The 71044-nt window shown below is 48.7% G+C and overlaps 1 protein-coding gene across 1 annotated transcript; it reads right to left on the bottom strand.

The window, feature by feature from the left end:
- Nucleotides 1–12559: 12559 nt before the first annotated feature.
- TRIM62 (tripartite motif containing 62) lies at nucleotides 12560–48591 on the bottom strand. Its single transcript, XM_068969322.1, has 5 exons — nucleotides 48184–48591; nucleotides 32366–32461; nucleotides 27056–27312; nucleotides 25814–25929; nucleotides 12560–13110 (listed from the first exon to the last, which is right to left on the bottom strand). The coding sequence occupies exons 1-5, from the start codon at nucleotides 48589–48591 to the stop codon at nucleotides 12560–12562; spliced, it is 1428 nt and encodes a 475-aa protein (XP_068825423.1).
- Nucleotides 48592–71044: the final 22453 nt, after the last annotated feature.

The raw sequence follows: 71044 nt of genomic DNA, 5'->3' as shown, positions 1-71044 counted from the left end.
TATTGGGTGAAATGAAACATTGTTAATGTTAATTTCACTAACTTCAATTTTTAAAATGTGGCTACTAGAAAATGCAAAATTACATATGCGGGTCCTATTATACATACACTGGACCATGCTGACTGTATACCCCACCAACTTCATCTCTCTGCACTGTTCATTTTAGTTAAAGTTTTTTCTTGAAAAGTAACAAACTGATTCTGAAAGAAATGAAAATTAAAAGTTTGGGGAATTGATTGCAAGGACTTTCAGAATCAAAAGGAGTATTGATAAATGGGTCTTTGAAAGGAGCAGGGTAGCTCCAGAGGCCTCAGCAGCAGAGGTTGACAGGCATTAATATAACTCAGCTCCATTTCTGGGTGTCACATTCCACGATTCAAATTCCTGGGAAGAGAGAATTTGATTAGGTCAGTTTAAATCAGGTGTGTCTACTTCTGGATCAATCCACAATGACTAAGAGAAGAGGCACTCGCTGTGAGATGCTTATTGTAGAGTTCTCACCCTCAACCCTACAGCCATTATGTTCCTAAGGGGCAGTAGAAGCTCTCTAACTTCTAGGAGTCAGCAATATTTTTCTTTCAAGGACAAGATAGTAAATGTTTTAAGCTTTGTGAGCCAAAGAGTCTCTGTGACAACTATGCCACTCTGCTGTGTAAAGCAAGAGCAGTCAAAGACAGTACATAAATGAATGGGCATGACTATGTCTCAGTAAACCTGTATTTATAACACTAAAAAGTGGGCCATAGTTTGCCATCACCTTACCCTGTACTTTCTTTTCTCTCTGCCTCTACTATCCTTTCCCACCTTCCTTCCAGCAACTTCCCATCATCCTCAGGTCCCAGTTTAGATGCCACTCCTTGGAAACTTTCCCTAACCCTCCTCCTCTAGCTTGTTGTTGGTCTCTGCTTTACGCTCTGCTAGACTCCTGTACTCTATCCAAGCACTTCTCACACTCTGTTATCATTGTCCTGTAACAGCTGCTAGATTCTAGTCTGGGTCTCATTTGTTGTTATAATCCAGCACCTGGCATGCCTGGCACATGTTACACAGCTGGGTACCACTGGATGAATGTAAGACGCCATGGACCTGTGGCTGGCAGACAGAACAGACATCCCTACCTCTTAGGGGAGTGCTGCGAATTCTGGGCTTTTGTATTAAGCTGCGTGAGACCCAATTTCCTCACTCTGTTGCTCCTCTGAATCCCAGGTCTCAGGTGGTAGACGAGGAGTCTCCTGGCAATTTCCCTGCCATCCAAGCCTTGCCTGCCAGGGGCCATAGGGCTATACTCCCCTCTAAGAACCATAGAAAAAGCTGAAACAGCATGACCTCAGGAAAGCACTGGCGATGCGAGTGTTTAGAGATATGAGAAGTGGAAAGATTGAAGGACTGCAAGCCTTGGATACTGTGATAAGCCATGCCACAACTGGGGTGAAACCAGGAGTGTTCTCGTTCAGTCCCGGGAGGAGGACTTTCTGCTTCTTGGTCAGGTTCCCTGTGGAGGCCCCACCAGGCAGGAAGCATCCCTGGAAGGTAAGGGGGCAGTGTGGTAAGGGCAGCCTAGGTCTCATAGTCACCCAGAGCCACAGTTACGGGGGCTGCAGAATGAGCTTCCTTGACCTGCAGGGTTGATGACTACGTCCAGCAGAACCTGGACTGTGAGGCTGCACATGTGGCTGTGGCCTCTGCGAGGCTTTATCCAACCCAGTACATCATCCCTTGTTGCCTCAAGACAACGAGAATTTCTTCTCTTATGGGAGACAAAGAATAAAGCTGATTTAGAACCGCCCCCGTGCTGAAGGTGCTTAAGTGGCTCACCTGGGCCCTCATGTGGGAGGCAGGCGGGGGTGGGTGACCCGAGACAGCCGGCGGCAAGTTTTCCATAAGATGAAGCTGATGATCAGGAGAGTGGACGAGGAGAGCAGGGTTGGGATGATGATCGCTGCCGCCGGCAGGCCACCCACGTCTGGGGACGAAGGGACAGAGGCATCAGGGCAGGGGCAGCGGAGTGCTCCCCAAGGGCGGGCTGTTCCCTGGCCCTCAGTAGCTGGGGCCCCACATAATATTGGGGCCCCATGTCTGAAGGAGGACTGGTACAGAGCAGTCACAGGCTTGGAGGCAAAGACTGAGTGGCCTTGGACAAGCAGGCCATAGTTCATTTCCCCCAGTGTTGGCACTTGGTGCTAGGCACGTGTTTGTGGACTGAAAGGGAGAGGAGTGATGCTACAACACAGGTGCTTTCCGTACCGCGTCTTAGCCCGTAGCAAGCTGCCACCTCCACTTAGCAGATGAAGAAGCTGAGATGCAGAGGCTGCCTCTTTGGCTCACATTCAATGCTTTAACCACATGATCTCATTTCTGGCCTCCTATCCCTAGCACATGCTGTTCCCGTTGCCCGGAACACTGTCCCCAGCTCTCACTCATGCTGCTGGTCTCGACTTCCATGGTACCTCCTCCAGTGGCCCCTCTGATTTTCTCTCCTCTTGTCCAAGCCCAGCCCTCTGCGCGTGTGCTGTGACTGTCTGGTCACTATCGCCTCTTTGATGGAGACCTGAGACAAACCTGTCCCTGCTCATCTCAGTGCTAACCACATAGTAGCCGCTTAATAAGGGTTTGTCAGGTAAGAGATTGAATGGCAGAGTGCAGGAGTGGAGAGCACAGTGGGGCTAAGAGGAGAGTGGGGAAGGGGCTCCCGGGGCTCCCCCACCCACAGGTAATGTCACCTTTGCTCCTTTGGGATCTGCCCAAAGTCAACACTTTCCGGAACTGAGCCAGGGGAGGGTAGAACCAAGCTGGGCTGAACAAACATAACCTTTTCTACCTGACTGCCCCAATCAGTTCTGGGCATGTGACTCCAGTCCAAGGACTGTTTCTAGCTCAGCAGCTTCCCTCTTTGAAAGCTAGCCAGGGCAGCACAGGAGGTGAGAGTGGGCTGGGAGGCAGAAAGCCTGGCTTCACCCAGCTCTGCCATGAACACGCTGTATGACCTTGAGGAATCCACCTCCCCTCTCCGGTCGCAGTTTCCTCAACTGTAGCAAGGGAAGAATGATCTCTGCATACACAGCACAGTGGTATGTGGATGGGATGATAATAAGGAACGTGGGCTTGGGGGTCCCACAGCTCTGGGTTCATATCTGAGCTTTACCATTTAATGTGGAAAATCATTTTAACTCTATGGGCTGTGTTCTCATCTGTGAAATGGGAATAAAAGTGGGTACCTCCTCTTAGGCTTGTTGTGAGGATTAAACAAATTGACAGCTAATAATACACAGTATGTTAATGATCCCTCAAACAAGCCCTGGTGCACAATTAGATTTAACCAACCATACGGTCTTCAGGGGCTTGGAGAGAAAAGAGAGCATTTGGGAAAACATGAGTTTGAATTGGGTTACAGAATTCCAGAGCAGGGAATTTGCCTTTAGAACCACGTGGTACATTGGAGGGGAAACTGAGACCCCCCAACCACCGCCCGCCTCCCAAAGAGTGGATAAGAGTCTGGTCCAGGATCACACTTAATTCCTTACTATTTGGCTGGTAAATTCCTGGGGCAGAGCATGGGCTGGGAAGTTGGCTATTTGCTTTGGGAACCAGAAAACTTTCAAGTGGTTCAGCTCCTTCCCCTATCCTCCCCCTGTCCTCATCTGCCCCTGTTACTCCCCCAGTCCCAGCAGCATGAGGAAAAGCTGGCTGAAGAGCTGGCTGAAGTACAAGGGCAAGTGGCACTCCACTCCTCCCCTTCCACTTGATTCCAGCCTCCCTGCTCCACTTCAAGGTCGGGATTGCCCAAGTCCCCCACCCTGCAGGACTCAAGGAGCCCAGGGTCTAAGTGAGCAGCAGGGTTGGAAAGCAGCAGGTATCTACTTACTGCACCGGTGGGTGGCGGTGGAGAAGTTGCAGGGGGGCCCTGGGCCCATCCGTGGGGTGTTGGGACCTTATCCCAGGAGGGGTGAGGCGGCAGGTATTCAAGGCCTTCCTGGGCCTTCCCTTCCTGAAAGTAGGGGGCAGGCCAAGGTTAAACCCTGGTGCAACAGGCTCTGGCTCACTGTTGCAGCAGGCTCCCTACTCAGAAGGGGAGTAAGGAAAAACAGGCTACTAGGGGGACCTCAAGGTCAAACAACCTTATTGTATTAAATTGATGCTGTAGAAGACTATTCAACAATATGGGAAAATGCACACAATCTATTATTAAGTGGAGAAAAAAAATAAACTAGCGAACAACAGGAGAGTGTGTTCCAATTTTTGTAAACAAACACATGTACTCACATGGAGAAAAACCTGCAAACGTAATCACCTAGACATGAACAGTGGCTATCTCTGAACAGTGGCTGATGGGAATATGTACTCTGTGTGTCTTGACTGTATTTCACAATTTTTCTACAATGAACATGTTATAAGAAAAAAAGTTTACTTAGGAAAGCAAGACATTTAAAATGAGCAAGGAACTTCCCTCATGGTCCAGCGGTGAACAGTCTGCCTGCCAATGCAGGGGCCATGGGTTTGATCCCTGGGCTGGGAAGATCCCACATGGCTGCAGGGCAACAAAGTCTGTGCGCCACAACAAGAAAATTCACCACACTGAGAAGCTGGTGCGTGGCAGCTAGGGAGTAGTCCTGGTCACCACGACTAGAGAAAGCCCGAGCACAGCAACGAAGACCCAGCACAGCCAGAGATAAATAAATAAATAAAATTTAAAAATAGAATGTGGAAGCCTTTTGACCAAGAAATTGTAGGAATTTACAGAACTCAGGGTCGCAAAGAGTCAGACATGATGCACGCACGCACAGAACTCATAGGAAATTAAAAATGAACATATTTTTATAAAAGAAAAGGCTATCTTTGTTTATGTATAAACAAGAATGCTTGGAAGGACCTGCAGCAAACTGTAAACAGGTGTTGACTCCTGGAAGCAGAATGAGGGGACTTTCTGTTTTATAGGCTTATATCTATTGTAATCTTTTTGCAAAAGGAGAAGTTATTTTATAATGGAAAAAAAAAAAAGACAATCAAGGAATGTTCCTCATCTTTGCCGGCTCTTCCTGGTTCTCTCTGGGCAGAGCCTGGCCAGGTGTGTGTCAGTGTGCTCATCCTGGGCATTTTTAGGGAGGAGCCATTCCTGGTCTCTATGCCCCCTCCCAGCTTGGACACTAACCAGCTCCAGCCAGCAAAGATTTTCTTTCTTTTTTTCATAAGTTCTTTTTTTGGATGTGAATCACTTTTAAAGTCTTTTTACTGAATTTGTCACAATATTGCTTCTGTTTTATGTTGTTTCATTTTTTTTGGCCTCAAGGCATATGGGATCTTAGCTCCCAGACCAGGGATTGAACCTACACCCGCTGCATTGGAAGGCAAAGTTGTAACCCCTGGACCACCAGGGAATTCCCTAGCAAACATTTTCTGTGACCCTCTCTGTACCCATGACCCCAGGGAACATGATCCCTGCTTCACGATGCTCATGGTCTAGTGGTAGTGGGAGACCCAAAGTGCTTCAAGGGTGCAGAACGCTGCGTTCCACTGGACCTGAATGACGAGGACAGCTTCACCTTGAATGGGACGTGAAGGATGAGTAAGATTTCAACAGGAAGAAAAAGGAGGGCAAGGATATTCTAGGAGGTAGACGGGTATTACAAAAGCGGAAGTGTTAAGGACCAAAATCTGCTCCACGCTCTCCACCTGAGATCCCAATATTCTTTTTTTTTAAATATTTATTTATTTATTTGGGTGCCCTGGGTTTTAGTTGTGGCCCATGGAATCTTCGATCTTCATTGCAGCATTCGGGATCTTTAATTGCAACATGTGGGATCTAGTTCTCTGATCAGGGATTGAACCCAGGCCTCCTACATTTGAACACAGAATCTTAGCCACTGAATCACAAGGGAAGTCCTGATTTTATTATTCTGAGTGCTCTGATGCTAATATTATATACGTCATCATTTTTTTCCTCCACCAGGAGATCCTCAAAACAGAAAGGCAGTATTGAGTCACCATTAGCCTGTTGGTTGCTGGCGAGGGGGAGTGAGGGCTGAAGGCTGGGTCAAGAGTAGGACTTGGATCGGTTCAGTACATGAGAGCCACGGTCATTTCGGGCCAGGTCTGTGCCCACACAGTAACTGCTGCTGTATTGCTGCCTATGTGGAGCCTTCCTATTCCCACTATTATCTTTCTCCCACCTGCTTGGTGTGGTGTCTGAAATCCGACCACCAGCTGTTCTCTAAAAGAGGTTTCTTTATACACGTGCATGGGTTGGGGAAGGAGACATCGAAAACCACAAGTCAGTTACTCTAAGGAACACAGGAGGGCAAGTGTTGATGGAGGAATGAAAGGGGTGGAGGAGGGCATTCCAGAAGTGTGACGGAGGGAGACCCCCAAAGAAGAGGGAAGGTGAAGTGGGTGGAGACTGTTGGACAAATTCCATGAGGCTGCCTCAAGCTAGAACTTTAGAACTAGAGTTTCTAAACTTGTCCCATAGCCCACGGCCACCCATCTTTTCCACTGAACCACCCAGAAGCGGACATCAGTAAGGTGGCTATTCCAGGAGTTGTCCAGGGTCACTGGTGAGTCAGTGAGACTGAGTGGGGGTCCACTCTAGATTTAGCAGGTGTGTCTAGATCTCGGCCCACAGCCCACACCTGTGAGAAGTGCACACCTCCAGCTGGTCTCTGTTTTTTCCTGGGACTTCCTGGGGCCCTTATCTGCTTCTCCTTCCTCCCGGTGACAGGAGAAGAGCTGCTGAGCCTGGGACCCCATTCCTGATTTGTAGGTCTGGCAGCTTAGTCATCGAGGGGCTTCACCTGGGGTTTGCAGTGAGCACAGGAAGCAGGCCCAGGGGCTCAGCCTACAGGGAGAGAGGGGGCAAAAGCCCCTTCTTTAGGAAAAAAAAAAACCAAATCCCTGTGGAATCAGGGGACCTCCTTGGGCCGTCACCCCCAGTGCCCTCTCTTACCTGTGACTCCCAGTAGCTCCAGCAGCTGCCCAGGTGGCTGTTACTAGCTCTGGACTCTGTTGCCAGTAAGGGAGGTACCAGGTGTGGGTAGGCACCGATTGACTCTGCCCTGGAGGAGGGGCCATTGGGGTCCAGGCCAATTCTCCGTTCTCTTCTGGGAAGAGGATGGAGAAAGGTAACCAGCTCTTAGTGCCTGGAGCTGCAGGGACCCAGGCCACTCCCCTTCTCCTTTGGCTCTGACTCCAAGTTCCCAGGGGGTAGGAGGAGGCATCAGAATCCACAGGGGGGAAATTAAAGGTTGCATGAGAAACTGATGGCTGTGAGTCTAGAGACCTGGGTCTGGGCCTGCTCTCCCTCATGGACTGGTGACTTCCCATCTGGGTCTCAGTATTCTTACCTGCAAAATGATGGCGTTGAGGCCAGTGGTCTCTTAGAAGCCGTCCTGAAGTCTATGATGCTGACTAGCATGCTCAACTGGGCTGTCTCCACTCAGAGAGGACTTCCTGACTCTGCTTGTTCTTCTTCCTCACCTGGGTTCCCCTGTTTGGCTCTGCCATGTGCTATATGACCTTGAACCAGAAACCAACCCTCTCTGGGCCTCCAGATTGGGCTGGAGGAGCCCTTGGGTGCCTTGAGCATTCAGACTTGATCATACTGCAGCCAACAGTTTTGGGGAGCTCACCAGGGCTTGGGCTTTGTGCCTCTGGCTCTAGCTTCCTGAAAAGCCCTCCCTTGACATGACATCAGAGTAGGAAGCCCCCTGGTCCTCGGGTCCAAAGTGGCCACTCTTCCCCTACTTCACTGAATTCCTAGGGTGAATGGGGAGCATTTTGTAACAGTCAGAAATATGATATAACTGTCAACATTTTGAAAGAAGATGGAAGACAGTTCTATATTCTATTCTATATTCTATCTAGGGTAAACAAAAATCTACATAATTTAAACCAGATAGAAAAGAAAAACAAGGGAAAATGAGCATATTTCAAAGTAAAAGTCCCCATCTCTTGCTATTTTTTAGAGACTACGCCTCCTAAATGCGTCTCTCTTTTTCTCTCTCTTTCATTCCTTCTCCCTCCCTCTCTCATTCCCTTTCCTTCTCATTTCTCCTTTGCTTCCCAGCACTCCTTCTTCCCCAGAGACGCTGGCTAGAATTGCAGATGTCCCAGAGTAAGGAGAAATTACCTTTCCCTGGTGGGAATGAAGATTCAGCACCTCGGTCAGCACACTGCCCCTCCCCCAACCTCATCCCACTCCTTTCCATCTGCATTTAAGCCTGTGACAGGGTCCTTTGCAACTTACATTTGGGTGGAGCATCTGGGGAGAGTGAATAGAGCTAAGACTCAGACAGGAGGGGATGAAGCCGGGGATGCTGCCCAGGTGTGAGCAGTCAGCCTCCTGGGATGGCCTCTCTGGCAGGAGAGGAGGCCCATCCCCTGAGCCCCTGAGCTGAGCCTGTGCTGCTAGGAGGCCTTATCTCTGTTGTTTTCTATTCCTGCTGCCACCCCAGAGAGAAAGACCCAGAGCTAATGGCCTTGTTAGGTGCTGAGCGGGCCAAGCCCTGGGACCAACATAAGATTTACAGGATCCTGGGACATCAGAACCACTGCCTTGGCAATCAGTTAGCTAGAATCTGAACCTCCTTGATAGAAATGGGGAAACAGAGGTCCAGAAAGGGAGAGAGACCCGCTCCGGGTCACATAGTGCCTTCACGAGTCCACCTTTGATCTATGAGGTACATGAGGTGGAGTCTATAGGTGAAACTTAACTCACAGTTGCATAATTCAATGGTGTGGAGTCTGGGTTAAGTTCCCGCCTTGAATCCCAGGGGCATCACACTTCTGGTGGCTGCTGCCTGTCACTGAAGCTGTTCTCAAAGTTGAGAAGCATTTCCAGGGAGGCCAGTGAAGAGTTGGGCTTTAGCCTTGGACAGGCCTGAGTCTGATTTTCAGCATTACTGAGTACTGGCTGTGGGTCCCCTGGGAAGTAGTGTTTCCCTGCTCAGATACTGAGATAATGATACTGACTTCATGGGCTTATTTCGATGTTAGATAAGGTGCAAAAAGTCCCACTGCTTTGCTTGCTGACCATGAACATGGTTGTGAATGGGGTTTTTGTCATTCTATCAATTCTTTCCTGCCCTGGGGAAGATCCTTGCTGACCCATGCTTCCAAACCGAGGCTGGACTGCCTTTGTCTCCCCTCTTCACTTACCTGTATTAAGTGTGGGGTTCCTGGTGTTATACTGGCAACCACAGATTCTTTCATTCAGGAAGTCTCTGGACACTTCATACCTGGAGGTCCCCTGATTTCCCAGAGTCCCCAGTTGGGTGTTAAGATTAGATCCCTACACTCCAAGACACTTGGAAACCAGGGGTGAAGATAGGGCAGCAAGCAGCCTTTCTGGGACCAGGTGCTGAACCTGAGTCAGGGGAGGGGAAGGAAGGCCTGTGGACAGGTTACTCCTCTTCCAGGGGACAGATGCCCTGAGCAAAATAGAGGAGTGGGCTTGGGAGGAGTCACAGGGATCTGAGAGCATGGGACGAGGGGGTGATGGGGTTCTCTGGTCCCAGGCTCACTCCCTACAGCTTCTCTGTAAACTGGGGTGCTATCAGCCATTCAGACACCTTTCCCTCTGCCCTTGCCAACAGCCCCTCCTCCTCCTCATACATGTCCAAGAACCGCAAACAAGTAGTGACTTGGGTAGTTCCCTCTCTCTTTCCTCCCCGCCTCCAGGTATAGGTGAAGATCCACCTGGCGCCTTAGAGAGCACCGGGTCTAACCTCCCTCATTCTGTAGGTGAGGCAATGGAGGAAGGGACCCTCAGGGTACAAAACAAGTCAGCACAGAAACAAGACTAGGCCCAGGAATCCTGCTTCCGAGGCTGCTGCTCTGCACTGCACAACTCCAGGGGGGCCCAGTGGCCTTTCTCCTTAGCGTACACACCTGCGTGCCCACATGCAATCCTGGCTGTGACTCCTGGCGGGATGGACCTCCTCTGACATGGAGAACCTGGGGAACTGCCTGGCCTGGGTGGTCCCACACCCCCTCACAAGGCACAAGAAAGAAGACAGACTCCTTAGGAGCAGAGCCAGCCCAGAGGTTGAGAAAACCCGCCCAGTTCTAGGCACTGACTCTGGGAGCCAGCTGGGTGACAGGCAGGTCCTCCCTAAATGCACTGCACTTGGCAGCTTATAGCACATCATGTGAGATTGGTGTGATTATCCCCATTTTCCATGTGAGAAAACTGAGGTCCAGAGAAGTTAATTCATTTTTCTAGAGGCATACAGTGACAGAGCCTGAATTTAAGCCTAGGTCTGTGGGGTTCTAGGGCCCAGTCTCTTGCCACTGTCTCATGAGCTCCTCTCTGCTTCCAAGGCTACCACCATGCCCTCCTCCAGGCCAAGACTGACAGTCTTCCCTGACTGGTAAATTGTGATGAGAGTGCCTTGGGCTCAATTCTAAACTCGCTTAGTGTGGGACATGGGACTGTAGGCAAGTCATGTCCTCTCTGTGAACCTCATTTTCTCCCTCTGTAAAATGGGTATGGTGCTACTCAGCTGGGTTGCTTTGTGGATTAGCCATGTTGATTTATGTATGCTGCCTGGGCCAGGATGGGTGGGCCTCTGTGCATGTCAAAATGAATGGCACTGACCACTCACAGCCTGTAACTTTAATTTAATACAAATTCATCATAACTCACAAAATGGGTAACATTTAAGATAAAAATACTGCTGGGGGTGGCCCAGATTCTGGTAGCTGAATGGGTGGGGTGAGACTGAGGATTCCTCCTGCCCAAGGGAGGTCCCCATGGGCAGCAGTTGTGAGGTGGGAGCCCCCCCAGGTTCAGCTAGTCTGGCTCCTTTGAGATGGGTATGACCAAAGACCCCAAGTTCAGAATCTAGGCCCCAGAACTGGAAAGGAAAGCCTAGGGTGGGAGGCTTTCAGCTTGGTTCTGCAGGCTCACTCTAGGGGCGCCTGTCCTGGACAGGGACACAGCCTTGGAGCAGGACACCTAGAGGCTCTGCTGCCTCAAACCCAAGGCCTAGAGGTGGATTTCAATGGCAAAAACTTAAAGTGAGCTTGTTCAACACCCATTCTCACTTTCTTCTATTGTGCCTTTTTGTATGGATGAAGCTGGAAAGAAGAAAAGTACATTTCCCAGACTCCCTTGCAGCCAAGGTTTTGGATCAGATTTATGTTTCCCCAAACAGAATCCCTTGTAGAGATTTGGATCTGGAAACCGAATTGTCTGGAGGGAGGCAGGCCTCAGGACATCATTTACTGGCATGGACAGTAGCAGAGACTCCACAGTTCTGCAGCCAGCGGCTTCTGATGCAGTGGCTGCCTGCCGATGGGAGCAGCGTTCCTGGTCAGAGCAGACGTGATGAATTTGGCGGCTGGGAGCTGTTCCTGGAAATTCAGCAGAGTCGGCTCCTCTAGCCCTTGCAGTGATTTTGCAAAGCCACTAGGGATGTGGTAATAAATCCTTGTCTAATTAAAAAAAGCTAAAGCAGCTCATGTTTTCTGCAATAGTATCCCAACTGAGACAGATGCCAAGATTGATGGGGGGGCCTAACCAACAGCCCACCCCAGTGCTCAGGGCCTAAACAACTGTTCTCCCCAGCCTTGCTACACCCTTACCAAGTCAAGAGGCCTGGTTGGACCTTTGTTCAGAGCTGCTGGGGACCTCCACCATCCAGTGATGCTTGTCCTACATGAGCCTTGGGGTGTGCCATCCTGTTGCCTTAAGACCTGTGGGCTTACTGGCTGTAACACGTGGGCTCAACTCCTGGGTGCCTTCCACAGGCCACAGTGTCATTTTTATTGTTGCTGTTGCTGTTTAGTCACTAAGTTGTGTCCAACTCTTTTGTGACTGTAGCCCACCAGGCTCCTCTGTCCATAGGATTCTCCAGGCAAGAATACTGGAGTGGGTTGCCATTTCCTTCTCCAGGGGAATCTTCTCGACCCAGGGATCAAACCCACATCTCCTGCACTGCAGGTGGATTCCTTACCACTGAGCCACCAGGGAAGCCCAATATCACTTTTACCCACAGATAAATGGGAAAATCAGGAACTATAAAACTCTTGGTACAGGGGTGGAAGGAGAGGGTGGTTCTCAGGCGACTTTGGGGCTAGCTACCACCTGTGACCATCGTAGGCTATGATCAAGGACAAAACAGCCCATCACTCGCTTGGTCAGGGGCAAGTCTCAGGCCTGGGAGCATAAAAGGGTTCTCTCTGCAGCTGCCAACTGCTGGCAACACTCTGACACATCCTGAGGTCAGGGCATGTGGGCGGGAAGGAGACAGGGATGCAGTCACCTGCCAGAGAGGAGGATGAGGGGTTAGGCAGGGGCTGCCATGAGGAGAAACCAGGTCTAGTTCTTGGACCACAACTGCATCCCCATCAAGGTCAGAGCTACAGAACATCAGTGCTGGAAGAGATTCCCGGGTCACAGAGCACACCCTCCATTTCACAGATGGGGAAATGAGGCTGAAGGGTAAACAACAGGCCTGAGATCCCAGGGGTGGCCCCGCTGGCGTGGAGTCCAGGCCTCCCGTCTATGGGGGCAAGGCTCTTGCTGGTGGCCAAGCCCAGGAGCCCACGGTCGCCCTCCACTGCACTAGATGCGGACGGTGTTGATCCGCAGAGGCTGCACGTTCTTGCCATTGGCGTGGCTCTGACCGGGGCTGAAGTAGGAGCAGAGCTTGCCCGGAAACTTCTCGCGGAAGGTGTAGAGCCAAGACATGTCGTCGGCGTTATAGAAGATGAGCAGGCCTTGGTCGTAGTCCAGGAAGACGCCCACCTTGTCGAGCTTGTCGCGGACGTTGAGCCGCGTCCAGGGCTCCGTGCAGGCGCTGTACTGGTTGCCGTCATGCATGACGATGCAGTAGAAGCCGCGGCTGGGCTGGATCTGGATGCTGCCCTTGCGGCTCGCGGCCTCGTGCGCCAGCCCGATCACCCACTGGGTCTTCTCCGCCACCACCACCTCCCAGTAGTGGACGCCGCTACTGAAGGCCTCCGAACCCAGCACTGACACCTCCACGTCGAAGCGCTTGGGCGAGTCCTGCAGCGGCTGTGGGTGCAGGTTGCCATAGGCCACGATGGTGCAGTCGTCAGACAGAATCAGGCGCTGGTGGGCGGTGCCCGGGTCCAGGGTCAGGGCGGCTGGCACTGCGGGGATGGGGGAGGAAGAGAAGATGAGTGGAGAGAAGGCTGTGGACCCACTCTATGGTGCCTCCCTGAGGCCAGGTTCTGGCTGGCCCCCAGGAGGCTGTGTGATGCTGAATACAAGCCTGCCTCAGCTTCTTCCTTTGTAAAACGGGACGGTGACAGGTTGAAACTCGGTTGTAGAGGACAAGAGCTATGGCGGCTTGTTCACTGATGATTTCCCCAGGGGCAAAGCTCACAGTGGGTACTCTGCAAAAATTTGCTGAGTAAACCTGAATGAGGTCCAGAACTGGATGATTTCAGAGCTGAGAGGAAGCTTTAAGATTCTTCAGGTGCTGGATAATCACTCTTTGGGGTAATCTGGAAACTTGTGGGGGTGTTTGAGTTGTCTCCATAGATAGGATCCAGGATGCTAAATTCCCTGAATGAAATGTGCAGGGTGGTCCCATACCCCCCACCAATAAGTTTCAGATGCTCCCCCAGATATTCATGTGGATGAAAAAAATCTTTACAATGACCCAGAACTACAGTTTAACTCAATTTTACACATAAATATGAAATAATATTTGTACAGTTTTAATATATACTGAGTATTTTGAAATGCAACTACCCCATAAACTGGGGGAACACTGAATTTGTTTTGTCTGGAACTTCACTAAGAATTGTTTGCTTTTTTTTGGAAAGTACATCTCTAAGAACACCATTGACCAAGATAACCTACCTATTTCAGACTGCATCTGAGGCAGAATGGTGTTTTACCTATGGTGTGAGCACCCGACTCATTCATTATGTTTTCTGCGGTGGTTGTGAGTGAGCATATACATATTGACATATACAGTATTTTATTATAAATACTTTCCTTCTATTTTTTCCTTTATATGTATCATAGAATATATACATATATATGGGTGCATATATACTTGACATTGTGAGAAGGTCATACTAATTTTGAGTCATTACAAATTACTTGTTATGAAAAGTATATGATGGGTCTGAAAAAGTTGAAAACCACTGATTCTAGGCCAATTCTCCCATTTGACAGATGGGGAGACTGAGACCAAGAGAGGAGACTTGACTAGTCTCAGGTCACAGACAAACACTGGCAGAGCCAGGACTAATCAAGGCCAGGTGCAATCCAGCCCCAGCCTTCTCTTCCTGCCTGCCTCTCACTCACCACCTCCCATTCCAGTCAGGCCCAAGCCTTCACCCAGACTTTTCCCTCCTCCACCTCACCTCTGCTTGTTGTAATCATCCCCATGAGGCTCAATCCCAGTGCTCATCCTCAGGGAAGCCTTCCTGGTTGCTTCCTCTGAAATTTCTCAGCGTTGTTTGTGCGTCTCTCCTGACACCTGGGATAGTCTTCTGTGCCCACAACTTATCACGTACACCAGGAGGGCAAGGACCACGTACTCTCCCAGCTAGGTTCTCCCTGGCGTGCCCCATGCCCAGCATCTACATACTGACATATACAATCTTCCCCATGGCCTGGCATGGGGAAGGTTTCCAGAAAGGCTCACCATATTAAACGGACCCTGCTTGTGTGGGTCTTTGGGCAGGCTGGGACACTCAGCTCTGAGGTGGCCATATTGATTTTGCAGGCTTGGCTCGCAAAGTCTCATGAGCTCTTGTCAAAGATTCTGTTTACTCTTGCCTCCCTGAAGGAGCTGATGCCTAGCCAGAAGAAGGAGTTGAGAATTGGCTCCTGTTAGCCTGGAGCATTTCCATGGCAGAGCAAGACAGAGGGGAGAAAAGAAGAAGGAATTCTGTCACTAGTTCCTTGGAGCAAAGGAGGGACTCCTCCATCTGACTCTCTGGTGCTTTCGTTATCTGGCGGAGAAGGGCCATGATGATGCTCGGCTTGAGCATCACTTCCAAATTCAGCCACCTCTCCTGGCCGTGTGTATGTAGAGAAATCAAATGCCTCAGTGATGGCCATCATCTCTAACAGGGAGTGACAGCCAGTCCCCGAACGGTGCTCCTGTTCTCAGTCGACTAACAGAGCTGAGCATTGACTTAGAGCAAGCTCCTTTCCTGAGCTCTGTCAGGAATAAATTTAGTCTTGAGTTTCACACCCTCCTTTCCTATTCTTAGAAGCCAGAGGGCTGTATGGAAACAATTAGCCCTGTGAATAGAGAGGTCAAAGGAAACGTAATTCTCTATCCAGAGACACAGACGAGAGGAGCCATGAGAAGGAGGACACCGAGTCAGCAGAGGAACGTTTCACCCTGTCCTCTGGTCACAGCGCAGCCTGTCAGACCAGAAGGCTCCCGCCACGTGGAATGTGGGCATTCCCACTGAGGGGTCAAGAGGTAGGAGGTGGAGGGGGTGTTGGAGGTATGTGTATGGGGGAGCTCGGGAGAGAGGAAAAATCTAATCAGATACACATGGGGCCACTCCTGGCTGTGGAATGTGGGTCATACTCAGGTGTTCGTGGCAGAGGGGCAAGAGAGACAGGAGATGGGCACAATGGCAAGGTGTGGGCAGCTATCTTGAGTGCCTCGGAGGTGCCAGGATGATCTGAGGAGACCAGCGAAAGGCAGAACCCAGGCTCGGAGAAGGATGGGGCTGGGGAGGGGGCGAGAGACTAGCACGCTGGAGGGCTCAGCTCCATACTCTTACGTCGAAGTAAAGCAACGTGGGCGCTTCCAGTGCCACTGATGAGTACGGAGGGCACTCTAGGAGGCAGCCAAGTGGGTTTTCAGTGGTTCTGAGATTGGACCCACAGGGATGAGCTGTAGGATGGAGGAAATCCGTACTGAACTGAGTGCTAACTCCTGGGGGCGGACTCGCAAGAGACAGGACTCGCCACTCATTGGGTGGGCCTAGGGGAGGGGTCTGCTATTCATTGGTCATTTCCGGCAGTAGAAGCGGGTTGGGGGCGGGACCTGATCCATAGTGGGCAGGGTCCAACAGCCCAAAGGGCGAGGCTAGGGGCAGGGCCTGGCATCCTTATTAGGCAGAGGGTGTGACCTGATTCTTCAGAGGCTCTTGCACCCTAAAACCTGGGCTGAGGTCCACCTCCTCATAAAAAGAGGTCCTGTCTTCAGTCCTCCCTTTTGTACTGTGCTTTTGAACTGTGGTGTTGGAGAAGGCTCTTGAGAGTCCCTTCGACTGCAAAGACATCCAACCAGTCCATCCTAAAGGAGATCAGTCCTGAGTGTTCATTGGAAGGACTGATGTTGATGCTGAAACTCCAAAACTTTGGCCACCTGATGCAAAGATCTGACTCATTTGAAAAGACCCTGATGCTGGGAAAGATTGAGGGCAGGAGGAGAAGGGGATGACAGAGGATGAGATGGTTGGATGGCATCACAGACTCAATGGATATGAGTTTGTGTGAACTCTGGGAGTTGGTGATGGACAGGGAGGCCTGGCGTGCTGCAGTCCATGGGGTCGCAAAGAGTCGGGCACAACTGAGGGACTGAACCAAACTGAACTCTGAGAAGTCAGTCCCCATATGGGTACTGGCAAACCTCCCACCCATCCTTTATTTTCAGGAGAGGTGCCAGAATCTCCTGAGAATGAACAAATCCTGTTCCCTGGGGTTCAACATTTTAAAGGTCAGAGCTCTTTTCTAGGTCCTGGGACACTGTTTTACACAAACAGAAAGAAGGAGCCGAGGCAGCCCATCTGGTCTCCAGGTGTGTTCTCCATCCATTTAAGCATCTCTGAAAAGTAACCTAACCGATCACATGGACCACAGCCTTGTCTAACTCAATGAAACTATGAGCAATGATGTGTAGGGCCACCCAAGAGGGATGGGTTGTGGTGGAGAGTTATGACAAAACGTGGTCCACTGGGGAAGGGAATGGCAAACCACTTCAGTATTCTTGCCTTGAGAACCCCATGAACAGTATGAAAAGGCAAAAAGATAGGACTCTGAAAGATGAACTCCCCAGGTCAGTAGGTGCCCAATAGGCTACTGGATAAGAGAGGAGAAATAGCTCCAGAGAGAATGAAGAGGTGGAGTCAAAGTGAAAACAATGCCAAGTTGTGGATGTGACTGGAGATGGAAGTAAAGTCCAATGCTGTAAAGAACAACATTGCATAGGAACCTGGAATGTTAGGTCCATGAATCAAGGTAAATTGGAAGTGGTCAAACAGGAGACAGCAAGAGTGAACATTGACTTCCTAGAAATCAGTGAACTAAAATGGACTGGAACGGGCAAATTTGATTCAGATGACCATTATACCTACTACTGTGGGCAAGAATCCTTTAGAAGAAAGGAGTAGCCCTCATAGTCAACAAAAAGAGTCAGAAATGCAGTACTTGGGTACAATCTCAAAAATGAGAGAATGATCTCTGTTCGTTTCCAAGGCAAACCATTCAATATCACAGTAATCCCAGTCTATGCCCCAACCACTAATGCTGAAGAAGCTGAAACTGAATGGTTCTATGAGGACCTACAAGACCTTCTAGAATTAACACCCCCAAAAATGTCCTTTTCATTATAGGGGACTGGAATGCAAAAGTAGGAAGTCAAGAGATACCTGGAGTAATAGGCAAGTTTGGCCATGGAGTACAGAATGAACCAGGGCAAAGGCTAACAGAGTTTTGCCAAGAGAATGCAATAGTCATAGCAAACACACTCTTCCAACAACACAAGAGAAGATTTTACACATGGATATCAGAGATGATCAATACCAAAATCAGACTGATTATATTTGCAGCCGAAGATGGAGGAGCTCTATACAGGCAGCAAAAATAAGACCGGGAACTGACTGTGGCTCAGATCATGAACTTCTCACTGCAAAATTCAGACTTAAATTGAAGAAAATAGGGAAAACCACTACATCATTCAGGTATGACCTAAATCAGATCCCTTATGATTATACAGTGGAAGTGACAAATAGATTCAAGGGATTAGATCTGATAGATAGAGTGCCTGAAGAACTATGGACGAGGTTTATGACACTGTACAGGAGGCAGTGATCAAGACCATCTCCAAGACAAAGAAATGCAAAAAGGCAAAGTGGTTGTCTGACAAGGCCTTACAAATAGCTGAGAAAAGAAGAGACATGAAAAGCAAAGGAGAAAAGGAAGGATATACCCATCTCAATGCAGAGTTCTAAAGAACAGCAAGGAGAGATAAGAAAGCCTTCCTAAGTGATCAATGCAAAGAAATAGAGTAAAACAATAGGATGGGAAAGACTAGAGATCTCTTCAAGGAAATTAGAGATAACAAGGGAATATTTCATGCAAAGATGGGCATACTAAAGGGCAGAAACTGTATGGACCTAGCAGAAGCAGAAGGTATTAAGAAGAGGTGGCAAGAATACACAGAAACTGTATGGACCTAGCAGAAGCAGAAGGTATTAAGCAGAGGTGGCAAGAATACACAGAACTGTGCAAAAAAGATCTTCCTTGATCTAGGTAACCACGGTAATCACTGCCCTAGAGCCAGACATCCTGGAGTGCAAAGTCAAGTGGGCCTTAGGAAGTATCACTATGAACAAAGTTAATGGAGGTGATGGAATTCCAGTTGAGCTGTTTCAAATTCTAAAAGATGATGGTATTAAAGTGCTACACTCAATGTGCCAGCAAATTTGGAAAACTCAACAGCGGCCACAGGACTGGAAAAGGTCAGGTTTCATTCTAATCCCAAAGAAAGGCAATGCTAAAGAATGTTCAAACTATCACACAATTGCACTCATCTCACACACTAGCAAAGTAATACTCAAAATTATGTGAGCCAGACTTCAACAGTACATGAACCAAGAACTTCCAGATGTTCAAGCTTCATTTAGAAAAGGCAGAGGAACCAGAGATCAAATTGCCAACATCCGCTGGATCATCGAAAAAACAAGAGTGCCAGAAGAACATCTACTTCTGCTTTATTGACTATACCAAAGCCTTTGACTGTGTGGATCTCAACAAACTGTGGAAAATTCTTCAAGAGACGGGAATACCAGACCACTTTATCTGCCTCCTGAGAAATCTATATGCAGGTCAAGAAGCAACAGTTAGAACTGGACAAGAAACCAGAGATGGGTTCCTAATTGGGTAAGGAGTTCATCAAGACTGTATATTGTCACCCTGCTTATTTAACTTATATGCAGAGGACATCATGAGAAATGCTGGGTTGGATGAAGCACAAGCTGGAATCAAGATTGCCAGCAGAAATATCAATAACCTCAGATATGCAGATGACACCACCCTTATGGCAGAAAGCGAAGAAGAACTAAAGAGCCTTCTGATAAAAGTGAAAGAAGAGAGTGAAAAAGTTGGCTTAAAACTCAACATTCAGAAAATGAAGATCATGGCATCTGGTCCCATCACTTCATGGGAAATAGATGGGGAAACAGTGGAAACAGTGTCAGACTTTATTTTTTGGGCTCCAAGATCACTGCAGATGGTGACTGCAGCCATGAAATTAAAAGATGCTTGCTCCTTGGAAGAAAAGCTATGACTAGCCTAGACAGCATATTAAAAAGCAGAGACATTACTTTGCCAACAAAGATCCATCTAGTCAAAGCTATGGTTTTTCCAGTAGTCATGTATGGATGTGAGAGTTGGACTATAAAGAAAGCTGAGTGCAGAAGAATTGATGCTTTTGAACTGTGGTGTTGGAGAAGACTCTTGAGAGTCCCTTGGACTGCAAGGAGATCAAACCAGTCCATCCTAAAGGAAATCAGTCCTGAATATTCATTGGAAGGCCTGATGCTGAAGCTGAAACTCCAATACTTTGGCTACATGATCCGAAGAACTGACTCATTTGAAAAGACCCTGATGCTGGGAAAGATTGAAGGTAGGAGGAGAAGGGGATGACAGAGGACGAGATGGTTGGTTGGCATCACTGACTCGATGGACAGAGTTTGAGCAAGTTCTGGGAGTTGGTGATGGATAGGGAAGCCTGGCATGCTGCAGTCCATGGGGTTGCAAAGACTGAGGGACTGAACTGAACTGAGACCTCAAGGTCAAAAGGCATTCAGGAAGGAGCATGGACTGCAGGGGGCCCAGGATCTGTCTCCTGGCCACCATCAATCACATACTGCAGCAACCCAAGCAACAGAGAAACTCCAAAGTCCAGCAGCTCCAAAGACTGGGCAGCAAGTCCTTTGTGCCTCCTTGTTCTCAAGGACAGCTTTGAGGCCTGACAGAGCAAGAAACACCATCAGTTGTTTTCTCTGGTCCGGCTTTAAAAAGTCTGATTCCTCCTGCCTACTCAGGCCCTCAGCTGCACCCAGTGGGGCATTAAAAAAAAACCACTTTCACATCCTCTAGCTCATAAGACCAGCACAGCAGCCCCAGCAGCACAAATTACTGTACCCATTTTTCAGAAGAGGAAACTGAGGTTCCAAGGAGATTTCTCTGAATTAAGTGGCTTGCTTAATTTGCCACTTGGGGTGGATGTGGGACCGGAACTCAAGCTAAGGTCTTTTCACTCATGTTCCTTCATTTAGGCCCCAGAAAGCCTGTTCAGCAAGACTGAGGAAACATCTGATGATTCATGATAATCATAAGAAATAGGTATCATGCATTTACTAAGTTCCAGGATTATTATCACAAATAAATAATCTTATTTAACTCTCCTACCTACCCTGGCCATAAATCATACCTTCCACCATCTGTTTCACAGATGAGGAAACAAGCTTAGACAGGGTGGAGATCTGCCCTGGGTCACACAGCTTGACAGTGAATATGTTGGAACCCAAAATGATTGGATTCAGATAAGCAGGGGGAGGAGAGAGCAGCCCAGAGAGGGAGGTGGCAGGAGCAAAGGAAGCAGTGTCTGGTGTCCTCTGGACAATGGCCACTTGTCCTGGGTGGGGAGGAAGTTGGTGCCCAGGAGATGGGGCAGTCAGGACAGGCAATTGCAGGAGGGTTTCCAGTGTCAGCTGACGGGTGGGGCCGGGTTGTGGGTGGGAGGTGGAGAGTCAAGGTTCCAGAGCAGGGGAGTAACAGGTGATAGATAAAATTCTCTGGTGACCCAGTAGGAAGCCTGAACTGGAAGGCGGGTAGGCAGGAAGCTGCTAGAATCCAGGGCTAGGTCCCTGGGGGTGCCTGCCCCTCCCATCTAGACATAAAGGGCCTTGGTTTTGGCAGAAGAGCCAGAGTGACTTCACAGGCCCTACAGACAAAGGAAGAGGCCTGGCTAAACAGGCCACTGTTCTCTGAAGCCCCAGGGCTGCTATCCTTGGCAGGATGTTCAGAGCGCACACTGGGGCTCTCTCAGCCCCTCTCCTACAGGCTGCTTTCTCGGGGGAAGTCATTCTTAACTGGGGTGGATCCGCCTCATAGGGGACATTGGACAATGAATGAGATATATTTGGTTGTCACATCTGGGTGTGTATGTGTGTGTAGCATCTAGCTGGGTAGAGACCAGGGATGCTGTTAAACGTCCTACCATGGACAGGACAGCTCCCAAGACAAGGAATTATCCAGCCCCAAATGTCAATAGTTCTGAGGCTGAGAAAGCCTGCCCTGGGGCAACCAGCAAATTCCCACATCTGTTTGCTCTCTTGTGCGGGAGTCAAGAAGGGAACACCAGTATCCCTATAATAGAGAAGGAAACGGAGGCTTGGAGGGAGGAAGGGGCTTGTCCAAGGATGTGCAGCAAGTTCCTTCATTTAACAAATAATCACTGAGCACCTACTTAATACCAGGCTATTACAGTAACAAAACTGAGACCAGGACTCATTCATTTTTTTATTCAATCATCCACAAACATTTACTGCGCTAACTGCTGGGGGGTGTAGAGTGATGAATCAGACTCAGCCCCTGACCTCTCAGAGCTCACAGTTTAGTGAGAAAGACAGCCATGCAGACATTAATAAGACAGCAAGACCAGGAAAGCCCAGGGCTACTTGGAGAAATCCAGGAAGGCATTTCAGAGGAGGTTTTTATAAACTACGATGTGAAAGAGAGTAGGAGTTAGTTCTCAAAGTCTGAGGTTTGTGTTAAGGGTTTTAGGTTAAGGGAACTGCTTGTGCAAAAGTGAGAAAAGTGTGCAGGAGAGGGAATATGGCTCATGTAAGACCTGAAGATGGCTCAGTGTGTCTGGGTGTCATGTAGAGGGAGAAAGAGAGGCTGCTGCTGCTGCTGCTGCTAAGTCACATCAGTCGTGTCCGACTCTGTGCGACCCCATAGACGGCAGCCCACCAGGCTTCTCCATCCCTGGGATTCTCCAGGCAATAACACTGGAGTGGGTTGCCATTTGCAGGGCCCAAATTTCACAGTGCCTTGATATATAAGGTTTAACTGTCTGGATTGCCTTGCTGAGCTGTGATGGGGGTGGGGCAGGTGGTAGCTGAGATAAATCAGCTCCTGAGACCATCTGCCTGAGGGGCTTCCCTGGGTCAGGGGAGGGGTCAGGACTCTTGGCTGGGCTTCTTGCTTCTTTGAATTATGCCGCTTCACTCATGTGTGGCCCTCACCCTGCTGAGTCCCACTGTGAAGGTCCCTCCAAGGCTGGGAGCACACAGAGACACCCCCACCCCCACCCCAGGAGGATAGTTCAGAGCCCTACACAGTCAGCTGGAAAATGGGCCCTTCCCCCAACTACTGCCCCCTTTGTCAATGAGGGCACAGATCCAGACTAAAGGGTACTAGGAGGTATTCCTTCATCTTTGTGAAATTGGTCATGACGCATCAGAGGTGGCCTTCAGTCACCTAGAGGGGAGCCCCATCCCTGTCCAGCACTCGCATCCTCAGTGATCATCCTCAGTCCCTCTCCATCTGTACCTGGAGGCCAATCGTGAGCATCCTGGGATGCTTCTTTGCGTATATCGTTCTCAATGCCAGGGATTGTCTGGGGACACCTCTAGGCCGCCTCCTCCCCTAGTGGGAAAGCCTTCAGTTTTCAGTGCTCAGTGCAAACACCATCGCTCAGTGTTCCCCTGGCTGCGGCCCTGACCCACCCAGAGCTTCCTGTTGCCTCTTGGGCTCCCATGGCTCAGTGCAAGTCCCTCATCATGGCCATTTTCCCACGGACTCTCAGGGTCTGTTGTCCCATCTGTCTCTCCTGAACGTGCCTCAAAGGACTTTCAATGTTTGTAGATTGAAAGAATGAATCCAGACAGGTGCAAAGAGCTCTGACTGCTGTGTGACCTGGGAAAATTAGTGAGCCTCTCTGAGCCTCAGCCTCCCCAGCAGCCTTCCTGGGTTGGTGGTATGAGGCCAGAGAATGCCTGGTAGGCTTAGTAGGGAAGGGCACACCCTTTGGGTCTGATGGATCACAAATCCTGGTTTTACCATTGACCAGATTATTACCATGATCAGTTCCTAACAATTCTGTGCCTTAGTTTCCTCATCTAAAAAATAATAATAGTGTCTATCTCTTAGGGACTAGTCCCCTCTACATCCTCGTCTCCTCTCTATTGGACATTGTGCCTGACTCAACACAGAAGGTCCCCTGCTGGCAGTAGGTTAGACTCTGATGCCCTGGTGGGTTGTGTAATGTTGGGAAGGTGTTGATCTCAGAGTCCCAGGGTCTACTGACTCTACTAGAAATCCATTTCAGACTTTCTCCCCTCTCAGCCAACCTCCCATTTTCATCCCAGCAGAGGACCTTGCTTCCTACCTTACTAGGAAAGGCAAAGCTAGCTATCAGAACAGAATTCCCACGCGCTCCCACCACCTGCCCCTCTGCTTCGGTGCCCATGTATTCTACCTCCTCTGGGCTCCCAGCAGAGGCTGGGGTGGACCCCACACCCGACAGCACTCCAGCAACTCTCTCTCACTCATCCTCAATTCTACCTTTTTCTATCACATCTTTTCTGTGCCCCACTTCCCCCATGTGCTGTGCTGAGTTGCTCAGTCATGTCCGACTCTTTTCGACCCCATGGACTGTAGCCTGCCAGGCTCCTCTGTCCATGGGGATTTTCCAGGCAAGAATACTGGAATGGGTTGCCATGCCCTCCTCCAGGGGATCTTCCCAACCTAGGAATCGAACCAGGGTCTGCTGCTTTGCAGGTGGATTATTTACCAGCTGAGCCACCAGGGAAGCCCCCCTTCCCCCCAAACATGCTATCATTTCTTCTATCTTAAACAAACAGCTCCCGCCACACTCTCTCTCCTTCCCATAAATAAAACTCTTTGAAAGCACTGTCTCCACTTCCTCTCCCATTCTCTCTTGGATGGCCTCCAATCAGGATTTGCCTCCATCGCTCCACCAGAGCAGCTCCTGTCAAGGCCATCGAGACCAAGAGAACAGTCAGTGCTGATCCTTCCACACTTGGCGTTGCAGCCTGGCCACCACCAGCCACTCCCCTTCTCGAGACACTTTCTCCACTTGGCTTCCAGGATGGACCAGGTCTCCCTCCTATTCTCTGGCTGTTCCTTCTCGGTTTCCTTGACTGGGTCCCCTTCCTGTCCTTGACTTCTAGGAGGGCCCCAGGGCTCCAACTGTTAGCATGGTCCTCTCTCTTTTCTCTCTACCCCTCAACTCACCTCCTAGGTGATCTCCTTGCTCATTCGGTTCTGTCCACATGTGGACACCACTGGCCCAGACCCTCCTCCTGAACTGCATATGGGTCATTTCCACTGCCTTCTCCACATCTGCACTGAGACATCTACTTGGCATCACGAATCTCACATGCTTACAACTCCGTCTTCCCGGTTATCCCAGCCAAAATCATTGTAGTCTTCCTTTTTTTTTTTTTTTTTTTTTCTCTTTCTCACATCTGAGATCCAATGCATTAGAAAATCCTGTTGGCTTTCTGTTCAGTATGGATCCTAAATCCAATCACGTCTCACCGTGTACACTGTTATCACCCTGCTTCAGACCAGCATTGCCTCTCACCTGGATTACTGCAGTAGGCTCCTGACCTCTGCCCTTTACTCCTTGCAGTCTACTCTCAACTCAGCAGCCAGAGGAATACTTTAAACACTTAAAAACTCTACTAGTAACTCATGTTACTGTCCCAAACCCTCCAATGGCTCCCATCTCACTCAGCACAAAATTGAGGGTTTTCACCTGGGCCCACAGGCCCTCATGGTCTGGCTACTGCTACCTCCACTCTCCTTCTCACTCATTCCACTCCAGACTCCACTGGTCTCCTTACTCTTCCCTGAACATGCCCAGCTGCTCCTGCCTCAGAGCCTTTGCACTTGCTATTCCCACTGCCGGGAGCACTCTTCCTAGGGTATCCACATGGCTCACTCTTCTCCATCTTCCTTCAGGCCTTTACTCCCTCCTTCTCCGGGAGGTCTTCTGACTGAATCCACTACTAAACGTTTTATCCGACTTCAACATCTGTTAGCCCCCTTCCTTATCTTTTATCACTATCTAATAAACGATGTATTTTACTTATATAATTTTGTTTTCTTTCTCTCTCACACCCTAGGATATAACTGAGATGCACGAGGGTAGGAAGTTTTGCCTGTTTCATTCACTGCTTTATCTTCAGTACCTAGAATAGTGCCTGGTGTGAGGTAGGTGCTTGATCTCTTCTGTACTCATAGAGTGAATGAGTGAACAGCCCAGAGCCTCAGTCTCTTCATCTAGAGAATGGGCACACTAGTAGAACCAACCTCCTGGAGTTGTTTCATTATAAAGATTCCCTGGGTTGGGTTACCGCAGGTGCCAGCACAGGCCTCGGAACATAGTAGGTGCTTATTAAGGCACCCTTCCCATCCCTCTTCCCTGCCTCCATGCTGTGTGTAGAGCAGGGGGTTGGACTGGGCAGTGGCCCATCTAGCTCCGACCTGTGATGATCCTTGCCTCTTCCTGGGCCCTCTGGTGAGTGGCAGGAAGGGGTTTACCTGGGTGGATGTCTTGGAACAGGGACTTCCAGATGGTGTATTGCAGGGGGCCTGTGTACTTGGAGGTTGGGAAGTCTTCATAGGTTAGGTTGGTCTCGTGGATTTTCCCTTTGAGCCTGGAAAGAGAGCAAGAGAGCAGACCACGTTGAGGGCTGGATTCCCATCCCAGCACCTTCAGGGTCACTGGCATAGGGAGAGGCCATGCGTGGGAAGTCTGCCATACCCAGACTCAAGTGCTTGGTTCTCCCACTTCCTAATTCTCTAGCTACCACCCTCAGTTTCTTCATCTTTAAAATGGGTACTATGATAACACCTACCTCCTAGGCTTGTGAACACTGTGTGGCTTAATGCATGTAAAATGCTTAGCACAGTGTGTGCCTCATGGTCAACACAATACATCACATCAGCTATCAGTACTGGTTATTGAAAGCAAAAGTCAAGGTCATTCAGTCATGTCCAACTCTTTGCGACCCCGTAGACTATATAGTCCATGGAATTCTCCAGTGGGTAGCCTGTTCCTTCTATAGGGGATCTTCCCAACCCAGGGATTGAATCCAGGTCTCCTGCATTGCAGGCAGATTCTTTACCAGCTGAGCCACAAGGGAAAACCAATAATTAAGTGTTATTATTATTATTATTTTAAAGTTTTATTTATTTGTTATTTTGGGAGGGCCACACTACGCAGCATGCAGGATATTAGTTCCCCAGCCAGGGATCAAATCTATGCCCCCTGCAGTGAGAGCAAGGAGTTTTCACCACTGGACCACAAGGGAAGTCCCAAGTATTATTAATAAAGGTAGCTATGGAACTAAAGAGACCTGGGCTGGAATCCTGGCTCCCCCATGTACTAGATGAAGGGCTTTTGCCAGTTGCTCCAGTTTCTCTGTGCCTCAGTTTCTACATGTGTGAAATAGGGATGACAGTGGTAACGACCTCCAAGGGGTTAGTAGGGTTATAAAAAATATATATTATAATAAATAGTATAAAATGTATGTTTATAATATAAATCATGCAAAACAAGTAATATCCTATAGGATTATAAATATGATGGATAAAAAGCGTGCATACGCAAAGCCTTCACCCCAGGCTATGGCACAGAGCAGATGTCCTATGTGTTTGATGGAGATTTTAATGAATGATTTCTCTGCTAACCACCCCCATCTGCCTCCATTCCCTCCATCGTACAGGGGCTGGGGAGGGGTGACCCATGTGGAGAAGATGCTGGGGCAGGCAGGCACTTACCGCTCGGAGAGTGAGGCCATGCCGGCCAGGAAGGTGTGCCGGTCAGTCTCAGCCAGCCGCTCTTGCAGGATCTGCGCTCCCTCTTGCACCTTGCGCAGCTGCTGGCTGTAGCGCTGGACTTTCTGCTCGATGTCGGTTAGCGTGCGAGCCGTGTCTGCCTCCAGTTCCTCCAGCATGGCCTTCTGCCGCTCCCGCAGCAGCCGGTGCAGCCGCTCGAACGCCTCCCCGATAGTGGTCCGCAGGCTTTTGGTGGAAGACTGTGAACACGGTCATCAGGGGTTAGTCAGGGAGAATGGATGCGGTGATCCCTGTGTGAGAGGAGGAATCTGAGGGTCTTGGCATGCAGAGGAAAGGGCAGGAAAGGTACGTTCAGTGAGGAAATGGCAAAAAGCATGGCGGCAGAAGAGACCTGGCCTGATCAGGGACAACAAATAGTCTCCCTTAGGAAACAAATGAAGTGGTCCAGGCGAGACAATGAGGCTTGAGCTAGAGGAGCAGCAGACGGACATGGCTTGAAAGGCATCTGTAGGGGGGGCCTCCGTGGCTCTGGTGGCCAACAGACTGACTGTAAGGGTAAAGGAGAGACAGATGTGAGGATGATGTCTGGATTTCTGGCTTGCGAATCGGAGGGATGAGGAAGTGGGCCAGGGATATGGGGGGATGGGCAGAGAGCAGGTGCTGAGCTCAGTTTACCAGACAGGGAAATTTTTATTTTTTTAAAAACATCACTCATGCAGCCTAAGCAAAGATGCCAAGGAGATCACAGATGTCAGAGAGCTTTATAAATGACAACATACTGGGCAAGTCTGGGGGTCATGCAACCTGTCCCACTTCCCCCAGACCTTCTTGCCAGGGAACAAGAGTTAGGGGTTAAAGCCACTGTCACAGAAAGACAAGCATGGACTTGATTGATTCTCTCTGTCCCCAAGGGCACTGCCAGGCCCAAGAGGGGGTTGAGTGGTAAAAGGCATAGCTTCGGTGCCCAAGGGCACTGGGTCTCCCGCTGTGGCAACTTTAGTCACCTGATATCTCTGAACCTTGGTTTTCTTATCTGGGAAGAGGGTAACATAATGACATTGTAGGGGTACGATAAGTGAGGGGAGGTTCACAAAGTACATGACGTTGTTTGAGGTGCAGCCCCAGAGCCTGGTTATTTAAACACTGGAACAGGCACATCCCTGTTCGTGGAGAGTCAAGTCTTCGTGGAGAGATGGCTGCTGAGCTGGGGCCTGAAGGGTGAGCAGGATGTCAGTTGGGCGTGGAGAGGGGGACGGGCCGAGGGGACAGCAAGAGGCAGAATGACACAGGGTACAAAAGTGCTGCTCAGCGGCAGCAGCGTGTGGGGCCTGCCTCTGCAATTTGACTTTGTGGGATTCTGACTGGGAGTTCACAGAGTCAGAGACCCCGCTGTGTTCAGTGCCCAAGGCTCTGTGGGAAGCTCCACAAAGGCTCAATTAGGGCCTGTTCCCTCCTGGTCGTGGCTGTGGGCCGGCAGGAAGAGCTGCTGGCAGTGGGCCAGCCTCCCTGCGCATGCCCACCCAGCTCGCCAGGCAGACAAAGGGGGTGGTGAAGGGTGAGGCTGGGGATGAAGGGCCAGGCTGCCTGTGGCCTCTGGGAGCCCCCTCACTCAGGGAAGGCGAGGTTCCTGCAGCAGCAGGTCATGGTAGGGAAGATGGGGCCTGCCCGCCCTGGACCATCTGCTGCTGCCTCCAAAGAACCCTAAATCTCATGGCCAGCCCTTCTGGCTCCTCCTCGGCCAGTCTGCAGCAACATTTGGCCCAAGGGCCAGCCTCTACCAACTGAGAATTCTGGTTTGCCTCCCACCTCTGTGGCTGCTCCCTCCCTGCCATCCCTGTTCCTGAGGACTCATCCAGTCCTGGCTCCTTTTGTTCATACATGACATGCTCTCCCTCGTCTTCAACTTCTGCTGCTTTGAGGCTACTTTCCAGATCCATCCATCTTGAAGGCCTTATGTGTCTCCTGAGCTCCACATTCATCTTTACACCTGCCTCCTCCACATATGGCCCTGGGTTCCACCAACTCACTGGTTTAACGTGTCAACTACACCTAATCTTTGCCAACAAACTTGCTGCCAGAGTGATCCTTTTAAGCGCAAACTGGGTCACAGTCAGTCTTGTGTTCAGGAACATCTCTTGGCACCTTGATGACTAGTACAGCGCTAAATTCCTTAGTCTGGAATTCAAAGTCCTCACTCTAATCCCAGCTTACCACTCTTGTGCCATTGCACTGTAAGTCTACCCACCTAGAGTGGACCCCTCCCCCAGCAAATGTTTTATTCAACTGGCAAACTCATACTCATCCTGTGAGACCCAGACCAAAAGCTCTCTTCTCTGTGATACCTTCCCTAACTTTTGTAGCCAGTTCAACAAGCTAAATGTTCCCACAACATTTTGTAAATATTCTTAATATGCTGCCCCACGTTTTATGTGGCTCCCCAACTAGTGAATGAACCCTTCCTGGGTGGGAATGACATCTTTCTTAACCCTGCACTCCTTGTGCCCATCCCAGGGCCTGGCACAAGGTTGATGGTCAGAACCTGCTTCCCTGCATGAAGGAGGGAAGGGTCTGGCCCAAGACTGATCTGCAGAGGTGGGTGCAGACTCTACCATCTTTCTTGGTGGGGGCCCAGTGTCTCCAACACAAGAGGAGAGAAAGAAGCTGGGAGAGGGCAGCTCAGAAGTGAAACATCAGAGTGACAGCCACCCCAGGAGCCCTAAGTATGTCCCTGATGGGTTCTCTAGGCCTTTTGGGCTTGCAGACCACAGAGCCAGAGATCTTGCTGAGGACAACCCAGTGTGAGGCCAGAATATGCCCTATGATCTGACAGAATTAGACAGTAAGCTCTCAATTAGCTACTTACTAGCCATGGGGCCTCAGGTATGTCCCACAATCTCTCTATGCCTCAGTCTCCGTGCTAATAAAATGGAGACAACAATTCCTACTTCAAAAGGTGTGTTTTTTTCTCACTCATTTGTTCCACAACTATTTATCATTGTGGCAGCAGGCACAATTGAAGGCACAATTGTGGCAGGAGAAGATTGAAGGCAGGAAAAGGGGATGACAGAGGATGAGATGGTTGGATGGCATCACTGACTCAATGGACATGAGTTTGAGCAAGCTCTGGGAGTTGGTGATGGACAGAGAAGCCTGGCGTGTCACAGTCTATGGAGTTGCAGAGTCGGACACGACTGAGTGACTGCACTGAACTGATTTATTGTGTGCCAGACAGTGTATAGGTTCTGGGGAATCCTGTGGTCATGGAGGTGACGTTCTGTGCAGTTCAGCAGGACAATGGGTAGGGAACACAATTCCCAGCACAGAGAAAGATTCAGCTAAACTGGTGTGCCCCGTTTACTCTAGTTTTTTCTATAACAGAGCCAGGCCTGCCCCACCCCCAATCCCCTCAGTGCCTCGACTGGGAAAGCAGCCCCCACCTCAGCCCACCACATCCCTGGGAACACACTGGGGCTTGGAGGAGCTGGGGCTGTTTCAGAAAAATACCCTGCCAAGAATGCGTCACTCGGTCAGGGCCGACCAAGGAAAACACTGGGCCTGGGGAGGGAGATCAGACGGGCCCTCAAGCCGGGCCACTGGAGGGGCAGGCGCCGCAAGAAAGCTGAGCCGAGTCAGGCACCAGGTGAAATATGACCTCCAAAGCATCCATAGGCATTTCTTGTATAAACACCCCAGTCCAGACAGGAAACAGGGCTGGGGGAACTGGAGGGGAAGGTGGCCCCACAGGACCCCCCAGAGGTAGACAGATGGACAGGAAGGCAGGGGAAGAAGAGGTCAGTGGAGAAAAACAATGGGGGGGGGTGGTTGGAGAGAAGAACAGAATGCTGGGGAGAAACACAGACCATAATATTCCCCTTTCACCCAGATAGAGGCTTTCATTTGCTTCTCTTCACCTGAGAGGTACTGGATCCCCACGCAGGTGGGAAACTGAGGCTGTGAGAAGCAAAGATGCCAGAGTTCTGGGTCTGTTTCTCATCTGTTGCCCACTGAGGGGTGTGCCTGGAGGTACTCCAGAATGTTCTCTGAAGAAATGTCTGTCATGACCTCCCTGAGACCCCACAGTGGGTTGGCAGCCAAGCTGGGGCACAAGTCTGAATCTCCAATGGCCTCTCCAGTGACCTCTGGAGGCCCAGAACATTCCTAAGGCTCGCCTCCAGCTGCTGCTGGCAGCGGCATTTGCAAATGGAGTGCTGTGCTGTGTGTGCTAAGTCACTTCAGTCGTGTCCGACTCTGTGCGACTCCATGGACTGTAGCCTGCCAGACTCCTCTGTCCCTGGGGTTCTCCAGGCAAGGACACTGGAGCGGGCTGCCTCGCCCTGCTCCAGGGGATCTTCCCGACCCAGGGATTGAACCCACGTCTCTTTTGTCTCCTGCACTGGCAGGCAGGTTCTTTACCACTGAGCTACCAGAACAATGAAACCACCCAAGAGCTTAGCAGCCAGGTCTAGGTCCCTGGTGCGTGTTCCCAGAAGGACAGCAGAGAGTAAAGCAAGCCTTGCTCAGTTAGAGAGATATCTGTGGAGGACTTGGAAGGAGCCCCTTGGAAGTGTGCTAGGATCCAGAACAGCATGGCTGGACAGAGCCTGGCAGAGTCCCTGCTGCACAGATGGGAAGATTAAGCGTGCAGAAAAGTATGCAGTTTCCCCAAAGTCACACAGCATGGAGTGCCTGGATCAGACCCCATAGCCTTCCTCTCGGGTCAAGGAAAAAGACTTTTCTGTTCAGACCGTCTTATCCAAAGCCTGCAGGGTTTGCTCCTACTCTTTATATCTTCACGGTCCGAGTTTCGGAGAGGAGATTATACCAGGGCTGAGCCACAAATCATCAGGAGGACTTGGAGGGAACATTCTCTCCAAGAGATTGGAAGGATTGCTAACTCTGAAAATGGGTGTGTTTAATAACAGGAGAGGAAAAAGAGACTAACTACCTTCTTCCAGTCCCGTAGGACGTCAAGGTTTTCCTAGAGGGTCCTTGATCCCACCTCAAATTTCACCCAAAGCAGGGAGCGAGGATCCTATCCTTAACCCCGGGCACCAGCCCAAATTCTTTCCTTCTGTCACCTGGAGAAGGTCCCTGCCACTTCACCTTCGCAGAAGCCCCAGCCTCCACCCTGTCCGCATGCCCCACCCCTCTCACCTGGAGCTTGGGCCCTCGAAGCCCCGCCCCTCGCAGCAGGCTCGATTTCCCCGCCCTTCAAGTGCCAACTGGCCCCGCCTCCACGAAGCTCCGCCCCCATCTCCAGCAGCCCCGCCCCCACCTCCAGACCAGGCTCACCTTGGTCTCTGCCAGCTGTCGCTTGAGCAGCTGCAGCGCTTCCGTGTGCTCCCGCTCACTGTCCTGAAGGGCCTGAAGCTGCTCCTTCAGCTCCCTCTGGAACACAGACAAGACAGGAATGGCGGAGCAGGCCAGAGCCAACCCGGTATTTCCTGGTGACAGTGATGCACAGACCAGGGCTAACTGCTGCGGGCGCTGGAAGCTGTCCTGGCCCCGTGCCTCCCCTGCCCCAGCACCCTCCTCCCGTCACAGTTCAGCAGCCACAAAGTCCTGTAGAGTCTGTCTCCCAAGTATCTCCAGAGTCTGTGCCCATCTTTCATCCAGAGTTTTGCAACAGCCTCCACTCGGGCCATCCTAGGAGCTTCTGGTCCCCCAGTCTCCAATCCACCTCCACATACTTTCCGACCCCCTGATGTGCTGGTCAAGACTCCTCTGGCAGGAACCAAGGACGTACCACTGTCCAGGGCTGTGACAAACTCCCCACATCCTCTGAGCACTTCCCGACCCTAGCACAGTGGGCTAGGCACTGTCCTCAGACCTTAGCTTGTATGGGGTCATCTAATCCTCCCAATAACCCTGAAGTAGGCATTGTTATTATCTCCATTTTCCAATGGAGAAACTAGTACAGAGAGGCCAAGAAACTGGCCCCCAAACATACAGCTAAGCATGGAAGGGTAGTGCCAGAATCGTAACTCAGGAAGTCTAGTTCTGGAGACCATGATCATGACACCAGGTGACGAATTTTCTTCAGTAATGAACAACAACAAAAATCCATGCTAGACAACATGTCAAAATGTTAAAGGACAGGATCATTATGACTAATTTTTCCTTTGCCTCTGGTTCCAATATGGCTCAGTAAGACATGGCTAGTCATCTTGTTTCTACTTACAAATCCGATATTTTGTTCATCATGCAGTTTTTTGGGCATTAATTGTGATTTTTAAAAATTTCATTAAGAATTATTCATCTTGATTACTGAGTTTTGGGGCATCTGCTTCAGCTTTGCGCCTGAAGCAAGTGTCTCAGTGACCTCATGTTCGTCCCACCGCTGTCTCCACCATCCTTCCCCCATCATTCCCAGCCAGCCAAAGCGGTCTTCTTCCTGTTCCTCACTCTGGGCTGTTTCAGCCCTGTGACTGCACTTGCTGCTTCCTTTGCCTGGTGCACTTCACTCTCAGATCCACAACCCCCGCCGCCCCTCCCCCGCCCCGCCCGCCCTGCTCCACCCATTCTTCTATAGCATTAACATAACAACTCAGATGCTGCCTCCTCTGAGAGGTCTTGCCTCACCAGCCCATGCACAGTGGCATCCCTTCCACCCTCCATCACATCCTGTTTCGTGGTCTCCATGATCTTGCTTATTTATCTGACAGTGTGTTTACTGTTCCTCTCCTCCACTGGAATGTGAGTTTCAGGATGGCAAGAATCTTGACTGACATGTTCACTGTTCTATCCCCAGCACTTAGAACAGTGCCCAGCATACAGTAGGGCCTCAATAATTATTTGTCAAATGAATAAATGGGGCAAAGAGATGGATGGTTCCCAGTGAGTGTGTGCGTGCTAAGTCACTTCAGTCATGTCCTACTCTTGTGCGACCCTATGGACTGCAGCCTGTCAGGCTCCTCTGTCCATGGGATTCTCCAGGCAAGAATACTGAAGTGGGTTGCCATGCCCTCCTCCAGGGCATCTTCCCAACCCAAGGACTGAACTTGTATCTCTTATGTCTACCTGCATTGGCAGGTGGGTTCTTTACCACTAGCACCACCTGGGAGGCCTTGGCTCCCAGTACTTCTGGACATTTAGTCCATGGTATCACAGCTGGTTGTTCTGGCTGTCCTTCATCCATCCCCATGCAGGGCAGGCCTACCCTACCATTTTCTATCTCCCCTGCACCCATCAATGGCCTGGCATTGAAATGGGACTCCAAGAAGTTTTCTTTGGGAGTGAATCTCCATGGAAACAGCCTCTGGCCTGGGCTCTCTAGTCAGCCTGGGGTGTGAGTGGTGTCAGGGAGCTGACTTACCTGTTCACCCCCACCTCCTGTTCACCTGTCTCGTCAGAGCAGGGAGAGCCCTTGAAAACATCTGATCCAACTAATTTTACAGGCTAGATAGCAATGTGAGAAAATGGTCACAATGACATGCTAAGGGAAGCATGTAGAAAACAAAATGATCTGTGCTTACTATCCCTTATTCACGCAACAAATATTTATTGAGCAATTGTGATGTATCAGGCAGTGTGAGGCATTGGGAACACAGCAGAGAACCAGACAGACATAGTCCCTACTGATAGGGATCTTCCAGTCTAGTGGGGAAGACAGATAACATTGTTGTTTAGTTACTAAGTCATGTCTGACTCTTTTGTGACCCCCATGGACGGTAGCCCTCCAAGCTCCTCTGTCCATGGGTTTTCCCAGGCAGGAATACTGGAGTGGGTTGCCATTTTCTTCTCCAGGGGATCTTCCTGACCCAGGATCGAACCTGCATCTCCTGCATTGGTAGGCAGATTCTTTACCACTGAGCCACCAGGGAAGCCTTCAGATAGTTATCCATTATGGTCTATGCCATGGACAGAGGAGCCTGGCAGGCTATGGTCCATAGGGTCACAAAGAGTCAGACACGACTGAAGCAGCATAGCATGCACACATGGTCTATGCTCTAGAGAAAATAAAGCCGTGTAGGAGGGGTGATGAATTTAGTAGGGTGTCAGAGAAGCCTTCTCTATGGAGGGCACACCTCAGATGACAGGTGAAGGATGAAGAGGAAGCTTGAAAACACAAGCTAGATAGAAAACTCGGAATAGCTAGTTTTATGGGAGTAGAGAGCTGCACAGACATAATGACTGGAACTCTAGTACCATCTCAGGCCATAAGGCAACCAGAAAGATGGATATGACAGGCCGAAACCAGTGAAACGGAAGGAAGAAGCAGCCTGAGTCCCTGATGGGGTAGCCACACCATCACTGCACTCAGGGATGTGCTAGGAACCTTGTCCTCTGGAAAAAAGATAAATAGCCTCAGTTTATAGTGCTGGCCAATTTCCATGGTGTAAAGGCTCCCTCAAAGCCAATTTCAAGCTCTCCAAGTGAGGTCATCAGATGCAGAGCTGAGATAAGATTTGCACATTTAGTTCTCAGGAACTGGGGCGAGTTGGCCCTGGTCGACCATTGCCTGGGCTCCTTTCCTATAGACCTGTTTTATGTGGAAGAGAAATACATCCTCATCTAATTTCAGTTACTTTGGGCAGCTCTCTATTACTAACAGTTGGGAGTCATTCCTAATAGATTCTCATGCATCTGAGCCACTGGAATAGACAGATCATGTTCAGCTAAGAAGACAGAATGACTGCTCCTCCCTGACGGCCTCGGGTCTGTCCAGCTTGGGACAGTCTGCCTGAGATGTAGACTTTGAGGAGATGAAACAAATGCTACAACTCTCTCCCTTGGTGGCCCTCCCAGACCCAACCAGTCAGGCAGTTCTTCAGATTCTCTGAGAAAACTGCCCTGGAGGCCACGTTCTTCACATTGCTCAGGGCACCCCAGGGACATGGCCAAATTCCTCCCTGCTTTCAGGGTCAGGGAACAACAGGATCCCAGGAGCAATGGAACACTCATTCGTCCATCCGCAAACATGTGCTGAATGAGGCCTCCTTGGGCCCCCCATGCTGCTGTGTCAGTGACAGGGAGAGGATGGGGGTGAGTCCCAACCCGACTCTGACTGAATCACAGCCCCACCCTCAGAGAACAGGCCGTGGGGCTCAGAGGTGCAGGTGGGCACAACGGGAATGAGGAGAGAGATGTCTCACCCAGAGCCCAGCTCTGTCCATGCTCTGTGGGCTGTTGCGCTCTCAACTCAGCTGAACCTCAGATGCCTTCGACAAGCTTCATTTATTCCTGCTGGAAGCACTGAGCACACTGAAGGGGTCAGAGGCCTGCAGAAGCGCACAACGTGGCCGGAACTCACGGGGGCTGCCCGGGCCTCCTCTTGCCGCCTTGCTGTGGGCACTGGTGCCCTGTGATAGCAGGCCAGAGGTGCCACGTGGGTTTCTGAGATGGCGCTAGTGGTAAAGAACCCGCCTGCCAATGTAGGAGACTTAAGAGACGTGGGTTTCATCCCTAAGTGGGGAAGATCGCCTGGAGAAGGAAATGGCAACCCACTCCAGTATTCTTGCCTGGAGAATCCCGTGGACAGAGGAGCCTGGTGGGCCGCAGTCCACGGGGTCGCAAGGAGTTGGGCACGACTGAGCGACCTGGCATGTGTGCCTGGTCCCATATTAGGCAAAGCCCATTAAAACCATGACTACGCTGACCCACGGTCCGTGAGACCCGGAGCCTCATTCTGCCGGTAATGATCCACGATTTACAGAGACATCTGCCATCTTAAGGGGCGACCCCTTGGATTGCTGGCTGGGAGTTAGAGGATGGCTGGAGGGGCGAGCAGTATTCTTACAATTCCCCCCAGATACTAGGAGGTGTGTAGATGGGCTGAGTGAGTGGGGGAGAGACAGGGACAGAGACATTTACATCACAGTGAAAGCTGGAATAGTGATATGGCACCCCAAAACTGCCCTTCCTCTCATGTTCCCCATCTCTGTACAGGGCACACCCCCTACCCCTGCTGCTACCCAGGCCAGAAATTTAGGAGTCACCCTTGACATGGTCCAGTCACCAATCCAATCAGTCATCAGGCTTGCCCTGGAATCTGTCCTATCCTCTCTGTACCTGCTGGCCCAGGTCAGTTTCTATCACTTCTTTTCTGGACTGTGGCTCCAGGCTCCTCCCTGCCCCACAGAGCAGCTGGGATGACGGTTCTCCAGGATGGATGTGCTCCTGCATCTCCTCCCCAGGTCCCTCTGCAGGATTTCCACATTGTCTGGGGAGAAGAGGGCATCCCAGTTGGCTCAGTAGTGAAGAATCCATCTGCCAATGCAGGAGCTATAGGAGACACTGGTTCAATCCCTGGGTTGGGAAGATCTCCTGGAGTAGGAAATGGCAACCACTCCAGTATTCTTGCCTGCAAAATTCCATGGACAGAGGAGCCTGGCTGTAGTCCATGGAGTTGTGAAGAGCTGGACATGGCTGAGTGACTGAGCACACACATACGCTGGGGAAAAGGGCAGCAAGCCTGAGCGAGACATTCAAGGCCCTTCAGTATTGACCCCAGAGTTCTTCTCCAGTCTTTTTTCTTCATCCAGACCTAATTTTCAGTGCAGTAGCTGCTAGTCACATATGGTTATTTAAATTCAAATGAAATAAAATAAAATTGAAATTCAGTTCCTAAGCTGTACTGAGTTGGACCATAAATAAGGCTGAATGCCAAAGAATTGATGCTTTTGAACTGTGGTGCTGGAGAATACTCTTGAGAGTCCCTTGGACAGCAAGGAGATCAAGTCAGTCAATCCTAAAGGAAATCAACCTTGAATATTCATTGGAAGGACTGATGCTGACGCTCCAATCCTTTGGCCACCTGATGTGAAGCGCCAATTCACTGGAAAAGACCCTGATGTTTGGCAAGATTGAAGGCAGGAGGAGAAGGCAGGAGAAGATGAGATGGTTGGATGGCATCACTAACTCAACGGACATAAGTTTGAGCAAGCTCCAGGAGTTGGTGATGGACAGGGAAGCCTAGTGTGCTGCAATCCATGAGGTTGCAAAGAGTTGGACACAACTGAGCAACTGAAAAACAACAGCTATACTACAGTGAACATTTCAAGTGCTGAACAGCCACAGGTGACTGGTGGCTATGGTATCAGATGGTGCAGATGCAGGACACTTCCATTATTCCAGAAAGTTCTACTGGACAGTGCTGCTCTAGATGCATGAAGCAACTTGCTGTTCCCTCTGTCTGGAAGGCTCAGCTACATGGTTTTCTCCAGTTGTTGCTGCTGCTGCTGCTAAGTCGCTTCAGTCATGTTTGACTCTTAGTCACCCCATGGACTGCAGCCCACCAGGCTCCTCCATCCATGGGATTTTCCAGGCAAGAGTACTGGAGTGGGGTGAGTGCTTATCTTGGAAGACCTAGATCAGATGTCACCTCCACTGAGAATCCATATCTCAACTCCATTCTGTGGTCAGACAATCCCGTGTGCAGAGCCTTCCCTCACACTATCTGGCACATGCTGCATTTTAACAGCAAGGTTACCTGTCAGTCTTCCCCATGAGGTATAGGCTCTTAGGCCAGGGACTGTGTCTGAGAGATTTTCACACCCTCAGTACCTAGGAGAGGGCCAGGCACAGAGTTTACATCGTGAATCTGCCCTGGGGAGAGGCTAGGCTGGGTCAGGGCTCACCTCTGAAAGGGTGGGCAGAGTCCCCAGGCAGGCAGCTCTCCTTAGGTGGGCTACAAATCCTGAGGGAACAGCTAAGTTAGGAAAAACAAAACGTAGAACCCACAGAGCAGGACTAGGAAGCAGCCTGGGCTTTGTTACTCACCCTGACTTCCCTCCTTCCAGGCCTGGGATCAGACCTGACCCCCTGGGTTAGGAGACTGGCTTTGTCATCCATTAGCTGTGTGATCTTGGGCAGGTACCCTAACCTCTCTGGGCCCCAGTCCCTCATCTGAGAAATAGGGATAACAGTATCTCCTAGGATTGGAAGGGTGAAATGAGATAATGGTAAGAAGTATTGTTTAGCCTTACAGGGGAGAGCCTGGCATACACTGGGTGCTTTGGAGACAGGGGGGCCACCATGTCCCATGTGAGGTTCCTGGGTCACTTCTCCATGTCCCTATGGTTTGCTGTGTCAGGCCCCTCCTTTCCTCCTCATATGGCCAGAATGGGAAGGGGCCCCAGGGACCATCTAGTCCAGCCATCTGGATTTCTAGAACAGGGAACTGAGGTCCAAGAAAAAGGGACTGAGTGGCCCGTGGCCACACAGTTTGACAGAGAACCAACTGGGAAATCTCCTCCCAGCAGATGTCAGACAGGAAACGAAGCTGTTGATGAACTCCTCAGTGATAGAGCTAACTGTGCGGAAGGACACTGACCCTCCTGGAGGCTCAGAACCGTGTCTGGAGGTGGTGTGGCCCAGGTTTGAATTTCACAGGCAGTATGTCACGTAGTTCACACAACCTCATGAGATTAGCGCCTTTGTCACCTCAGTCTCTCAGAGGGGGAAACAGAGTCTCGGAGAGGTCAGGCAGTGTGCTAAAGGGGACAGAGCCTGTAAGAATCCGGAGTGGGGATCTGAGTGACTCCAAAATCCATGCTGGAAACCACTCAGTCCCTCTGTCGGCAATACAGCAATCACGCCTGGGCACCCACGGTCAGGCTTTGGGCCAGTCACCCCAGGGGGCTGGGGGGCTGCAGACAGCCCTTGCCCTTGAGAGTTTGCAGTGAGTAGGAGAGGCGGAAATAGAAACAGGTAGACTGCAAGGGAGAACAGGATAAACGTGGAAGGAATACCTAGGAGCCCGGCTGTGTTTGTGACTCCCTCCCACCTCAGTTGCCAAATCTATAAAGTACAGCTAATGACAGCACCGGCTCTATGGTTGTTGTGAGGATTAGGTGACTTAATACAGGACCTGTCCGGAGGCCCAGGAAGTGCTCAGTCACTCGTAGTTGTCATTATCATCACAATAATTATAATTGTATATGAAATAGGAAGTTTCTTAGAGTTTATTTCTGACGGAAAGATCTGGGAAGATGGATGGATGGCTGGCTGGGCAGGGTCCCTTCTAGTCTCCAGGGTGGGGCCAGAGCATTCCAGATGGAAAGAACTGGTCGGGTAGGGGCACAGGTATGTGCAGGAAGTGAGGGGCAGTTGGGGGTGGCCCAGGTATCTGGGTGGAGTCTCAAGCTGGAAAGGCCAGTGGGGCTGGCTGGGATGAGGGCAGAAGGGGGTGGGGTGGAGTTGGCCTTGGAGGTCAGCCGGGAGGAGGGCGGGTAGCTGGATTCTGCAGGCCCCATCAATGCTGGGGCAGAACAGGAATGGGGGTGGGGGGTTGGGGGGTGGGGGGATGCCCTCCTGAGGGCAGAGCCGCTGGAGAGGGGGCAGAGTCAGAGCTGGTGCAGACCCAAGCACACAATTATGCAAATATGTCAGTTGAGAGACTCTGAGGCTCCCACATGCATAGAGAGACCAGGCCTGGGGCAGCAGCTGAGGGGGAGGACAGAGAGCCAGGGCTCACAGGCCCCCAAGGCCAGACCTCCCTTCTTACAAGGCCATCCCTCCTCCAGCCCAGAGGATGAAGCTGCTGCCAGAAGCCATCTCCACCGGCTTCAGGGACCCTCTCACCCGTGTCACCGTTCTGCCCCGTGGTAACAGCACGAACTTGGGTGTCAGAAAAACCTGGTTTCAAATCCTGGCTGCATGCCCTTGGGTAGATCACATCTTCCCCTCTCAGAGCCTTATCTATAAAATGAGGACCAGAGCCACTTGGCGGAGGATGTGACGAGGATAAAATGAGATGAGACTCTTGAAAGGGCCGAGCGTGGCGTGGCTCACGATAGGTACTCAAGACCTCTGGGTGCTCGAGACTCCTCCCCTCCTCCACACCCAGTACTGCCTTCTCTTCCCTCTTCTGGCCCAAAGCTGTCCCAGATCTTCACAGGGCACACTGAACTTGCCCCTTCTCTCCCTTCCCCCAGGTCTCTCTTCTACTCGCAGACCCTCGATGCTCCTGTTTCTTCTGTCAGACCTGAACCCTGATGCATCTTCTCAGCCTCTGAGCCTGCCCTGTCCACTTTGAGCCTCAGAGTCTCTGGCAGGGCAGCACCGAGTGATTGTGCCCCCTCTTCCAGGCTGCCCACCAGGCCCACCCACACGCCACCCCTTAAGGCACGCTGACCAGGCCAGCCTCGCCTGCTCTAGCCTGTTTCTAGTTTCCCCGCATCTCCAGGCTCAAGTCCATGCTCCTTGGGCAGGAGTGGTGCATTCAAGCCCCTTTCCCACCTTTTGCCCTCCAGTCATGATGAACCACCGGCTCACCTTCATGCCTGTGCCTGGCTGACTCAGATCATCATCTGAGTCCAAGTTCTGGCTTCAGCAACATGTACTGGTTGTGTGGCCTTAGGCACAACTTCTGAGCCTGTTTCCTCACGTGAAAAATGGGGCAATGAGACCTGTCTCCTAGGGCTGCTGTGAGGGTGAGACGAGAACGGGTATCTGCCCCCGGCACTCTGCACATGGGACCACGGGTGTTGCTTTTCCCTGTAACATCTCCTCTCTCTGCTCTCAAGACCCAGTTGTCAGCTGGGGAACCTGGCCAACCCTCAGTTGTGGCCACAGGAGCCTAGGACATGATCCGGCAGCTTATGGGCCTGTCTCCCAGGAACCACAGCAGGGCCAAGCTTGTCTTGCTCTCTCCTGGCCCTCAGTGAGCCAGCGGAGGAGTGTCAACTGAGTAAATTATTGACTAAATCTCTGAAACCAAGAAGGACACCATCTCCACATCCTTGACAACCACCTCTGTGTTCAAACAGAATTCAAGGTCCAGAAAGCAAACGATGCTGTGAAACCGGCACTGGACTGAGATTCCAGGCAGCTGGGCTCTGGACCAAACTTGGGCAAGTCAGTTTCCGCATTTGCACAGTGGGGAGAGGATGGAAGCGGATGGTTTCTGAGGTCTCATTTGGATGTTCCCTGAGGCAGTTAGGGTGGTGTTGGTGAGGGGGAAGAATTCTGAGTCAGACAGACCAGAGTCTGACCCAGCTGTGCCTCCTACTTGCAGCATGACCTTGGGCAAGTTACTGAGCCTCTCAGCCTCATCGTCTTCCTCTGTGAAATGGGGCTGATCCTAGTCCCACTCGGGGAGCGGGGAAAAGGAAAAGGGCTTCTGTAAGGATTCAAGGCCGGTAACAGCACCTGGCACATAACAATGGTCCAATACACTCTGGCTCATGTTTTATAGGGTTGTTATTGTTTCTATTGTCACTTTCTACCCGATCCTTTCCTCTCTAGAAAATAAACGTCCTGGGGTGCCCAGCTTCCATTCTGAGTTTCAGCCCCATGACCTGTGCTCAGCCAAGGTGCTCTGGATGAACTGGGCTTTTCCTGGCTGCCCACACACACCTGTGAAGAGGGAAGTAGAGATGCCAACTGCGGCCGTGGGTCTGACTCACTGGCAGCCTTGCCCCTGTGGAGCCTGCTTTGTGCACACAAGTCCTGCCCTCTCCTGCAAAAAGTAACAGCAGAGGCCACTTCCCCCAGACACAGACAGCCTGGCTGTCCACAGTGGCAAATAAAGCACCTTCACACCAGTTGTCTCTGGATAGGCAGCAACTCACTCTCCCTCTTTAAGTTTTGTTTTGATTTCCACTTCCCAGGTTGGGAGAGGGTGCAGAGAAGGCAGCACCTTCTGCTCGGCTGGAAGAAGCGAGCGTCAGGCTTTGAATCCAGTCCCTCGGCTCTGTTCTTTCCTCGTGTGGCTGCTTCAGGGGTCTCTCGAGCCCCATGCCCAACTCCTCAGGGCTCCCATCCAAGGCTGATCCATTGCTGTCTCCCTTAGCATGAAGGAGGCCTTGGGAAAGGCTCCAGCGGTCACATGAGACCTGGAGGGGGTGGCTGGGACTGGATCCAACCCCTTGCCTGGAGGTTAGGAAGCTGAGATGGCCAGAGAGCCGGATGCTGTGCCCGAGTAAGATGACATTCAGCACCTGCCCTTGGAACATCAGCTGGCACGGGCAGACAGTGTCCGGAGCCTGACCCAGTATACTTGAACTACAAAGACAGGCAGGGTGCGGGGGAGATAGCCACCCGGCCCTGAGAGGCAGCTCAGAGGCTATGTATGATCCACTCAGCCAGGCTTCAAATCCTGTCCCTGCTGTTTACCAACTGGGTGACCAAACAAGTCACTGAATTCCTCTGAGCCTCGGTTTCCTTATCTGTAAAAAGAGTAAATTACAGTACCCACTTAACAGGGTGTTATGAAAAACATTAGATGAAAAAAAAATAAATGAGTCAGTACACGAAAAATGCTTAGCACATTCTTAGGCAGTGGGCTAGGACTCAGTAATATTGACCGAGAAGCCGCAAACCCTTCTGAGATGGTGGCTCCTTCCCTCTACTTTGCTCTGTGGTCCAGTGCTCAGCAGTGGGAAAAAAAGGGAAGGCACACAGACACAGACACACACACACACACACTGTTTACATGACAAAATTTCTGTAGAACTGTAAACAAACCTTCAAGAAAAAAATCCTATTTTTCCATGGGGTGGGACTATGGGGGGATTTTAACTTTTACATTATATAGCTCTGTTTCTTATGTTAATTTTATACTCAGAAAAAATAAAGACATTTAAAAATTGCTACCGCTAACTGTGTGCCAAGCACAGTGTCAGGCACTTTTGATACCACTTCCCTCTTATGACATCCTTGCCATGATGGTTATATTATCCCCATGTTAGCAGGTGGAGGCTTAGAGAAGTGAAGTGATCGGATCAAGGACACACAGCTTATCGGTGATGATGCCAGGATCTGACCCCAGTATTGGAATCTGGGGTACAAAGCCATTCTACTTGGCAGGTCAGGGAAAGCTTCATGGAGGAGGGGCTATTTGAGCTGAGCCTGGAAAGCTGAGTAGGACTTCTCCTGGCCTGGGTTCTCAGCCTGTTGTGATTTTGACCCTAGGGGACATTTGATGAAGCCTGAAGGCATTTTTGGCTGTCAGAGCTTGGGGTGGGCCATGCTACTAGCATCCAGTGGGTGGAGGCCAGGGATGCTACTTAACAGCCCACAGTGCACAGGATTGCCTTGCATAACATAGACTTGTGTGTGTGCGTGCTCTTTCACTCAGTTGTGTCCAGCTCTTTGCAATACCATGGACTGTAGTCTGCCAGGCTCCTCCCTCCATGGGATCTCCCAGCAAGAATACTGGGGTGGGTTGCCATTTCTTTCTTCAGGGGATCTTCCCGACCCAGGAATCCAACTTGCATCTCCTGCATCATCCTACATCGGCAGGCGGATTCTTTACCACTGTGCCACCTGGGAAGCACTGCCTGAATAGACTTATCTGGCCCCGAATGTTAATAGTGCCAAGTATGATGTAACATACTAGAACTGCCATTTATTGAGTGCTTACTATGTGTCAAGTGCAGTACCAACTTCTGGCCAATGTCATCTTATTGAATTCAACCCCATTATTCCCATGCTGTGAAGGAGGTTCCTGAGGCTCAGAGATGATAAGGAACTTCCCTAAGGTCACACAGCCAGAAATGGTATTGCAGACTTGGAGCTGCTTGAGTACAAAGCCAGAGCCCTTTACCTCTCTGCTCTGCTGCGTCTAGGATTTATAATAAATGAAAACAGCTCCAGGCTAACTGTTAGGAGGAGAGGGGGCTGTGAGGAGACTCCCGCTGAGCCAGGAGTAGCCTCTTCTGGCTTCAAGGCCTTGGGAAAGGGGAGGATCCTCTCCTCCCTGCGCTGCCATTTCCCCATCTGTCAAAGGAAGTTTGTACCAGATGATCTCCAAGGCCCTGCTGGCTCGGAGTCTGTTATTCTCCAGGAGAGGGGCCCAGCCCAGGCCTCAGGAGCCCTGGGGACAAGCCACCAGCTGCTGGGAGAGGAGGGGGTGTGACAGGCAAGCCCAGTCTCATTTCCAGTGCATAAATAACTAATGAGCCCCACTTCCCCATGAACAGAGCGGGAGTCATGGGGGTGGGGAGTAGCTTGAGCCTCACCCAGCAGCTTACTTCTCCACAGGGGAGGATGTTTCTCTGCCACTTTCTTGCCAAGCCCAAAGGAGGTACCAAAACAAGGCCTCCTTCTCAGGTGAGAGGCAGGTCTGGGCAATCGCCCAGCTGGGCACTTGAGGTCTCATACGTAGAAGGAGAAAGGATGGGAGCGCGTGCTGACCCAGCCCCTAACCTGTGCCAGGCTCTCAATAACAGATTCATTTCAGGTCAGCCTTATGAAAATCCTGGTAGGAAAGAATCATTCTGATGCCAGTTTACAGGCGAGAGCCTGGAGGCTTCCGTGAAGAGATGTGCTGATTAGGCAGACAGGGCTGAAGGAAGGTTTAGAACCTAAATGTGACCGACCCCAGGACACTACACTAGAGGGTGAGTGAGTAGCAGTCTTATTTCTCTTTTCACCCAAGAATGACAGTGTTTCAATAAATATTTGGACTCTGTGGGAGAGGGAGAGGGTGGGATAATTTGGGAGAATGGCATTGAAACATGTATAATATTCATTTATGAAACAAATCGCCAGTCCAGGTTTGATGCAGGATACAGGGTGCTTGGGGCTGGTGCACTGGGATGACCCAAAGGGATGGTAAGGGGAGGGAGGGGGGAGGGGGGTTCAGGATGGGGAACACGTGTACACCTGTGGCGGATTCATGTTGATGTATGGCAAAACCAATACAATATTGTAATTAGCCTCCAATTAAAATAAATAAATTTATATTTTAAAAGATTTATAATAATAAATAAATAAATAAACATTTGGAGAAAATATATGTTCACTTTCTCCTGCCTGCCCCAGGTCATGGAACAGACGACAAAACCCCACACCACCATCATTTGGATTTGCTGGTTTGCAGACAGGGGATTCAAATGTTGGAAGGCAGAGTTCTCCCGAGCTAGAAAGTCAGACAGGGAGACGAGGGGCTGAGCGGCAGGGATGGGGTCCGGCTGGGGTCAGGCTGAGCGTTCTAGGCCAGCTCTCTCACTGTCTGGCAGTGTGACTTTGGGCATGTCACATCACCTCTCTGGACCTGTCTCCACATCTACATGATGAAGAGGAGAAACAGATGGTTTCCGACAGAGTCCCTCCAATCTCTTACTACCTGCACACCCAGTCTTGTCCAAGCTTCTCTCCTTCTCCCTGTTTATGTGACTTCATAGATGGGGAGATGGAGACACCAGAGCCTGGCACAAGGGGCTCTGGGAGTAGAGGGCCAATGCCACCCTTGTGCCAGCTCCCAGAACCCCCAGCCCTTGCTCTCCATCCCCAAACAGCCAAACTGAAAGGGAATCAGTGGTGATTTGGGGATTAAAGGAACAAGGAGCAGATGAGGTGAACGCAGGGTCATTTCTCCTAGGGCCAGGGCATCTGCTGATGTAGGTTGGCTCACAGAGACTCATGTATAAGGGGGGGTGACCCCCTACAACAGGGAAAATAGTCATTTAGGTCCTGCTTAAGTAGTCAAAAACCTTCTGCTTCCAAAGGCTCTACAGTCTGGGCCAACTTAGGTCAGGGCTGGTCATTCATTCAACCTTTACTGATGTGCCCTGTGGGCCAGGCCTTGTGCCAGGCTTTAGGTCCACAGATATGATGACTAAGAGACTGTTCCTTCTCTTGGTGACTGTGTGCTAGTCTGGTATCCTGAGGCCAAAGACACAGGTTTGCTAGATTTAAATGGTTTAGCTTGAGAAAGAGATTCCAGGCCCACAAAACTTGGGAATCATTTTATTAAACACAGCAAGATGGGTTTCTTTGCTACAAGATTTCTCCAAGCCTTTAATATGCAAATGTACACTGAGAATTCTCCAAGGAGGGTATAGAGAATGTACTTTGTTTTCTAATTATAGCTAATCTTGGTACACTGTTTTAATATCTATTTTTATTTATTTATTTGGCTATGCCGGGTCTTAGTTATGGGATGTGGGATCTTTAGTTGCAGCAATGCAAACTCTTGGTTGCAGCATGTGGCCTCTAGTTCCTGACCAGGGATTAACCCCAGCCCCCTGCCTTGGAAGTGTGCAGTCTTAGCCACTGGATCATCAAAGAAGTTCCTGGAACACTATTTTTTAAAAATATTATACTTATTAACAAAGACTGCCGTGCTCCACTCCAAAGACTGGAGTTTAGAGAAGGCTTTCACAGAGAGGGCATTTGAGCAGGGCTTTGAGAGCTGAACAGGAGTTGGTCAGTGAGGATGGGAAGGCTGCAGGGAAATCAATTACAGTCCTAGGGTGACTATGATCAGGCTACTCTGCATGTACTGTTTCACATAGTCCTCAAGGTCCTGATGTGGGCGACAGAGCTAAAGAGGTCACAAAAAGTCCCTGGAAACTCCTAGAGGTCCACTCTCTCTCTTTTCTTGAATCACCTCACCTCAGGGTCTTATTACCCAAATCTTGAGTCTATAAGTCCTATCCTCACTCTCAATTAGCCTCTACTCTGATTTCAACTCAGAATGGTTTTTACAGTATCTGAACTTGATCCCAGCCTTAGACCCTCACACACCTTGCCCTAGCCCCTGGCACCCAAATCCACTCTCAGCAGTTTGCTGACCCTCATTTAGACCCTCTCTTAGATTTAACCCTGACCTGCCCAGAGTGATCTAGCCCAGGTACTGATCCCCAGGTCCTGATGCATACCTGATCGAAACCCCAAGGACATCATGCCCCAAAGCCTGCAGCTCAGCTACAATGTCTAGTCCAGACTCATCCTCAGACGGCGGCCCCAACCCCTGTCCAGTCCTGACTTTGTTCCCATCCCCCACCTGTGTCTTTGTCCCCAGCTCAATCCTGAACCGTTCTTACGTGGGCCCTGTCTCCAGGTCCCACTCTAGGACCTCCCACAGTGGCCCTGCTCTTGCCCAGCTCTGATTCGGCCGCTTCCCTAACCTTGCCCCAGCCAGTACAGCTCTGATCCTATTTGTCCCCGCCTTTGCACTCCAGTGGGGCTCTCTCCCCAGCCATGGACCCACCCCTCGCTTCAGTTCTGAGACCCAGCCCGGCGAGCCCAGCTCAAGGCCCCACCCTCAACACCACCTCCTCGCCGCGGCCCCGCCCCGTCCTAATTCTGATAGGGCCCTGACCCTGCCGTTGGCCCCGCCCTATGGCAATTCTGACTGGGCCCTGCCCGCGCGGTCCAGCCCTGACCCCGCCCCCGGCCCCGCCCCGCCCCCGCCCCAGGCCGAGCAAGCAGCTCACCTGCAACTCCTCGAAGGCATCATCGATGCCGGTGACCTGGTGCTGCTCGTGTAGCGCGGGTTCATCGCAAAAGAAGCAGAGCAGTGCGCGGTCCGTGAGGCAGAAGAGCTTGACCTTGTCGTGTGCCTGGCAGGGTCGCGCGGCCCGGCGCGCGTTTAGGATGGCGTCCAGGGGGAAGGCGCTGTAGCGCTCCACGATGTTGGCCAGCTTGAGGCTGGGCGCGAGCGCGGGCTCCGCAAAAGTGCGTCGGCACTCGGGGCAGTCGCGGGCGCCCTGCGCCTCCTGCCTCACCCAGTGCTCGGTGATGCAGCGGCGGCAGAAGTAGTGCTCGCAGCCCAGGCTCACCGGGTCCTGGTAGATGCTCAGACAGATGGAGCAAAGCAGCTCGTCCTTGAGACTGCATGCCATGGCGCCAGGGGCGGTGGAGAGGGTCCCCCGAGACGCAGGGGACGGCGGGGAGAGCGCGGCGCTGTTGGGGGCAGCTCCTGGGAATGGGTGCCAGGAGCAGGCCCGGAGAAGCAGGAGCTACAAGAGAAGGAAGAGGTGTTGTCCGAGAGCGGGGTAATGCAATAAGAGGTCCGGGATAGAGACTACCCGAGAAGCGAGCCCAGGAAGGTGGTCTCGAGGTAGTGGGTGACCCGGAGCGACGGGTGCTGGAGGGAGGGGGCCATGGGTGTCTGGGGGAGGGTGCTCCCAGCAAGAAGGGTCTAGGGAAAGGGGCTGTCCCGAGGGATGGGTGCTGGGAGAAGAGGATCAGGGAGGGGGGCAGAGGCCTTGGGGGGGCTGTAATACCAGGATGGGTGCGGTGGGGGGAGGGGGAGAAGCTGGGGATGGGGAATTCTCGGGGAGGGGGAAGAGCCACCCCTCGGCTGTGCCTGGCAGAGGAAAGGAGGGGTGTGAGCCAGCTCAGCTGCTCGATCCCGGCCCCAAGACCCGTCCCCGCGCGGCCTCTTACCCTCGCTGGCTCAGAGGCCACTGCTTCGGTCCCAGCGCAGCCTCTCAACCCGGAACCAGCCGAGCCAAAGCTGCCGGCGGCCTCGGCTCCCTCCCCGCCCCCGCGGGCGGGGACCCAGTGACTCCGCCCTCGCGGCGGGCGGGGGAGAGAAGGGGCAGGGCCGGGACTCCAGCCTGCGAAACCCCTCCCCGCCCCCACCATTCTCCAGCTCCCAGGGGTGCGAAAGCCAGCTGTTCCTTCAGGGTCTGCACTTGGAACCACATCCAGGTCTCGCTTGGCGTCCCTGCTGCGGAGGTGGGGCGGGGTGGAGGCGGGAGAAGTGGGCCCGCTAATTTGAGAGGATAAGGAGTACAGGATCTTTTTGGATCATCAATGTGAAGATTGGTGAAAAATAATATTTTATATTAAAACAAATACAAGTATGTTGTTTAATCTGCGTAGAATACAACTTTTGCATAAAATGTAAAGATAAAACTCGAGAAATACCCTGCTTGCTTACAGCAAGTTCAAGATCCTCACACTTCCAAGCCCTGGGGTCCCATTTCCTCTTCACTTTCTTAAGCAGTGCTAATGGCGGAAGTTGGAAAGTCCTGGCCGTAATATCTGACCTGAGGAGTTGTCTCCACTTAGCAAGCATTTCTGGAGTGCTATAGTATGAGTGCTGTATTATGAACAGGGAGAAAGAGTAATAGGAGACCTGGTCTGCATGCCAGATGTAGAGGGGATAAGGGATTTCTAGGCAGAGGGGGCAGCATGTGCAGGAGCACGGAGGTGTGAAAGGGGAGGAGAATTTTGGGGAGGTGTGAGTGGTTCTCTACTGTTGGGGTTGGGGTGGAAAAGGGGCTAGAGTGGGGTGGAGGGCATTGAGGGTCTTGCTGAAAGATTTCCTGAAAGCATTGAGCTTTCAAGCAGGGGACTGACCTGGTCTGATGTGGGTTTCAGGAAGTCAAGGTGATGCTTATTAGCCATTGGCAAGATGAAATCGGACTTTCTGATTTGTCCGCATATGTGCAGTGCTCTGTGGACAGTGAAGGTGTGTAGCTCAGTAACAGTAGCAAAGATGTGGATTTCAAGAAGAGAGACCAGGCAGCAGTAGATTAATGTTGTCATAGTGCCTGCAGGTGATGAGACCTGAGCTGGCGCCATGACAGTGGGTAAGGAGAGAAAGACAGGATACTGAAGGTATAGACACTCTAAAATTTTGTAATGGATTGACTATGGAGTGAGAAAGAAGGAGGCATGAAGGTGGCTCCCCCCAGTTTCTGGCTCCTCCAGCAACATCTTCACTGGAGTTAAACTTTTATCAAAGCACAATTTAAGAAAAAGTTTGATGTTTACCCCTCTGCTCTGTATGTGTCCTCCATCACATCGTTACCTGGTTTCTTGTCTCCATCATTGCCAGAAATAAGTTGGTAGCCTGTGTAACAACTATTCATGGATTTTTCCTTGCAGTCAGAGCCCTGATTTTGTTCAGGTGGCCCCCCCCTTCCCCATGTGACTAAGGGTCGGCTGACCCCAGTCCAGCTCTAGGAATAAGTTCTGTTCAGTCCAAATCCATCATGATGGTTACATTCCTCTCGCCAGTGATGGCTTAGATTTGGACATATGATGCAGGTCTGGCCTTAAATACCAGAGGGGAATCTTGTGGCAAGGAGACAGCTTCTGCAAAGGGTCTCTTCCCTATAGAAACCAGTCTGCCCTTTTTGCTGGTTATACTTGTATGTGTTTGGGGGTGATACTTGGAATTGCTCCCAGTCTGAGGATGCAGCCAATACATGACAGAGGCAGGGAGAATCCTGGAGAAGAGGAGCTGGTGCACTGATGGAGAGTCTAGACGTTTGGATATATGAGATGGTCTGTCTTAGTGCTTAAGCAGGTTTAATAGCACTGTGCTTTCTCTTGCCAAACAAAAGAATCCCAAATGATACACTGATATGCACCTTCATTTTTTTTTACAAAGAGGGCAGGGTCTAAATTATTGAAGCATTTGAAATGAAAAAAGGCTTGATGATGGATGAAGCAGTGGGCTTCATTTATTCAACATGTAATCCGTCCTCCTCTTCTGTAGCAATATAGTAGCTGGAGAAAGGATGAGTCTGCTAGGTACCACATTTTCCAGCTGCTCTTGCAGCTGAGTGTGGTTTTGTGACTAAATCCTTTGTAATAAAATGTAATAGAAATAGTCCTAAGGCACGTGCTCTTCTGTGTTCCATTTCCTCTTCCCTCATGGTGTCTCAGATGGTAAAGAATCTGCCTGCAATGCAGGAGACCTGGGTTCGATCCCTGGGTCGGGAAGATCCCCCAGAGAAGGAAATGGCAACCCACTCCAGTATTCTTGTCTGGAGAACCCCATGGACAGAGGAGACTGGTGGGCTCCATGGGGTTGCAAAGAGTCAGACATGACTGAGCAACTAACACTTTGACTTTTCATGTTGAAACACAGAAGGAACCCCGCTTCAGTAATGCTTCAGTGAGGCAGACAGAGCAAAGATGAGGAAGGAACCTGGGTTCCTGAATGACTTCTTGGAGTGGATCACCCACCAATGTGGACTAGAGAGTGAGAAATAAACTTCCTCTTTCTAGAAGACTTTGTATTTGGGATTCTGTTGTAGCAGCTTAGTCTACCCCATGCTACTCTATAGCTGTTTTTAGAAGAGGCTTTGGTACTATTTTATGCTTTGTCTAAATCTTTTCAATAGCTAAGTTCCTCTTAACCTAGCACCAATCTCTTCTAAAGAGTATAGAACATGGTTTTCTCTGGCTGAAAGTTGCAGTCTCTTAGACCCATCACAATTCTTTCCAGCTTTCAATCTTTTTGCCCTTCGAGTTGTTGTTCTGAATTTACCCCCATTTCCACTAAGATACTGAGCACCACCCTCCTGCAGACTGTTAGTTATATTTCTTTGGCAAGTCATTGCTCTTTCTGGATGTGTTTCTCCAACCTGATGTGGCTGAGAGGTCAACCAGGACTTTGTGATCCTGACTGCAGGGTATGCCACCCACTTCTATTCATACTCTAAAGAATAACATCAGGAGTTAAAATTTTTTTTACGCTGTCCAAGAGATGTTATTGAGTGATCAAAGAAAAAAGGAAGAAGGAGACCCCACACACACAGATACATGGACATGGGCACACGCAGTCCTATGCATGCTCACAGGCATTATTTGTATAGCAAAGATCTGTAGACCACTATAGCAATCCTAACTGTGTTTACATGTAGGCTGGGGTGGGGGGGGACTTTAATTATGACACTGTGTAGCTCTATTTGCTTATTGTTTAGTTTTATAATCAGAAAAAAGATTTGCAATAGAGATCAGCACAACATCGTAAATCAACTACACTTCAGAAAAAAAAGACACAGTTGATTCTCATCTTCATGGCTTCTGTATTTGCAAATTCGCCTACCCCTCAAATTTACTTGTAACCCCTGCCCCCCAATCAACACCTGAGGTGTTTTCATTGTCATTTGTGGACATACAGAGGCCCAGGGTAGCAAATATTTAGATTGTCTGATACACAACAGATGTGGAACCAGTCTCCTTGTTTCAGCTCTCATACGATCAACTTTTCATGATCTTTTCAGTGCCACTTTTTTCCCTCACTTTGGGGGCTTTTTGTTGGTGATTGTGCTGTTTTAAAATAACTCCGAAGCATGGCACTAAATTGCTGTCTTGCGTTCCCAAGTGCACCAAGGCTGTGATGGGCCTTGGGACTGGAGGCAGTTGGGGGAGTGTGTTTGATAAGCTTCATTCAGGTTTAAGTTATAGTGCTGTTGGCCATGAGTTCACGTTAGTGAATCAACAACATATATTACATAAGGCGTTTTTAAACAGAAACACACTTAAAACAAGGTTATGTGTTGATTGGTTGACAAAAATGCAGCCAGAGGCTCCCAGGAACCTGCCTCTGTATTTCCTCAAGAGGCAATGGTTTAATATTCCCTATTTCATTCTCTGCAGTGACTTAGTGGAACATAACTACGTGAATGTCAAGAGTCGCTTGTACTTAAAGTTGTGTCTAACAGCAGTCATCAGTTCAGTTCAGTCGCTCAGTCGTGTCCGACTCTTTGCGACCCCATGAATCACAGCATGCATCAGTAGGAGGTACCAAACCCCATGCCCCTTTCTCTCCAGGTAACACTGGCTTCAGGACTTTGCCAGTGGCTCAGTGGTAAAGAATCCGCCTGCAAAGCGGGAGATGAAGGTTGGATCCCTGGGTTGAGAAGATCTCCTGGAGGAGGAAATGGCAACCCACTCCAGTATTCTTGCTGGAAAAGTCCCAGGGACAGAAGGGCCTGGTGGGCTGTAGTCCACGGGGTCAGACACGACTGAGCTCCGGGGCACACAGAACGTGTAGCACCCAAAGCGACACTGGCTCAGGTCTGTGAAAGGGGGAGAGGCAGGAGAGTGAACACGGATTGAGCCACTTCTGTGTGTCAGGCCCTGCACTAGCTGCTTGGTGTCCATGACTTTTATTTAAGTCTTGCAACAGCCCTCCAGACTTGTCCTTTTTCTCCCCCTTTGCAGATGAGAAAACTGCAGCTCAAAGGGGAGACGTGACTTGCCTCAAACCAGAGCAAGTAAAAGGCACAGACTTTTCCACCCCCAGATATTGGAGAGAAGGTTCCACAGCTGTGCATCTTGGAGCTGGGTCACATCTGGGCCCATAGCTCTATCCGATGGTCTTTATAAGCTATCCAGCTAGCCTCCCTTTCTCTTCCCTTCTCCACCACACCAAACCTTTGCGTGTTTGCTCAAGTCCCGTAGACAGGCCCCTGCTTCTTTCTCAGTAGGGGACCTAGCATCCCATAGTAGGAAAAAAGTCCCTCCAGGGGGCCTTCTTAGCAGCCACTCCCCTTCAGCCTATATCCATCCTTCGTGTAGTGAAGCTGAGTGTAAAATAAACAAATGGAATGAGGTCAGTGCATTTATAACTTGATTCATCCTCAGCTCCTTTCCTCTAGTCTGAGCATGAAGGTCCCTTAGTTCTTCCACGTGGGCCTGGGTTGGATCCTCTCAGGCCTCCTCTGGGATCTGACTCCTTCAGTTCTCTCCCTCTCCAACCTGTATTTTCATTTCTTGCCTTGGCATTGACTACTTACCCTCAGTCAATAAACAGGGTCGAGTTCTCTTAAAACAGCCCTCTCTCCACTTCCCCCGTCTTGAGCCACCACCTCATTTCTTCTTGCCTTTCTCTAGCCCAGCCTCTTGGAAGAATTGTCTGCCCACCCTCTCCTGCCATTCATCAGCCACGGCAGCCTGGCCCTGCTCCCCACCATTTCACCAAACTCACTAATAACCTCCTAATTGCCAATTAAAGATAGCTGCTAATACATAGCTGCTGCTGCAGAGAAACAAAACACAGAGACAAATTAAGAGAAACTTTGAAATATTCATGATTACACCACCCAGAAAGACCTATTGTTAATACTTGGCTTATATCCTCATAGGCGTTTATCACACGTGCACACACACACATATACACGCATGCATGCACACATGAGGAAGAAGGGAAGAGGGAGGGGGAGAGGGAGTTTTTTAAAATTAATTCTTAAGAGAGAGATTTTTAAAAAATAGAAATGAATTCACTCTGTAAATCATTTCTTTTCTTGAGCCACATGTATCTTTAGCATAGGGCCTTCCAGGAGCTGACCTTGAGAAAATAGTTGATTTGGGAGGTGTTTTAAAGTAACACTACGGAGAAGTGGGAAAGTGACACAAAGAACAGGAGGCAGCCCCTGTGGCTGTACTATTAAGCCAGCTAGCACAGAGAGCAAGTGACAATTTCTCCTGCAGAGAAGCCTCTAGGAAGTGGGAAAAAACATGCCTCACAGTGATCCCACCCCAAGGACGAGGAAGCTGGGCATTTATACACCATCTCTGAGTGTTGAGGCTGCTCCCCAGTACTTGTGACCTGTGATGTATGTTGTCAGCTTCCTGCAGTTCTGGAGAGAAGATCCCTCAGCCACGGTACACATGCTGGCCCACTGAGGGGGCTGAAGGATAAGGACAGGGCAACAATAGTATCTGTGACGGTCCTCCTTACACACCCTCAGATCAACTAGCCCCCCACTTCAAGTTTCATGTCCTGCCCCTGCTTCTTCAAGGTGGTAACCAGTCTTTTTTTTTTTAAAAAAAGAAGACAACAGGAGGATTAGTGGAACAAGACAAAACGCCACTGCTGTCGTTGGTCCTGAGATGCAGTGATGCTCGTCAGCTTCCTTCTCTACCACCCTTTTAAAAAAAAACGGTATTTGGCTGTGTCAGGTCTTAGCTGTAGTACACAGGATCTTCCCTGTGGCATACAGACTCTCTCGTTGTGGCACCCGGGCTCAGTTGCTCCACGGCATGTGGGATCTTATAGCTGGTGGGATCTTAGTTCCTCCACCAGGGATTGAACCTGCATCCCCTGCATTGCAAGAAGGATTCTTAACCACTGGACCTCCAGGGAAGTCCCTCCACCACCCATTCTAGATGCCTCTCACCTGAGTCAGCTGGGGTCCCTTACTCCTGCCACTTCAGTAACTCTTCTTTGCCTGCACTTCTCCTACATGAGAAGCTCAAAGTTGCCAGGAGGCATCCATAATTTTAGATTTAGTAAAAACCATTATGGTAGCTTCTGGTAGGAGTGTTCTCTTACCCTCTAGGAAATAGGATCTCTATTCTGCTGCTGCTGCTGCTGCTGCTGCTAAGTTGCTTCAGTGGTGTCCAACTCTGTGCGACCCCATAGACGGCAGACCACCAGGCTCCCCCATCCCTGGGATTCTCCAAGCAAGAACACTGGAGTGGGTTGCCATTTCCTTCTCCAATGCATGAAAGTGAAAAGTGAAAGTGAAGTCACTCAGTCGTGTCCGACCCTGTGCAACCCCATGGACTGCAGCCCACCAGGCTCCTCTGTCCATAGGATTTTCCAGGTAAGAGTACTGAAGTGGGGTGCCATTGCCTTCTCCCTAGCAGAGCCTAAAGGTTTGGGGATAGGAAGCATAAATTTACCAAATGGGACACCAGGGATAAAGGTGAGAAGGGCCACTTCCATGGTTCCCAGAGCTGTATAGTCTACTGATCAGGAATATAGCATGTGTTTATGTGATGGTTACTGGCTGAAGGTATATATCTTAAGGACAGCATCTTGACCCTATCTTCTATCTGATGCCTTAGTTATACTTTCAAGTGATTATCCCAATATTTCCTCAAGATGGCTTCTGGTTGATATGGTATAGAGTAAGACCAGTGGTCACTATGGTCATGCCCACTTCCTCCATGGTCATGCTTTTGGGGATCCCATCATGATAAATTAGACACTCCGGGAGCCCTCAGATAGTAATGCTAACCAAGAGATTATGAACTGAGAAGACAAACCTGCATCGATCCCAAGAAGTCGTGGATGAGTCACGGCCCCTCTGGGATGGTTGAGTTCTTTGTAATCAGCCTGTCACCCTGTGCCTCCTTCAGGGGTGGTACCCTATCAAGTAAATCAGTCTTCACTCTGACAGAGTGAGCGCTGAGAAGTAGTAGTGCCTAGACTGGCTTGGGTGAGAGGGAGCCCATGCCGTTGGGTCATGCAGGGCTTCCATCCTTGCTGCCATGGCTGCTTGGTTCCCTGGCCGATTGTGCATGCTCTGAGGTTAGAGGACGGCTCATTTCTATGGGGTGGACTGTTCTCTCTACCTGCCTATTCCATGCCTCCTCTACAATGGGCACTGTCTAGTAGACACTGAAAGGAGCCTGAGATCCATACATTCTGTAACTTCTCTCCGAGGTTAATCCACAAGCTTCTTCTCCAGATTTCTGTAACTCCCAAGTTTTCAGTCTTGCCCTTTGCAGGTTCCTGATTAACCAACCAAGCCATCACCACTGCCCAGGAGTGGCCTTTATGCACAGGACACCTCCCCTTTGGAACCAAGTTTAGAACTTCAAGGTCTATCAGCGATCCCTCAGATCCCTGTGGGTCAGGGCCCCTTGGTAGACCTTCCATCCACTTTGACCTCTGATGCTTAAGTGCTGCCACCTGGCCTCTGCTGTTGAGGAATCCCACTGTCACACCATTAATATAAACACTACAGAGTCCGGGCACACAGCATCCTCCCCTACAGTCCTCAGCTTAGAAAGGACAGCCACCACTGAGCTGCTCCATGGGCCAGTGTCCCCTTCATAAGCTCATTTCCAGTGAGTATCAGTGAAAGCAGCTTACTGAGAACATCTCAGCTAGAGGGTCCTCTTGTTTTAGGTAATATTTTTCTTCTCGGGAGCCCACTTCTCTCTCCCTTTTGACTGCTTCCTCCAGTTCTGGCAGTTCGTGTGTTGCTTTATCGCTGATTGTAGCTATTCTTTCTGTCAGTTGTTAAACTAGTGCCTAAATGCTACATGTACGTGCTTGCTTGCATAATTGCTCAGTCATCTCTGACTCTTTGCACCCCGCCATGGACTGCAACCCGCCAGGATTCTCCATCCATGAAATTTTCCAGGCGAGAATACTGGAGCGGGTTGCCATTTCCTCCTCCAGGGGATCTTCCTGACCCAGGGATTGAACCTGCATCTCCTGAGTCTCCTGCACTGGCAGGCAGAGTCTTTACCACTACGCCATCAATGCTATACCCCGCTGTTTAGTGCTGGAGACAGGATTCAGAAAATCATGTCAGCATCTCCAGTTGCTCCCCATCATGCCTGCCAATAAGGAGTGCAGCAGGGTGCTGACAAGGCTAAAGCATGAAGGAGAGACTCACTTCTTCCTTCTAGCACAGCAGTGCCTCTGCGGCCGCTGAATCTAGTTTGCAGTTTTTCCAGCACTCTGTAGCAACAGTTTCCAACACTTTGGTTCCTCTCCTTGGAGGTCTGAGTTTTAGTTTCTTGGAATCCCTCCTCCAAGCTTTTCAATTTTTGTAATTCCACCCTTTTACCTTATTTCATGAGCCTTGGACATGGCATCTGCTCTTGTAATTGCTGTCTTTGTGATAACTTGGCAATTGCTCTTTTTACCTTTCCAGTTATCTAGTTAATGTCATTATACCTACTTAATACTTTATGTGTATCCAATGTGCTAAGTCACTTCAGTTGTGTCTGACTGTTTGTGACCCTATGGGCTGTGGCCTGTTAGGTTCCTCTGTCCATACTAGATTTTATTAAAGTAGAGTTGAAGTTTCTGTCTCCTGATTGAATGCAGATCATTAATTTTTTCAGGTTTCAAGGAGCCATCCCAGCTCCAGGGGCCTTTGCCAGGATGACAGATCCAGAGACCCAGGAAAGTACTTCCATCTCAGCAAACTTCTGTAATCCAACTCCACGTTCCATTCTGCTCCTGACTCAACACCCTCAAAATCCATTCCCAGATTGCTGTTGCTACTTATTAGTCAGATAACAATGCTAATTACTTATTAGCATTTTTTGTTTGTTTTTGGTAAAAGTCTCCAAGCAGAGGTAGTACTTCCTCAGTGGGGCTATGCTAGGACTTGACCTTAGTGATTAGCCAGAGTGACAAGAGGAAGTAGTAGCAGGCCTCCGAGAGGGCAAGTATCCTTCTTGCAACATACCTGCCTTAGGTGAGGCCTCTCCCTGGTCTCTAGGCAAGAAGGGGAGCCTCTTACCCTCCAAAAAAGGGGAGTGGGACACTTCTGCCACTCTAATCATTGGGTCCTGGCTCTGGTTTTCCCTCCAGCAAAGGAGATTAGGAGATCATTAAATGCTGTCATAGAAGTCTTCTGGTTCTTGTGCTGTGGCCTAGATTGTTAGTTAGCTAGTTAGTTGCAGCCTATCATTTTCTTCTTTCATCGATCGCGTCAATGGTACTTAACAACAACCAACAAATTCCACAAGCTCTTTTAATTACCATTGCCTCCATATCTCTCAAATGTTAGAGAGGCTATAGAAACCATCATACCCCCTTACACTTGTATCCGAGCTCCCCAGTCACCACAGATGAGAGTCCTTATAACAGGAGTTGGTCACCTGTTATAGTGAAGGTGACCAACTTCAAGCCACGTCAAGGACTTCCAACAATGGGGTCCTGTCGCCCCTGACTGGCAGGTGACCCAACTCTAGAATTTCATCCTAAGGATCTGATTCCTAATACCACTTCTGGTACAGACTGTCCAGATTTGACAAGGATTTGAGTTCAGTTCACTTATTTGGGAAGTGTCGGCTGCATTGGGAGAGAAGTGGGAGGTGGTGAAGGAAAGGAAGACAACCAGCTACCACAGTTGGTAATCAACGCTTCATCTAGCAGGGAAACTAGGAAATGGTAAAAGACATGTTCTTCAGAAATAACCCATGTGAGGGGCAAGGCAGTTGGGTTTTTTAAAAATATGTTTATTTATTTGACTGTGCCAGGTCTTAGTAGCAGCATGTGGGATCTTTAGTTGGCATGTGGGATCTAGTTTCCTGATGAGAGATGGAACCCAGGACCCCTGCATTCGGAGTGCGGAGTCTTAGCCACTGAACCACCAGGGAAGTTCCACGAGGTGTTTTATATACCAACTCTGAGCATCACTGGTTACGGGCAGATGCTAGCAGTTGATAGGAAAGGTCCAAGGGAGACACATGTGGAACTGACAGCGTCTACATCTATCTGATTATTTGGATAAAATGCAGATTCCTGATTGGGGGAAACTCTGAAGAGCATGCAAGACTTCTCTACAACCTCCTGAGACTCTATAATTATTTCAAAATTAAAAGTTAAAAAAATAGATAGGATGACCAGAGAAACCAGTTACATGCAATTAACTGACTACATCTACTTACTGTGTGTTTTGGGGTTTGATTTCAGTAAGTATGGGGTACTCCAGTGAAGAAGTCCCTTTCACCTCCTACTGTAAATAAATAGAAATGATTGATAAAATATAATACATGTGTTTTTAAATACATAGCTGAGATAAAAAATTGTAGGCAGAAAAGAGTCACCTGGGAATAATTGTAATCACAGCTTGCTATAGTGTGGGTGTGAGGGTTAAGTTTGTATTAACAATACAATGGTGGTGGTGTCAGTGGTAGGGGAAAACCAAGAAATTGAAAGAAAATTTGTCATGGGGCAGGTTAAGCGAATGAAGTTTCTTGTGAAACTACCCAAAGTACTGCTCTGCAATGTAGGGCACATAGGATTTCTTTAGAATCAACTCCCACTAGAAAAACAGTACAAAGTATAAGAAGAGAAAGACTTCTAGGAGAAAAAAGTTAGAAGATGACACAACTTGGATAATTCACACGCTGTGTTGTCTCCTCCAGAAAATAAAGGCAGGGGTGGAGTTAGGAGCTGGGGTGTTGCCTATGAAGGATAAGAGGGGAGGAAGCAAGACTGGGCGGTGAGAGCCTTGGACATGATGCAGACTTGACAAAGCCTTTGCTGCTAACCCAAAGGGGAATTACAGAGCAGATATTGCACTTTGGAGGAGTCCTGTGTTGAACAAAAACGGTGAGAGTAGTTCCCTATTTCTAATCAGTCATTGCTTGGAGACTGTCAAGGAAGAGCATGGTCTCAATTCAAAAGCCCAGGCAGGTCATAAAGGTACTAATAATCCCAGGTTGTCAGCTAACTGCACCCCTTGTGGTTGAATGGGGTGACTTTTTCTTTTTAATGACGGGAGATCTGAATGGTGCACATGGCCAAAACAGAAAAGTCTGAAAGATGAGAATAGAAGTATGTTTAAAGAGAAAAAATTAGGAATAGAAGGTATACAGGTTTTTTTTTTTAATAAAAAAAGAACCAAATAGAGATAATAGAAATAAACTATTGAAAACTCATTCGTGTTTTGAGAAGCAGACTAGACATTAGGCTGGAGAGAGAATTGGTAAACTTGATTGGCCTGAAGACATCACCCAGGCTGTAGCACAAAGCAGCAGAAAGAAATGAAATTATGACAGCTAGCAAAGAATATCAGCCGAATGCAGGGGCTCTGAAGCCTCACGCCTGGGATTAAATTTCAACTCTGTTACTAGTTATAAGGCCTTGTGTGCTAAGTCTTTTCGGTCATATCTGACTCTTTGTGACCCTGGGGACTATAATCAGCCAGGCTCCTCTGTCCAAGGGATTCTCCAGGCAAGAAGACTGGAGTGGGTTGCCATGCCCTCCTCCAACCCAGGGGCCGAACCTGTGTCTCTTATGTCCCCTGCATTTGCAGGTGGGTTCTTTACCACTGGAGCCACCTGGGAAGCCCAGTTATAAGGCCTCAGGCGTATTTTTAAATCTCCTTGTGTCTCAGTTTTCTCAAAGGCAAAATGAAGATATACTGTACCTGTTTGTGGTGTGTGCACTCAGTCGTGTCACTCTGTGACCCCATGGACTGTAGCCCAGCAGGTTCCTCTGTCCATAGGGTTCTCCACGCAAGAATACTGGAGTAGGTTGCCATTTCCTCCTCCAGGGGATCTTCCCGACCCAGGCATTGAACCCAGGTCTCCTGCACGGCAGGCAGATTCTTTACTGCTGAGCCACCAGGGAAGGCCTCATGGTATTACCATTAGGATTAAATGAGTTTATGTTTCTTGTCACTGAGTTATAGTTCTTATAGCACATAGTAAGTATTCAGTAAACATTATCTAATATTACAGAGAAAAGGAAAATATGAAAGATAAATTAAAAGTCATGGTAGAGAAAGCAAGAAGTTCCAACACTTATCTAATCAGTCCCAGATGGAGACAATAGGCAAGAAGCAACATTTCAAGAAATGATGATGAGAATTTTCTATACATGAAGAAAAATGAGCCCCTAAAATGAAATCACTGAGCTCTGAGTAGTTTTTAAAATGTCATTCCCAGAGATGTTGTAAAGAAATTGGAAAATAATAAAGATAAAGAAAGAAATCTGAAAAACTGCTAGAGAGGAAAGAGGTTATCTATAAATGAATGATTTCTGCCTGAAGCCATTTTCTCATCAGCAACAATAGATGCCAGTGGAATAAAACTTCAGAGTGAACAGAAAAACAATTAGGATCCTACATTCAGCTAACTAGCATTGAAATGTCAGTGTAAAATAAAGAAATGTTCAGAGATTTACAGACTGAGAGATAAGGGAATCTTATCTTAGACGTTGCTCCAAGAATTTATGAAGGATGAACATCAGAAAGAGGAAAATTAAATGCAGTGGAAAAGACTTCTCTTCCAGTCAAGACAGAATAACAAGAACTAGACGTACCTTCCTGCTTGAGACAACTAAGAAAAGCTAGACAAGATGTATGAAGTGGTGGTTCCCAAGGCATCAGACGTGAGGCTATAAGGGGCAGTGATCTCTGAGAGATGGGAAACTAACAAACTCAGCCCTGTAGTTGCCCCAGCTTACTGCCTAGAGAAAGTTTCCAGGCCACAGTGCAGGGAGAGGGACCTCAGACAGACTCCAGAGGTGTTCCTGAAATTAGGAGACAGATCCCTGAGACCAGGGAGTCCAGGGAGCCCAGAGAAGCTAGAATTTACAGGACAAAGTACCAGTTAGCGTACTAGCCCAGTACTGAGTATTGATCAGTGTACGCATATGAGGACAGGACCCAAGGCAAGGGAAAGGACCTCCCAGAAGGATTCGAGGAAAAAATTCTCAGAGTTCACATACAGCTAGTAAAAAGGCCATTTCCACCAACTAGAGAGGAAAAGATCATAATTCTTGGGAATCTGAGTAGAGAAATCAAAAGAATTTTACCTCAGCAATGGGGAGAATTATCTCTCAGCTAAATGTTACTCTGATCCTGTCCAAAAAGTTTAGAAGCAAGACTTTTGAAAGGGTCAAATTATTTCCAAGTAGCCTAACCAGATGTTCAAGCTGGATTTAGAAAAGGCAGAGGAACCAGAGATCAAATTGCTAACATCCGCTACATCATCAAAAGAGCAAGACAGTTCCATAAAAACATCTACTTCTGTTTTATTGACTACACCAAAGCCTTTGACTGTGTGGATTACAGAGAAACAAACTGGGAAATTCTTCAAGAGGCGGGAACACCAGACCACCTGACCTGCCTCCTGAGAAATCTGTATTCAGGTCAAGAAGCAACAGTTAGAACTGGACATAGAACAGACTGGTTCCAAGTTGGGAAAGGAGTATGTTAAGGCTGTACATTGTTACCCTGCTTATTTAACTTATATGCAGAGGACATCATGAGAAATGTTGGGCTGGAGGAAGCACAAGCTGGAATCAAGTTCCCAGGAGAGATATCAATAACCTCGATATGCAGATGACACCACCCTTATGGCAGAAAGTGAAGAACTGAAGAGCCTCTTGCTGAAAGTAAAAGAGGAGAGTGAAAAAGTTGGCTTAAAACTCAACATTCAGAAAACTAAGATCATGGCATCTGGTCCCATCACTTCATGGAAAATAGATGGGGAAACAGTGGAAACTGTGACAGACTTTATTTTCTTGGGCTCCAAAATCTCTGCAGATGGTGACTGCAGCCATGAGATTAAAAGATGCTTGCTCCTTGGAAGAAAAGTTATGACCAACATAGACATCATATTAAAAAGCAGAGACATTACTTTGCCAACAAAGGTCCATCTAGTCAAGGCTATGGTTTTTCCAGTAGTCATGTTTGGATGTGAGAGTTGGACTATAAAGAAAGCTGAGCACCAAAGAATTGATGCTTTTGAACTGCAGAGTTAGAGAAGACTCGAGAGTCCCTTGGACTGCAAGGAGATCCAACCAGTCCATCCTAAAGGAGATCAGTCCTGGGTGTTCATTGGAAGGACTGATGCTGAAGCTGAAACTCCAACACTTTGGCCACCTGATGTGAAGAACTGACTCATTGGAAAAGACCCTGATCCTGGAAGAGATTGAAGGCAGGAGGAGAAGGGGAAAACAGAGGATGAGATGGTTGGATGGCATCACCGACTCAATGGAAATAAGTTTGAGTAAACTCCAGGAGTTGATGATGGACAGGGAGGCCTGGCATGCTGCAGTGCATGGGGTCGCAAAGAGTCAGACACGACTGAGCGACTGAACTGAAATGAACTGAGCTGAGCCTAGCCATATCCAGAACAAAGCTAAAGAATATTTATAAGAATACAAAAATGATCCAGCACCCACAAGGTAAAACTCACAATGTTTGGCATCCAAAAAGAAAGTACCAGGCATGTAAAGGAGGAAAATACAACTTATCAGGAAGAGAAAAATCAATCAGAACTACCCAGAAGTGGCACATGATAGAATTAGGAGACAAGACATTAAAACACATATTATAACTGAGTTCCATAAGTTCAAAAAGCTAGAAGAAAGATTAAGTATGTTAAGTAGAGTCATGGAAGATATAAAAAAGACCCAAATCAAATTTCTAGAGATGAAAATTATAATGTTTAAGATGAAAAATACACTGAATGGAATTAATGACAGTTTTGATACTGCAGCAAAGATTTATGAATCTAAAGACATAGCTATAGAAACTATCCAAAATAAAACATACAAAGAAAACAAAAAGATGTAACAAATGAAATAAGCATAAACAAGCCGCGGGATAACTTTAAAGCAGCCTAACATATGTGTATTTGGAGGGAGAGGAGAAGAGGAGGGACCAAAAGCAATTTGAAGAAATGTCTGAAAATTTTCCAATCTGATGAAACCTATAAATTCACAGATCCAAGAAATTCAATAAATCACAAACACAAGAAACATAAAGAAAATTACAGACACAGCATATCAAATTGCATAAGACAAACGATAAAGTGAAAATCTTCATGGCAGTCAGAGTAAGAAGATACACTGCTGGAACTTCCCTGGTGGTCTGATGGTTGAGAGTCCACCTGCCAGTGCAGGGGACACGGGTTTGATCCTTGCTCAGGAAGGGCTTTGGGGCAACAAACCCTGCCAGCCGCAACCACTGAAGCCAGAGCGCCTAGAGCCTGCACAGGTGTGCGTGCTAAGTCGCTTCAGTGGTGGTCGACTCTTCACGACAGATGGACCTGAACTGTAAGTAGCCCGCCAGGCTCCTCTGTCCATGGAATTCTCCAGCTAAGAGTACTGGAGTGGGTTGCCATGCCCTCCTCCAGGGGATCTTCCTGACCCAGGGATCAGAGCTGCATCTCCTGCCTTGGCAGGCAGGTTCTTTATCACTAGTGTTACCTGGGAAGATTGCCAAGAGCCTGTACTCCAGCAACAAAAGAAGCCCCCTGCAGTGAGAGGCCCCTGAACGACATCTAGAGAGGAGCCCCACTCACTCTGACTAGAGAAAGCCTATGTGCAGCGACGAAGACCTAGCACACCAAAAATAATAAATAAATAAAATAATTTTTTTTAAAAAGATGCACTACATGCAGAAAAACAGAGAATGATGACAGCAGACTTTGTATGTGGAAACAATGCAAGCTAGAAGATAGCGGATCTTCAAAGATATTGAAGGTACTCTGCCAACCTAGGTTTCATAATTTAGATAAAAATGATAAATTCCTTGAAAGATACAAATGACCAAAGCTCACTCAAGAAGAAAGAGATAACCTGAATAATTTTATAAGTATTAAATAAATTGGGGCTTCTCAGGGGGCTCAGTGGTAAAGAGTCTGCCCACCAGTGCAGGAGATGCAGGTTCCTTGATTCCTTGGGTTGGGAAGATCCCCTGGAGAAGGAAATGGCAACCCACTCCAGTATTCCCACTAGGACAGAGGATCCTGGTGGGCTATAGTCCATGGGTTCGCAAACAGCTGGACACGACTCTCCAACTGAGCACATATACACACACAAATAAATTGAATTTATAGTTAAAAATCTTTCCACAAAGAAAACTCCAACTCCAGATGGCTTCACTGAAGAATTCTTCCAAATGTATAAGGAAGAAATAATACTAATTTTACACAAATCTTCCATAAAATCGAAGAGGAGGGAATACTACATGATTTATTTTACAAGGCCAGCAAATTGAATTCAACAATATATAAACAGGATGCTATCAATACATCATGGTCAAAAGGATAACATGCCCCAGGAATATAGTCAATATAATCCATCATATTAACAGACTGAGAAAGAAAAGCCATGTGATCATCTTAATAAGCAGAAAAAACGTTTCACAAAAGTCAAATCCATTCTTGATCAAAACTCTCAATGCTGTAGAAATAATAGGGAAGTTCCTCAACTTGATAAAGGGCATTTATGAAAAACGTACAATTTCTACCATATTTCATGGTAAAAGATTAAATGCTTTCCCTGGGGATCAGAATCAAAGTAAAGATGTCAGCACTCATCACTTTTATTGCATATTATACTAGAGATTCTTGCCAGTGCTACTGGAACAAATAAGTGAGTTAGTTAGGTTTGACACAAGATTAATATGAAAAAATCCATTTTATTTCTATTTCTTAGAAACAAATAATCAGAAAATAAAATTTTAAACATTATTTATAGTAAAATATATTAAATACTTGGGGATGACTCTGACAAAAATGTATAAGACCTATCCACAATAACAATGCTTTGCTAAGAAAAATTAAAGAAGACCTAAACAAATGGGATGCTATACCTCGGTCTTAGATTAGTGGACTCAATATTAAATCAGTTCTCCCAAAATTCATCTATAGATTCAACGCAATCTTAATGAAAACCCTAGTAGACTTTGTGTGTGTGTGTGTACAAACTGACAAGCTAACTCCAAAATTTATATAAAAATACAGAGGATGTAAAATAGCAAAAACAGTTTTGAAAAAGAATGTGAATGTTGAAGGACTTATAAAGCTACAGTAAGCAAGACAGTGCGGGATTGGCTTCAAGATAGACACTTAGATCTATAGGACAAGACAGAGATTCCAGAGAGAGAGCCACACTTAGTCAATTGATTTTTGAAAATATGGGAAGGCAATTCAATTGAGAAAGGATAATCTTTTCAAAAAATAGTATTGGAACCACTAAACATCCATAGGCAAAAAATGAAAACAAAAATAAGACCTGAATCATGGACTTCAATGTATGCCATAAAACTATAAAACTTCTGGAAGAAAACAGAAGAAATTCTTTGTTTGTCTTGAGTTAGGCAAAGATTTCCTGTATATAGTACTGAAATTTTAAAACATTGGTTACAGCATGCAAGGAAAAATTGATACACTGGACTTCATCAAAATTAAGAAAAATCTATTCTTTGAAAGACACTGTTACAATAATGAAAAGACTAGCCACAGACTGGGAGAAAATAACTGCAAATCACATATCTAATCAAGGACTTTTATGCAGAATATAAAGAACTATAAAAACTCAATAAAAAGAAAACACACAGCTTCCCCCAAAATGGGTAAAAGATTTGCACAAACGCTTCACCAAAGAATATGTGTGGATGGCCAACAAGCATATAAAAAGATGTTTGACATCATTAGTCATCATTAAAATGCAAATTAAAACCACAGTGAGATACTACGATGCACTTACTGTAACACCTAAGGCCATACAAAGTGCTGGTGAGGATGTGGAGTAACAAAATCTTTCTTAAATTGCTGGAGAAACTGTTCAATGTACAACTAGTTTGGAAAACAGTTTAGCAGTTTCTTAAAAAGTTAAAAATACACCAACCACATAACTCAGCCATTCTACTCCAAGGTGTTTAAGAGAAATAAAACCATCGTTGCATGATGACTTGTACACAAATGTTCATTGCTGCTTTATTTATAATAGCCCAAATTGGAAATGGGGCTTCCTTGGTGGCTCAAATGGTAAAGAAGCCGCCTGTCAAAGCAAGAGATGTGGGTTCAACCCTTGGTTTGGGAGCATCCCCTGGAGAAGGAAATGGCAACCCAATATTCTTGCCTGGGAAATCCCATGGACAGAGGAGCCTAGGGGGCTACAGTCCTTGGAGTAGCAAAAGAGTCAGATGTGATTTAGCAACTAAACAACAACAACAAATTGGAAATAAAGGTCTCAAATCAACAAGTAAATGGATACACAAAATGCGGTATACCCATAAAATGGAATGCTACTCAGCAATACAAAGAACACATTATTTATATATGTAGCAACACAGCTGAATCTCAAAGTAATTGTGCTGAGTGAAAGCAGATAGAAAAGAGTTGTTGTTGCTGTGTAGTCACTAAGTTGTGTGCAACTCTTTTATGACTCCACAGGCTGTAGCCTGCCAGGCTCCTCTGTCCATGGGATTTCCCAGGCAAGAATGCTGGAGTGGGTTGCCATTTCCTTCTCCAGGGGATCTTCCCGACCCAACGACTGAACTCACATCTCCCGCACTGGCAGATTCTCTATCACTGAGCCATCAGGGAAGCCCGCTTCCTATACGACTCCATTCAAACAAAATTCTAGAAAATGAAACTAATCTATAGTGACAGAAAGCAGATCAGTGGTTGCCTGAGGATGGGGTGGGGCAGGGAGCTCCACTCCGGAAGGAGGGAGAAATTACAAAGAGGCACCAGGAAACTTTTGGGGTGATATTCATTATCTTGACAGTGGTGATGATTTCACAGGTGGTATATATGTCAAAACTTATCAAAATTGCTCACTTTAAATACGTGCAATTTTTCTGCGCCATTTATCATATGCCAATTAGACTTCAATAAAACCTTTAAAAAAAACAATCCCAGAAGAAAAGTGTGGGAAGCGAGAGGTAATGATGAACAAAGAACCTGGCAAATGTGTTGGTGAATCTAAATAAGCCATAATGATAAGAATTATAAAATGGATTGAAAACATCTGATTTTGTATTGGGTGGTAGAAATCAGGCAAGGGATTTTTATTCAACTCTCTATTTTATCTGTGCATTATGCATGCTTCACTTCCATGGTAGCTGAGAGAACAAAGAAAGGGGGGTTTAAAAACATCAATTAAGAAAATGTGAAATAAGAAAAAGGAAGTAAAGAAAAAGCAGGAAGTAGCTCAAGTCACAGGAAAGGAGGTAGGAATCGCTTAATGCACCGCCTTAAAAATTTTTGTGGGGGTCTAGGAAGGCTTCCTGGAAAGGGGGACATTTATTTGAGATGGTTTTAAAGGATGAGCAGAAATATAGTACATAAAGGGGGTTGCATTAGCAAATGCACAGGAGGATAAAGAGGCAAGCTTCTCTGTCAGTCCAGCGGTTAAGACTCCACACTTGTGGTGCAGGGGGCACAGTTTGATCCCTGGTCAGAGAACTAAGATCCATCATGCCACACAGTGTAGCCAAAAAAAAAAAAAAAAAGACATGCTAGAGTCAGCACATAGGGTGTGACCCCTGGGGAGAGGCCAGAGGCTGCAAACTGAGGGACCACTCACTAAAGGCCTTAAGTGATGACAGAGGGGGAACCACAGAAAGATTTTTCCAATCAGAGGCGTTGTGGTTGGAGGGGTGTTTTTGACACATCCCTGGAGGGTGATCTGCAGAAGGGAATGGCTACCCACTCCAGTATTCTGGCTTGGAGAATTCCAACGACAGAGGAGTCTGGCAGACTACAGTCCATGGGGTCACAAAGAGTCGGACACAACTGAGCGACTTTCACTCCACTGGAGGGTGGTATAGAAAATGAATTATTGTGGCCGTACTGGAGGCAGGTGGTAAGAGGGTTGAGGGGAGGTTGTGGAAGCAGAGGGAAGAAACCATCTCTCATTCTCTCACAGCTTCCTGGTCACCATCAGTGACAGGCCTTTTGGTACGAAGATGTCCCCAGGCATCTTATGAGACTAAGTTGGAAAGAATTGTTTCCCCAGCAAATCGCTGGCAGCACCATAACTGTGGAAATATGCTATCTAAAAGTGACCTAACTTCTGACCTCCAGATCTGCCTCGTGACATGAGAGCAGCCAGCAAAGAGCCCTGGCCTTGGGTCTGAAGGTCTGGGTTCTGGTGTCTGAGTCAGCACTGGCTCACTGTGTGAACTCCACCAAGTCCCTTGCCCTCTCTGAGCACCACCTGATCAATCAACTCCCGCCTGAAAGTGAGGGTGTTGGACAAGCAGGCCTTCCTATCTTTGACCTTCACAATCAGCCTGCAGATCTGGCTCCAGTTCTGACTCTCCTTAATATCCCAACCCACTGGGTGAGCATGCCCCAACCATGTTGCGTTGGGGGCAACCAAAGCATGCCCCAATCCATGGGGATTAGCATGTCCCAACCCCACCACTGGCCTTCATCTCTTGGAGAAGCAAGACTCTCTGATTTCTTCCTTCCCTAGAATGAAAATACCATTACTGTTTCCATGAGTTAATTGTTAAAAGTTTAAGCCATAAGAGAAGTATAAGGGAGAACATAAAATTCAAGTGCAATCCTAATATGCAAAGGTAGTCACTATTAAGATTTTGACCACAGTCTTCCAGACTATTCACTCTGTTCACACACACACACACACACACACACATACTCATATGTACACGTGCACACAAACACTTCAAACATTCACACACACAACTTGATGTGATAAAATCATAGTATTTTAACTATGTTGTATGGGCTTCCCTGGTGCCTCAGAGGTTGTGGGAGACCTGGGTTCGATCCGTGGGTTGGGAAGATCCCCTGGAGAAGGAAATGGTAACCCACTCCAGTATTCTGGCCTGGAGAGTCCCATGGATGGAGGAGCCTGGTGGGCTACAGTCCTCGGGGTCGCAAAGAGCTGGACACGACTGAGCGACTTAACTTTCACTAACTTTCAATTATGTTATAATCTAATCTAACAAATCTATTTTTTGCCACTCAATGGAAAAAATTGTCATGGAATCTATGGAAAGATATTCTGTTATTTAATTTTTAAAATCTTGATTATATACTCACATAAAAATATACCATGACATTTATGCAATACATAAATGTGATCAGCATGAACATGGGCAAACACTAGTCACTTCTTTATTTTTTGTGGCTTCCTATTTTCCTCTATCAAAGAATGGACTATGAACACTATTACAACGAACATCTTTAAACATATGTCCTTTTGCATTTTTAGAAGAAATATTCAGATGTGGAATTATTGGGTTCAAAATGTGAATATTAAAATTTTTATGTATATTGCTCAACTATCCTTCCCAAAGTTAGTACCAGTTCTCACTTTGCCAACAATATGAG

The sequence above is a fragment of the Capricornis sumatraensis genome, chromosome 3, assembly GCF_032405125.1.
Source record: "Capricornis sumatraensis isolate serow.1 chromosome 3, serow.2, whole genome shotgun sequence".
In the NCBI taxonomy this organism is placed as follows: domain Eukaryota; kingdom Metazoa; phylum Chordata; class Mammalia; order Artiodactyla; family Bovidae; genus Capricornis; species Capricornis sumatraensis.
Note: the sequence above shows the minus strand (reverse complement) of the source record. Positions and strands in the feature narration are given on the sequence as shown.

What these genes read in the sequence shown, in the direction of transcription:
- TRIM62 (XM_068969322.1), bottom strand. Translation starts at nt 48,591, where the DNA reads ATGGCATGCAGTCTCAAGGACGAGCTGCTTTGCTCCATCTGTCTGAGC. An exon ending in ATGCCTTCGAGGAGTTGCAG is followed by an intron (nt 32,462 to 48,183) that starts GTGAGCTGCTTG and finishes TCTGTGTTCCAG; the next exon opens with AGGGAGCTGAAGGAGCAGCT. An exon ending in GTTCCAAGACATCCACCCAG is followed by an intron (nt 13,111 to 25,813) that starts GTAAACCCCTTC and finishes CCATCCCCGCAG; the next exon opens with TGCCAGCCGCCCTGACCCTG.